Source organism: Petaurus breviceps, unplaced genomic scaffold, assembly GCF_028583685.1.
Source record: "Petaurus breviceps papuanus isolate PSGF00001 unplaced genomic scaffold, PetGlider_PUasm1.0 216, whole genome shotgun sequence".
Lineage (NCBI taxonomy): Eukaryota > Metazoa > Chordata > Mammalia > Diprotodontia > Petauridae > Petaurus > Petaurus breviceps.
The window spans coordinates 5447207-5519295 of record NW_027185867.1 but is presented as its reverse complement, the minus strand read 5'-3'; the positions used below and the strand labels follow the sequence as shown (position 1 = coordinate 5519295).

Below are 72089 nucleotides of genomic sequence, written 5' to 3'. Positions count from 1 at the left end.
TTTAAAATACATACAGTCAGTCAGTTGTCAGTTCTGCTATGATACTGTGTTCCTAAAAAACCACTACAGCATGTAAAATTATAAAAACCACAGAGCTTATAAGAAAAATAGGACACTCAAAACCTTCATCAGTGACATTAAAAACATATAATAACAATAAAAATGGTTGCACTTTTTTTAAACACATGTTAAATGGTTAAGAAATACATAAATACTACACTAAATAGTGCTACTGTCCATACCTTTGGGCTACTGTTCAGTCTGTATCCCGATTTCCACAGGCCTGGGCTGGCATAGTCAAGTATGGTTGAGAGGGTGGGCTTTGGCAGGCTGCAACTTCAATTCCCAGCTGGGTTCAACAGCCATGGCAGATATGGAGGTGGGAGAGTTCCTGGGTCCAGTCCAGCCCTTCAAAGAGCTCCTACTGTACTAGAAGCTAAAAATTGCCATTTCCCTTGAAAACGACCTGAAGTTTTTTCATAGAAGTGGATGTCTGAGGAGGGTTGCAGTTGTGAGTTATTGTGAAGTGGTGTAGTTTTCTAACTTGTAGTATGCTCAAATTATTCCTTAACATATCAATCATGCTGGAACAAATTTTCATTTTCAAAACAAACATTTTATCAAAACTGATTTTATATATATATATATATATATATATATATATATATATATATATATACACGTACACAGTGAAAAGAGAAAAGCTAAGGTAAACAGGATGTGTTCCTTAAATTCAAACATTAAAGAATACATCTTTCCCTACAGTTTACCATTGGCTGCAGCAAAACTTCCAGCTTCAGATACCCTGATTACTCTCTCCTTCCTCTTCTCTCCAAACAAACATAAGCTTTTGTAGGTATATCCTGGTTTCCTCCATGTTTATTTGTCTTGTGGGGCTCCTTTCAATCCAAACTTTGCATTTTTCCGATATTTCTGAACCAAAGTCTGATTTCTTCTCTGTTCTATCTCGTATTTTATTTTTTCTTTGGTATAAGTTCCCATGATAGATTACAACAAAGATCAGCTCTGTTTTGTTAGAACAAGTTCTGGAGGTATTTTCCAATCCCCACTTACACTGGGAGGTCTGGTTCCCACGTGGCAGCTGCTACATCTCCCCCTCAGAGTTCTAGGGGGTTCAGAGTTCTACCTTGAGGGTTAAGGTGAAATTGAAGAGGTTATCCACTAAGACGGTTAGGGTTGCTCTGGAGACCCCAAAATACCAACACGCTGCTGTCCTGCCAAATGAATTCGACTCAAGTCTTCCCAGCCAAAGAAAAGTAAAATTTATTAAAAGTTCGCTTGCATCAGACACAGAATAAGTCTGTGCTAGGTCATTCTATGGCGCTCTCACAAACTTGAGGATAAGACAGGGTCTTATATACAGAAGGTTGTGGGAAGAATCTAGGGATGGTCTAGCGGAGGAGTTTGGGGAGGGTCTTCAGGAGGAGTTAATGAGGTCAATGAGTGATTAAGGGTGGGAGGTAGCTGGAGGCTACAGACAATGGTGGGCTAGGCCAGTTCAAGGGTGGATTGATATTTTGATAGTCTCAAGGGTGGGAAGCAGATGAACAATGGAGGGCTAGGCTAGTAACTAGGCTAGTAGTTAGCAGTTAGTAACTAGGCTAGAGGTCTGGGCCCAGCCACAATGTAAGACTTATTGCCTCATGCAAATACCTCCTCAAATGAGACAATTTAATCAAGAGTCCAAGGGAGGTTCCCAGAGCCTGTACCTCAAGGACTCAAGGAGCATACCTCATCAGGATCTTCCTCAGGGGGAAGAGCCAAGATGGCAGCATAGAAGCTGGAAAACTCTATGAGCTCTCCCAATAACCACCTCAAATACTTACAAAATATGACTATAAACAAACTTTAGAGCTACAGAACCCACAAAGTGACAGAGAGAAACAAATTTCCCACTGAAGGCAGCCTGGCCGGCCTACAGGAAGGGGCCATCTCAGCATGCTGGGAACCAAGCCCAGCCCCACGTGAGCCTGTGCTTTTAGCCCCAGGATGTCCACCAATGGCAGCTGGAGCCGACTTCAGGAGAGTGAATTACCAGCAATTGTGGCAGTTTCCAGACTTATCAACCCATAAATGCCAAAGAGCAAGTAAAAGGTCAGTGTGGAACTCTGTTGGAACTGAGGGGGATGGAAGAACACAATCCGGTCCCTGCCCCTGGGGCAAGAAACAGCAGAGGTGCAGCAGCTGTGTAGCTGCCACATACGTGGCTGCTTCAGAACCTGTGGCCTGCAGATTGTAGAGGGACCAAGTGACCTTTTTTGGGGACAAAAAGGATCAAAGCATGGAATGGGAGGAAGACAACAAAATCAGAACTCCTGCATCAAGAGCTTCCAAGAAAAATATGAACTGGTTACAGGCTATGGAGGAGCTCAAGAAGGATTTTGAAAATCAAGTAAGAGAAGTGGAAGAAAAATTGGGAAGAGAAATGAGAATTATGCAAGAAAAATCATTAAAAGAGAGTCAACAGTCTGACTGAAGAAAATAACACCTTGAAAAATAGACTAACTCAAATGGCAAAAGAAGCCCAAAATTCCAATGAGGAAAAGAATGACTTAAAAAGCCAAATTTGCCAGATGGAAAAGGAATCTCAAAAGCTCACTGAAGAAAATCATTCCTTCAAAATTAGAATGGAGCAAATGGAAGCTAATGACTTTATGAGAAATCAAGATATTATTAAGCAGATCCAAACAAATGAAAAAATAGAAGACAATGTGAAATATCTCACTGGAAAAACCACTGACCTGGAAAATAGATCCAGGAGAGATAATTTAAAAATTATTGAACTACCTGAAAGCCATGATCAAAAAAAGAACCTAGAAATCATCCTTCAAGAAATTCTCAAGGAAAATTACCCTGATGTTTTAGAACCAGAGGGCAAAACAGAATTAAAGAATTCACTGATCGCCTCTTGAAAAAGATCCCAAAAAGAAAATTCCTAGGAATATTATAGCCAGGTTCCAGAGTTCCCAGGTCAAGGAGAAAATATTACAAGCAGCCAAGAAGAAATAATTTGAATATTGTGGAAACACAATTAGGATAACACAAGATCTAGCAGTTTCTACATTAAGGGATTGAAGGGTTTGGAATATGATATTCCAGAGGTCAAAAGAGCTGGGATTAAAACCAAGAATCACCCACCCCACAAAACTGAGTATAATGTTTCAGGGGAAAATATGGTCATTCAATGAAATTGAGGGTTGAGGTGGTTTTCTAAATCTATTGGTCACAATCCCAATTGGTATTCTTTCCCCTTCTCCAATGATAGCCATCAGTGGATATCAAACAGTCGGGCAACTGGCTTTTAAAAAGGAATTTTTACTGAAGAGTATAGTAAGAACATTTGGTATAAAACATTCTCCCAAAACTCTGATATCCTCTCCTATCAGTATATACAGAATCCAGGACAGAGTTGGTGATTGATTGATTGGCTTTATCAATCTCCAACCTTATACTATAAAAGGTAAGCAAACAGGCCATAAGACAAGGTAACCAAGAATATTAGCAAGATCTAATAATACTCCTTATTGTTTATAACCCTTTTTTTTCATACACAGACAACCAGAACCTGGGTTCAAATCCTGCCTCTGATACATACTGGTTGTGTGACCTAGCACTTAATCTCCAGTGACCTAGGCAACCAAGACTAGAAATTACAGAAGAAAGTACCCACCTGAATTGGAAGAGGAAATTTCATAAACAAGCAGGTCTTCCCTGTACAGATGAAACCAAGGTTCAATCCCTATTCTTTTACATATACACATCACATTGTCTCTTATGACAGGAAGGCGGCCACAAAGATAGTTTAAGGCACTTAGATCATAATGGATCAATCCCTTCTTATCATATCACATATCTGGACTCCAAAGAGGCTTGTGCATATAAATTAAAGCACATAGCACAAATTCAAAAATGCACAAATTTTTCAGATACTTTCTCCAAATGAGGTTCACCAACAAGGTAAATGGAGGAAGAAAGACACTAGGAAACTCCAGACCACTGAGATCATGTTGACTCAACGCATAAAAATTCTTTCCCCATTGTTCTTACTCATAATTACTCAGATTGCACTAACAGAACAATGATTCAGTCTGAAAAACACCAATGACACATCATTGCTCCTTTCCTTGAATATATTCATTAATGATACCTCTACTTATACATTTGTTAATGATATGTTTCCTCATCTATAAAATAGAGAAAATAATAGCACCTATCTCTCTGGATTGTTGTGAGGATTAAATAAATAATAATATATGTGAAGCATTTTGCAAATCTTAACGTGAACTATAAATGTGATTGTTATTGTCATTATTAGTCCATCCCTGCTCTCCTCTCTCCTGACCTCCAGTCTACTGAACATTTCAAGCTGAATGTCCTGTAGATTTCTTCAACTCGATATGCAAAAAATTGAACTTATTTTTCCCTCCCAAAATCCTCTCCTCTTTCTAACTTCCCTGTTGGGGGCACTACCATCCTCCTAGTCACCCAGGTTCAAAATTACCATACCTCTCTGCTGCCAAGTCATGACAGGTCTATCTTCACAATATCTCTTATATACAGCCCTTTCTCTCCCATGACATTGCTTCCACCTTGGTGCTGGCCCTTATCACCTCATGTCTGGACTATTGCAGCTACAGAGTCCCAAAAGTTTGTCCTAATCTCACTATAATCTAGCTATACATTGGCTGATACAGTTTCCTAATTCCAGTCTGGACCCTGCTTAGAAAAATGAGGTTGGTGGTTCTTGATTTCCAATGATTTTTTCCTCTGGTTTATGGCCAACTTTAAGGTCAATACCTTAAATATGCCTCTGTTGCCCTTTCCTTAAGTAGTCTCTACGGCACCTGTCCTGTAATTACATTCTTATCCTTGGTTCTTTTCTATGTCCAGAGCAATAAAATGAAGCATACTCATTAGTTTCTGATTAAAGCTGATTCTACACGAGGCAGCCCTGAGCTTAGAGACTGAAGACCAGAGTTATAGTTTCACTATTTACTAGCTATATGCCCTTAGGCAAGTTGCAACCTCTCCAAGCCTTAATTTCTCTATCTGTAAATAGGAATAACATTTATTATGTAAATAACAGATTTCAACAAGTTCAGAAAAAGGAGAGGTAGGATCCTATATCAGTAGATAGAGCCCTGGACCTGCAGTCAGGAAGTCCTGAGTTCAAATCCACTGGAGAAGAAAATGGGAAACCACTCTAATATCTTTGTCAAGAAAACCCCATGGACAGTATGATCCACAGCATGATGAAGAGTTGTATACAACTAAACAACAACAAAAGGATCCTATGACTCAAAATTGGAGGGGAGGGGATGTTGGGAATTGGCTAAAGACAGAAGGGAAGCTCTAAAAGAGTAGAATTTTTGATAACAAAATCAAAGGCTGAGTTCTACTGAGGAAAAAATGGGTCCCTGCTTTCAGAGAATAGTGAAGAACCTGGATAGCAATGACAAGGTGAAATAAGGATTCATGAGATAACTGGATGTCCCTTTTTGTTCTAGTATCTTATATACTTGTATCTTTTCTGCTTCTGCCTTGCCACTTAAGTAAAAACAGAGAACATAGCATGAAGGAAGAAGATGAAATAGAGCACTTATATCTCAGAGCTGAATCAACAAGACACGCTAAAGGAAAGAAATGAGGCATCATGGCTGGACCACATCCCTGACCACCATCTCCCCTCAGATCCTGATGGAGACACCCAGGCCCCTCAACCCAAGAGCTACAGCAATAGCAGTGTCCCTCAAATGATCAGATGAGATATTTGTAAAGCACTCAGTATAGTGCCTGGCACAAAGTAAGCATTTAAGAAATATTTATTTCCTTTCTTTCTTCCTTCTTTCCTTCCTTCCTTTCAAGATCACAGATCCCCTAAAACCTGTCCATGATCTATAGACATCAGGTTAAAAATATACCCACTAACATAAGGAGTAACAGGTACACTATAACAAGAGTATTAGTAATGGATGCGGCCAGGTGGCTCAGTGGATGAAACACCAGCCCTAGAGTCAGGAGGACTTCAAATCTGCCCCAGACACTTAACACAAAAACTAGCCATGACCGTGGGCAAGTCACTTAACCCCAATTGTCCTCCAAAAAGAAAAAATTAAGGTTAAAAAATAATAATAAATGTTTTTTAAAAAGAGTATCAGTAGGGGCGGCCAGGTAGCACAGCGAGTAAGAGCACCAGCTCCAGTGTCGGGATGACCTGGGGATCAAATCCGGGCTCAGACACTTAGCACCACACCCAAAAATAACTGGCCGTGTAACCTTGAGCAAGTTACTTAACCCTGATTGCTTTAAAAAAAAAAAAAGATTATCAGTAATGGACTAGTAATCCATGGGACACAATATACAAAAAGTGAATCAGCAATAAATTCTAGGAACTCAGATGTCTATATACAAATCAACAAAACTGTGGGAACTACATGGTGAAATAAAAGAGTATATAAGGAAATGTATGTATGGAAACTAATGAATATAAGGAAACAAACTCAACAAGGATAGGTATCAATAAAACTGGATAGGATAGGATTTCTGAATATGACTCCCAAGTGGGATAACTTCTTCTAAAAGAATGGAATAAATCAAAACTGGAGCTCAGAAGGTGACAGAGTAGCATTGTGTATTAAGAAGATATTCTAATGTAAGAAAGTCCAGAAACCTGAGAGGAGAAAGGTACCAGTGAGTCTATGGGTAAAAATGAATGGGGAAGAGAAATTATATTGTTGTGGGAGAACTACAGATCACCAGGTCAGAATGGGTAATTTAAGTGAGGAGTTTAGAAAAAAACAAACCTGATACAGAAGCATAATACGATGTGATGGGGAAATTCAACTACACAAACCTTGTCTAATAAAAACAGAATAGCTGATAAAATTCTAACTTCCCTTAGTGAATATTTCATCTTTTAAAAAGTGAAGGAAGCAACAAGAGGAATTGCTATTCTTAACTTATGACTGAGAAGAAACTGTTCGCTAGAGTTGAAATGACAGGAACCTTAGAGGCAAGTTCCCATCTCTGAGGACCTGGAAGATTTATTGATTATGCTTATTTTAAAGATTTACTCTGGAATCTACACAGCCAGCTCAGATACTATTCTTTGCTTAGTTCCCTTTTTTTGTTTTGTTTTGTTTTTTTCAGATAATTTTGGATCATTAGTACCCCACATTTTAAGTTGGACAGGGATACATTTATTAGGTGCCTGGCACCTAGTAGACAACAAATACTTGTTCTCTTTCCCCTCCCCCTTCCTGCTTATTTAGCTTTATTTAGTACAGTAATCTTCTCTACAGCATCCTTCATAAGTGGCTAACTCATACTTAAAGACCTTTAATGAAAGGCAATCATAGTCTACACTGCCTGCTACTTTTGGATGAATTTAATTGTTAGGGAATTTTCCCCTCAACTTGAGCCAAAATCTGCCACCCTGAAACTTCTGACTAATGCTGACTTCTACCATCTAGGTCTAAGCAGACCAAGTCTAAGCGCTTTTCCTTGGTCTTTCAAAAACTTGAATGTCCCTTTCAAAAATTCCTGTTTCTCACTAAGTTTTTTATTCCTCAGATCAAATATTCCAAACTTTTTCAACTTGTCCCCACATGGCATCATTCTAGTCCTCTCAATATCTTGATTGAACACCTCTGAATGTGTTCCAATTTGCCAATGAGCTTTATTTTTTATTTTCTCTTTTTTTAAAAAAGCAATTGGGGTTAAGTAACTTGCTCAAGGTTACACAGCCAGTTATTCTGGGTGTGGTGCTAAGTATCTGCGCCCGGATTCGATCCCAGGTCATCCCGACTCTGGGGCCAGTGCTCTTACTCACTGCGCCACCTGGCCACCCCTAACCAATGAGCTTTCTTAAATGTGTTTCCAAGAAGAAATCAAAACCATCTCTAGTCATATGAAAATATGCTCTAAATAAGGGCTTCTTAAATTTTTTCCATTTGTGACACCTTTAGTGCTTCTTAAACTATGGGTCAAGATCCCATATGGGGTTTAAGGGGCACTGTGAAATCAATCACTACTGATTGTTGTGGTTCAGTCACTCCATTATGTCAAACTCTTTGTGACACCATGGACCATTGAATGTCAAGCCCTTCTATCATCTGATATCTTTCAAAGTTTGTCCAAGTTCACGTTCATTGTTTCCACAGCACTATCTATCCATCTCATCCTCTGCTATCCCCTTTTTCTTTTGCCTTCAAACTTTTCCAATATCAGGGTCTTTTCCAATGAGTCCCGTGTTCTCATTATGTAGTCACAGTATTAAAGCTTCAACTTCAGTGCTTGACATTTCAGTGAATAGCCTGAATTAATTTCTTTAAGTATTGACTCATTTGATCTCTTTGCTATCCAAGGGATTCTCAAAAGTCTTCTCCAGCAGCACAATTCGAAAGCACCAGCAAAAGGCTTCTTAATTCCTTTTCACTTTGTGCCCTCAGAGGGGTATCAGCTGCACATCTGAGATTGTTGATATTGCTCCCGGCAACCTTAATTCTGGCTTTTGCTTAATCCAACCTGGCATTTCACATGACGCACTCTGCATATAAGTTAAATAAACATGGCGATAATGGACAGCTTTGTCATGCTCCTTTTCCAATCTTAAAACAACTGGTTGTCCCATGTTCAGTTCTCACAGTAGCTTCTTGACCCACGATACAGGTTCCTCAGGAGACAAATAAGATGATGAGTTACTCCCGTCTCTTTGAGGACTTGTCACATTTTGTTGTGATCCACATGGTCAAAGGCTTTACTGTAGTCAATGAGGATAAAGTAGATTTTTCTGGAACTCCCTTGCTTTCTCCATAGTCTAGTGAATGTTGACAATTTGGTCTCTAGTTCCTACTCTTCTGGTAATTTTCAGTTCACATATTGCTGGAGCCTAGCTTGCAGAATCTTAAGCATAACTTTTCTGGCATGAGTATAATTGTTCAATCAGGCAAAAAGGGTTAAGTGGCTTGCCTAGGGTCACATTGTTTGGTTGGTTGCTGTCCTTCATTCTCAAAGAGGACCAAAATGACATCACTATGCTAGAGTCAAGTTTCAATATGTTCGACTGTGGTTGATGAGACCAATATGAGCTCAGAATGCTCTACCACAGGTAGGGCACAAATAATCTGTGGGAACATTTGGGGTGGATACTCTAAACTTGCATATCCTGTGTTTCCTTTGAGCTATTTCAATTCTGCTTTGCTCATAGAGCACAGCATCTTCTCTGATGTGGATATGTACTGAGTGGTCCAATGGCAGTGTCTCCCATGTCACACCATCAATTCCAAAGTTCTTCAGAGAGGCCTTGAGAGTGACCTTGTATTGCTTCTTCCAACCACCATGTAAATGTGTGCCCTGTGTGAGTTTTCCATAACACAGTCTTTTTGGCAAGTGTATGTTTTGCATTTGAACAATGAGCCCAGCCCATCAGAGTTGCACTCTCTGAAGCAGAGTTTGAATGCTTGGCACTTCAGTTTGAATAAGAACCTCAGTGTCTGGTACCTTATCCTGCCAGGTGATCTTTAGAATCTTCCTAAGACAATTCAAATAGAAGTGATTCATTTTTCTGAAATGGCACTGGCATACTGTACAGATTTCACAGGCATACAATAATGAGGTCAGCACCATAGCTCTACAGACTTTCAGTTTGGTAGTCAATTCAATACTTCTTCTCTCTTCTCTCCCATACTTTCCTTCAGAGCCTCCTAAACACTGAGTTAGCTCTGGCAATGCATGTATCCTCCTTACCAATGTGTACATCCCTGGAAAGTACACTATCAAGGTAAGTGACTTATCCACAACATTCAAAACACCTCTATTTGCTGTAACCAATGGTTCCACATATGGAAGGTGTGATGGCAGCTGACAGAATACCTGAGTTTTCTTGGCATTAATTGTTAGGCCAAAATTAACACAAGCAGCAGAGAACTGATCCATACTTTGTTGCATCTCAGCTTCAGAGGCTGCATTGAGGACACAATCATCTACAAACAGAAAATCATGCATTAACACTCTCTCTACTTTGATCTTGGCTTGTAGTCTTTTCAAGTTGAAGGATTTACCATCAGTGTGGTAGTTGACCTCATCATCTTCAATGAAAGCATTTGAAAACAAAGCTAAAAACATCATGCTAAACAGCATTGGAGCAAGCATACAGCCTTGTTTCACTCCATTGGTAATTGGGAAGGCACAAAATCATTGTCCATTATCTATAACCCAGCAAGAATGCTATCATGAAATTGATGTTCAGTACTGATGAACTTCTCTGGGTAATCAAATTTTGACATAATTTTCAATAAACCCTCATGACTAACAATATCAAAAGCCTTGGTCAGATCTACAAATGTTGAGTACAGACCTCTGTTCTGCTCCTGGCATTTCTTCTGGAGTTATCGGGCAGATAATACCATATTGACTATTCCTCGGCACTTTCTGAAGCCATACTTGCTCTCAGGATCAGCCTATTAAAGAGGACTCTGACAAGAATCTTGCCAGCAATGATTAAGAGAGAGACCCCTGTGATTGTCACAGGACAATCTATTTCCCTTTCCTTTATAGAGATGGACAATGGAGGCATCCTTGGACTCCTGGGGAATAACCTCCTCTTGCCATATAAACAGGAAAAGTTCAGTCAGCTTTTGTATGAGCAATGGACCCCTACCTTATAAATCTCAGTTGGAATAGAATCAGCACCAGGATTTCACACATGAAAGGAGCCTATTGGCATTCAAAATCTCTTCTTCAGTTGGAGCTTCACTTAGGGAGGGACTGACTTCAACCTGAGGTAAACAGTCAATGACCTCAGCACTGATTGAAGATGGTCTGTTGAGAACACTATGGAAGTGTTCAGCCCACCTCTCTAGGATATCTTTATCACTAATCAATGTGTCTTCATCAGCACTGAGTAGATGAGATGCACCATAGGTCTTTGGCCCAGAAATAGCCTGCAGGGCATCACAAAATGCTTTAGATTGTTATTATCAGCATAAAACTGAATTTCACCTGCCTTCTTACTGATCCAAGAATCCTGCATCTCTCTAAGCTTTGCTGATACTTTACTTTTGATGGAATTAAATTCTGTCTTTTTAGAGATTGATGAACTATCCTGCTGGTAAACCCTGTGGCATTCTCATTTTTCATTTAGTAGTTTCTGAATTTCCCCATCATTTTCATCAAACCAGTCTTGGTGTTTGAAGTGTTCCGACCAGATGAGCAAATGCAGTGCTGGACACCAAATCTCTGAAAGCTGCCCACTCCTTTTCTGCTCCACTGTTGCCAACTGTGTGTGGCTCAACTTTCCTTCTAAGTTAGCAACAAACTCTTCCCACTCAGAGAAGAACTCTAATTTGTTGACATTAATTCTCTTCCTTGGGGATACCACTTTTGTTGAATGCGATTATTTAGGCTTGGAAAGGATAAGTCAATGAGCAGCACTCTGCAACACACATTGCCTTGGTCACTCACATCTGTCTTGTAAGGAGAAGAGACAGCCAGGATGTAAGAGTGACAAAGGCCAGAGCCACATAGCTTCTAAGTGTCTGAGGCCAGATTTGAACTCATGAAGATAAGTCTTCCTGACTCCAGGCCTGGTGCTTTATTCATTGTGCTACCTAGCCCCCACTATTTATTAGAGAAAAGCAAATTAAAACCACTCTGAAATACTACATCAAACTTATCAGAAATAACAAATGTTGGAGGGGATAAGAGAAAATAGGCACATTAATGAACTCTTAGTGGAAAAACAAACTGGTTCAACCATACTGCAGAACAATCTCAAACTATACCCAAAGGGCTATACCACTACTACCCCAAAGAGAGCAAAAAAGGAAAAGGAGCTATATGTACAAAAATATTTATAGTAGCTTTTCTGGAGTGGCAAAGAATTGGAAATTGAGGGGAAATTCATCAGTTGAAGAATGGATGGACAAATTGTGGCATATGAATGTGATAAGAGTATTATTGTGCTATAAGAAATTATGAGGTGGGTAGTTTCAGAAAAAAAAAAAAACATGGCAAGACCTGATGCAAAGTGAAGTGAGAGAAGTAGGAGATCGTTGTGTATAGTAACAGCAATGTAATGATGATCACCTGTGAAAGACTTGGCTACTGTGATTAATCCAGTGATCCAAGGCAGTTCCAAAGGACTCGTGATGAAAAAAAAAAATGTTATCCACCTCCAGAAAAAGAATTGATGAACTCTCAATGCAAAATGAAGTATAATTTTCTCACTTTATTTTTTTTTTGTCTTTTTTGTGATATGACTAACATGGACATTTTTTTTTAATGATTTCACATATAACTGTCATCTTGTTTGCCTTCTCAGTAGTTGAGAGAGAAGTAGGAGGGAGAGAATCTGGAACTCAAAATTTAAGAAGAATGTTGAAAACAAGTATTTTTAAAGGTAAAATAAAATGTATTTCCCAAAAATAAACATCATACTTCAGGTATGTGATCAGATCAGAGTACAAGGGAACTATATGCTCCTTCATTGTGGACTCTATTGATGCTATCTAAGATTAACTATTGTGACTGCCCTACCAGATCTTTTTCACAAGTAGTATTGTCTAGCCATCACTCTCAACTTATATTTGAGTAGCTGATTTTTTTTAACTTACATATAGGAATAGTTCTATTATTTCATCTTAATCATCATGAGCCAGATTGCAGAGGGTTTAGAAGGAAGTAAATTAATCAAATGTTGACAGCTTTCTAAAAGAGCTTAGTCATGAAGGACACAACAGCTAATGGGGATTGAGTGTTGGTTTTTTTTTTTTAATACATAAATTCAGAGGGAATTGATTTGGAAGTAGTTGATTTTTTTAATTAGAATTTTTTTCAATTAACAAACATCTCTTTTCTCTCCTTTCATCTTCCTTTTTCTCCTCTGTTGAAAAAAAAGCCATTAAAAACAAAACTATTGGGGTGGCTAGGTGGCGCAGTGAATAGAGCACCAGCCCTGGAGTCAGAAGGACTGGAGTTCAAATCTAGCCTCAGACACTTAACATTTACTAGCTGTGTGACCTTGGGCAAGTCACAACTCCAATTGCCCTGCTCTCCCCCTCCAAAAAAAAAAAAAGCAAAACAAAACAAAACTCTTATAATATACATAGTCAAAAAAAAAAAATTCCCACACTGGTTATTTTAAAAAAAAAAAAGTTTCACCCTGTTCCCTGAGTCAATTACCTCTCTGTCCTCTAGAATTAGGATTGTCACTGCATTTTTAGCTTTTAAATCTTTCAGATTTTGTCTTTACAATATTGCCATTATTGCATGCTTTTTCTCCTGGTTCTGCTCACTTCATTCTGCATCAGTTTATATAAATTTCTTTGAAATGGTCTCTCATAATTTCTCACAGCAAAAGAGTATTGTTACATTCATACACCACAATTTATTCAGTTATCTAAAAACTGATTTTAGTTTCCAGTTGACACCATAAAAAAATTTTCCATAAATATTTTTGCACATACTTGTTCTTTTTCCTTTTTAAAAAATCTCTTTGGGAGTATACATCTAATAATGAGACTTCTGGGTATGCAGGTTAGTAACATTTGGAGCATAGTTCCAAATTGCTTTCTAGAATGACTAGACCAATTTACAGTTCTATCAACAATGTGCCTGTTTTCCTGTGGCCTCTCCAACATCTATTATTTTCTTTTTTTTTTGTCAGTTTTCCCAATCTGGTAAGTGTGAGGCATAACCTCAAAATTACTTGCATTTCTCAAATTATTAGTGATTTGGAGCATTTTTTCACATGGCTATTGATAGCTTGAATTTTTTCCTTAGAAAATTGTATGTTTTGAATATCAATTGGGGAAAGGTTCTTATTAAGTAAATCTATTTCTTAAATATCTTGGAAACAAGATCTTCATCTAGGAAACTTGCTTCAAATATTTTCCCCAGTTACCTGTTTCCCTTTTAATTTTAGCTGCATTTTGTGTGAAAACTTTTAATTTTATGTAATTAAAAAAATTTCTGCCAAACTTTCCAAACTGCTGGTTTTTTTTCAGCAGTTTTTGCTAGATAGTGTTTTTTTTTAAAGCAATTGGGGTTAAGTAACTTGCTCAAGGTTACACAGCCAGGTGTTTCTGGGTGGGTGCTAAGTGTCTGAGCCTGGATTCAATCCCCAGGTCATCCCGACACCGGGGCCGCCCCTAGATAGTGTATTCTTACCCAAGTAGCTGAAGTTTTTAGATTCAGCAAACATATAGCTACTCTGGTTATTTCTATATTTTGTACATCTAATCTGTTCCATTGATTAACCTTTCTATTTTTTAACCAGTATAAATTAATTTTATTAATTAGTTTTGTACGATACTTTGAGATCTGGTATTGCTGTGCCATTCCTTTCTCCCTTTTCTCCCCATTATTTTCCTTGAGATTCTTGACTTTTTTTCTAGATTCTTTTTTTTTTTTTAGCTCTGTAAAATAATCTTTTAGTAGATTGATTGGTATGGCACTCCCCACTCCAGTGTAGTCTCTACTTAGCTACCAGGTAACCTTACAGCATAGCACTTCCAAATAAACTCCAGTCATTCCATTATCTTCAGGATCAAATATAAAATATTCTGTTTGACTTTTAAAGCCCTTTACAACTTGGCCCCTTCCTACCTGTTCAACCTCCTCATACTTTACTCATGACACATCCTATAATCCAGATGACCAAAAGGCTATACAATGGCCTTCTTGCTGTTTGTCATTCTTGACACTCAAATTCCAAACTCCATGCTGTTTAACTGACTGCTGCCCCATGCCTGGAATGATCTTCCTCAACTCTGCTTCCTGACTTTCTAGTCTTCCTTCAAGTTTCAGCTAAAATCCCACCTTCTGTAAAAGGTCTTTCCTAATCTCTCCCATTCTGTCTTCCCTTTTGGATTGCCTCCCATTAACAATGTTTATACCATGTATGTACATAGTTGCTCCTATATTGTCTCCCCAATTAAAATGTGAGCTCCTCAAGGGAAGGAATTGTTTTTACTTTTATTTGCACCCACAGTGCTTAATACAGTTTAAGTGCCTAATAAATGCTTACCAACTTGAGATACTATTATAATGTTAGATTGCACTAGCTCAGCCTATCCATTATTTAGGTCTGTCCTACTTCTGCAAGGTGCTTTACAGTCATATCCATATAGTCCCTGCATGTCTCAGTAAGTAGACTTCTAAGAAATTTATATACATTTTGTAGTTACTTTAAACAGAATTTCTCTCTTCTTGCTAAGTTTTGTGGTTATTCTACAAAAATGCTAGTGTTCATGAATTTATTTTTACATCCTGCAGCTTTGTTGAAGTTATTGCTTCAATTTTCAGTTGATTCTCTAGGAGTGACTAAATAATCATGTCACCTGCAAGGAGCAAGCATTTTGTTTCCTAGTTCTTATACTTCTTCCCTATTTTTCTTTTGTTATTGTTATAGGCAGCATTTATAAAATTATATCAAATAGTAGTGGTGATGGTGGGCGTCCCTTTTTTTTTAACCCTTGATCATACTACCTATTATATATAATTTTGATTCTTGATTTTAGATTCTACTTATTTTAAGGGAAGGCCAATTTATTCCTGTTTTCTAATGTTTTTCACAGGAAAGGGTGTTGCAGCTCATAAAAAGCTTTTTTATGCATGTTAATATGATCAAATGGTTTTTGTTACTCCTATTAATAATAGGTTCTATTATTGATCCATATTAGTAGTTTTCCTAATATTGTCTTGACACTGAATTCTTGCTATACATCAAACCTCTGTATAATAATCTTTGTGATATGCTGCTATAGTCAACTTGCTAATTTCATATAAATATTTTGCATCAGTTTTCATCAGAAATATTGGTCTAATCATTTTCTTTGTTTTACCTTTCCTATTTAGTTATTAAGCTTTTAAGCTTATTTAGCTATTAAGCTAAAGCTAGTAAGCTTTTAAAAACATATTTGTAACATGGGAGAAATTCAGTAGGATCTTTTTTTTTTTTTACTCCCATTTCAAATAGTTATATGATACTGGAGTTAATTGTTCTTTGAACAGTTGATAGAACTGACTTGCTAATCAACCTGGTCCAAGAAAGGTTTTCTTTTATAATTTACAACTCTATTTTTTCCCTGAGATTTAAGTTTATTTAAATAATCTATTTCTTGTTCTGTTGATCTGGGTACTTAATATTTTTTAAAATATTTATCTACTTCACTTAGGTTGTTCATTTTATTGGCATGTAATTTGGTAAAATAGCTCCTAATAATTCCGTTTATTTCTTCATTTGTTGTGAATACTTTTTCATTTTTGATATAAGCTGTTTTTCTTTTTTTTAAATCAAACTAGCTAACAGTTTATCTATTTCTTTTGAATCCAGTTCTCATATTTAGTAAGCAAATGCTGTTGCTGTTTTGTTTTCAATTTTGTTAGCCTCTTTTTAGAGTTTCAAAAGTTCTATTTTGGTGCTTAATTGGATTTTTTAAATTTGTTGATTTCCTAGGTTTGGTTTGGTTTTGAGGGATTTATTTTTTCCCCAATTACAAATAAAAATAATTTTTAACATTCATTTTTTTTAGATTTTGAGTTCCAAATTCTCTCCCTCCCTCTCTCCCTTCCCCCCTTATTGAGATGGCAAGCAATTTGATATAGATTATACATGTGCAGTCATGCAAAACATATTCCCATATTAGTCATGTTGTTTTGAAGAAAACACTGGCAAAAAAAAAAGAAAAAGAAAGTTTAAAAAAAGTATGCTTCTATCTGCATTCAGACTCCATCAGTTCTTTCTCTGGAGACGGATAGCATTTTTTCTCAGTTTTGGGGTTCTTCAATTGCATGACCAATTCACTGGCCTGCACTTTCTCTCTCTTGTTGATGAAAGTTTGGAGTTAAGGAATTCTCTTAAGGACTGCTTTAGCTAGATCCTCAAAATTTTGGCATGTTGTCTGTCATTAGCTTATCTACTGCTTCTATGATTTGTTCTTTGACCACCAATTTTTTTAGAATTAAGCTACTAATTTCAATCCTTTCTTTTATGGTCTTTTATTGAATATATTTTGATTTCTAGTAAGAAGTTTAGGGTGTTGTAACACAGAGAAAAATGGGATGACAAAAGACTGTCATCAAATAAAGGAATTTCAGAGGTCATGAAAATGGAAGTTCAACATTTGCAGACGATGGCAAGGTCACACTTGTGACCATCTCGTTGTGTAAACTGTGTAATGGAAGAGAAGGTCATGGGAATTTATTAGATGGTGAAGCTAAAGGATTTGAAGGGGTATCAATATATACGCTGAAGTGTACTAGTATGAAGGCAAAAGACAGGAGGGAAAAATGGTGAAGTAGGCACTGAAGTCAATGAGGAGGAACCCTTTCAGATTGAACCCTTAAAGGAGAGGTTAGTGAAAGTGGTAAAGGGTAAGTGACAATGGGGAGCAAGGAACAGTCACACTGTGAAGTGAGTCATGAATATGTACTGCAATGGGAGGTGCCTTTGGTTGGGAGTCAGTCTTGGTGAGGGACAGAAGATGGAAGAAAATTCCTTTAAGACAACAGGAACTGTTTTCATTATGAAACAGACATTGCAGAGGGCACTCTGGAAAGCACAGTTGGATCTGAAGTGGAACACAGCAGGGATGAAGGGGGCAGGTTTGAGGTGGGCAGACTTGAGTGAATGGAGAGGTGAAGATGGGAAACAACACTGTATACTGGCCATTAGTCATTCAAAATCACTGGGGTGGAGCATGAAAAAACATTTAGCATTGAGTTCAGACAGAATATCAACAGTTGGAGAGAAATTCACTGAGGGAGGTACAGAATTATATTGTTCAAGGTCTTTCTTTAAGGTTCAGCCTCCTCACAGATGGTGATTTTGTGACCAGGAGACCTAAGGAAAATGGCATCACAGCCTCGTCAAGAGGCAGGGCTGCCTTGCTTATCTTGGAAAAAGGCCTATGGGGCAGGAAGTGGAAGAAGCCTTGGACAGAGGGCAGCCCCATTCTGGAGATAGTCCTAGGGCAAAGCCCCACTAGGCTGCAAGACAAGCATATTGGAAATGGCCTGGGAAACTAGTAGGCAGGTTCACCTAGTTTTCTTTCTCCTCTGGTTACAATATGCTTGACAGTAGACCTGAAGGACTATAACCCAGGGGGTGGGAGAGGGAGAGAGGGGCAGGATAGTTTGTCAACACTCAAGTACAGGTCCAAAGTGAGTGGGGATATATCTGCCCAGTTGTACAAAAGGTCTCTACTGTCCAGGGTAGGGTGATGAGTATAATGTACTCTTTTGGAGTGTTTTGTTTCCTATATAATTGTTCATGTACACCTCTGCATCCGTTGCATCTTATATATTTTCTGTGGTGGACAAAATAAAAAACTGCACCATACCCCAACCTTATAGTGCACATTGAGTACCTCTGTGGGAGTGTGTCCTCCCACAAATGTTAAAATCTAGACACAAGCCATACCAAAACTTTTTTTTTTCCAAGAGATTTTCCTGGAAAAATTCGGGTCAGGACATAAGCAACTTGATTCCATGGAGTCACACCCCAAGGATCAAACCCAGTCTGTGTGCACCCAGAATCTTTGGGCTAGGAGGAAGCTCAAAGGTCATCTAGGGCAGAAGTGTCAAACTCAGGCAGGCTGGCAGCAAAACTCCCCCAGTGCCCTGAACAAGATTAAAATATAATTAGGGGGCGGCGAGGCAGCACAGTGAATAGAGCACTGGCCCTGGAGTCAGGAGGACCCAAGTTCAAATCTGGCCTCAGACACTCAACATAAAAACTAGCTGTGTAACCTTGGGCAAGTCACTTAACCCCAAATGCCCTGCCTTCCCCCCTCCAAAAAACAAAAAAAAGAAAAAAATTTAATTAGGAAATGTTTAATAAAATAAATATACAAGAGAGATGATGTTAATTTCTAATTTCTAAATCAACCCGTGGCCTGCAGGGATGTTTGACTCTGACAGCATTTACACACACACATACACACACACACACTTGCGCTCGCAGGAGACCCCCGGGGTCAGCCCACTGTTAGACAGCCCTAATTGTTAGGAAAGTTTCCTTGACATCAAGTCTACATTTCCCCTTGACAGCTTAGACTTGTTTCTTGTAGTTCTTCCCTCTGGGGACAAGTAGAACTAGTATAACTCAGGAAGGCTATCATGTCTCCCCCCAACTCTTCTCTCCAAGTTAATCATCCCCAGTGCCTCAGACAATACCTGTTCCATGCTACTGGGGCCCTTCACCACTCTGGCTGTCCTCTGGACATTCTCCAGTTTTCATTAGGGAACAAAAATCAAATTTTCTCAGTCATCTTCAGGCATCAGGTTTAACTGTTGGTGGTAGGAGAGTGAAAGGAAAGGAAGGTTTCTATGGAAACTTTGCAGTTTAGTAACAGAAGTTGTTCTCATCCTCTCAAGGACTTTTCTTCACAAAGCAAAGTTTGTCTTTAGTTTTTTCCCAATCTTCCTTTAAACACTTCGCTACCTATCCACTGGCCTGCTTCCTTTCCAATATACATATATTTACCTTGAATATTGAGGGCATCCTACTGTGATACCCTGTCAGGTAAATGGAGCTCTATTCCCTTCTCCCTCCTCTATCAAAATCTGATATCATGTGTCGCAGGCCCTCAAAGGTCTAATTTCAGGTATATGGCAATGAAGGCCATAGATTAAACCTATAAATTAATCCCTGCTAAAGTCTTTGCTTCATACTGTTCACACAGTCCAATCCTTACCCAGCTAACTTCTGCCTTTATCTAATTATGCTCCTGAACAAAACCATCAAGGAGTGAGAGGAATGCTAATAATGTTAGGGGCAATGAAATATTTTGAGATAATAAGCAAGTCAAGCTACTCCACTCCACCTACATAAAGATCCATCCCAATTTAGGACTATACTTTTGGAGTCCAAGCTCCCTCCACTGGTGCTCCAAAAGTTACTAGAAGCTAGACAAAGTGGGGCGACTAGGTGGCGCAGTGAATAGAACACCAGCCCTGGAGTCAGGAGGACCTGAGTTCAAATCCAGCCTCAGACACTTGACACAATTACTAGCTGTGTGACTTTGGGCAAGTCACTTAACCCCAATTGTCCTCCAAAAAGCAAAAAAAAAAAAAAAGAAGAAGAAGCTAGACAAAGTTAGTAATGGAGGGCATGAGGAAATATAATACAAAGAGAAAGTGTTGGAGTGCAAAGAGGAAAACACCCTCAGCAGAGAAAGGACAGGTCTAGGCAACTCTAAGGCCCCTACAAGCAAGTCTATGAACTGAAATGTTATAGGCAGTGAGATGAAACACCTCCAAATAAAATTTTCTCATACAGCCCTCTAAAAGTAAGGACGATGGAAACTATATTGTAGCTTTTCTAGTTCCCTGGCAGATTACACCATGAGTCAATACCTCTACATGAGAAGTTACCTAGATCTCTAGCTATAAGGGAACTGGTGCCTACTGTAAGTCCCTGTGACAACAGCAGTCACGTGGTTCTGGGGGAGTGATAGAGCAAGCTTTTAAAAACAATTACAGCTATTTTAAAATTTTGGTCCCAAGGCAGTATCTAGTTGCTATGACAACACCAACTCTCCAAGGAAATCTAACAACTAATGTGGTTGTTCCCCTCTTCCTGCTGGCTGCACATACACCAGAAGGCAGCCATGAATGCTACAAGATGCTTCTACAAAAAAAGGTTACTCTGAGACAGTAACAGCTCCTTCCCAAAGTCAAATTTGGCTATTCAGATCACCAGGAAATGATTTTTTAAAAATTCCTGATCCAAACAAAATATTAGTATATTGTAGAGAACAGTCTGAAGTCCCAATTCAATCATTTTAGAAAATATACAGCTCAAATTCTGTATATTTTGGCTCAGGATGGTTCAAATACCTTTAGTTTGGCTCAGAAAGAAATGTGAATATTTCATTTCAGGATTCAGCAAATGAATCCAGTTTATTGTGGTTCTTGCTTTACAATTCAACCAAAAAAGCAAGCGGGAGATAGATATACACACATCCTTTTGTCAATGTAAAGAAAAATTTAGTCTGGATGCAGGAGTAGGGACTATTCCTAGATGTATCTCAAGTTTGTTCAGAAGGGGACAGCTAGGTGACACAGTGAATAGAGCACTGGCCCCGGAGTCAGGAGGAACTGAGTTCAAATCTGGCCTCAGATATTTAACACTTACTAGCTATGTGACCTTGGGCAAGTCACTTAACCCTAATTGCCCTGCCTTTCCCCCTCCAAAAAGACCAAAAAAAAAGTTGAGAGAAAAGTATTTCATAAACCCTGAAAAGCTGTAAATTTAAATTGCTGTTATCAGGCATTCCTCAAACTAAGACTACATTCATAATCCCTGTAGTTTTATTCTCAGGGTTGATTTCTGAAGAAATAAGAGTACCAGTACCTGTGATTCTGATGGTATATGGAACTCCCCAGTGAAAAAAATAGTCCTCTTCCAATGTAGGTTAGCACCTTCTCTGTCTTAGAAAGGTTAAGTGAGTTGCCCAGGGTCAAAGAGCCAGTAAGTGTCAAAGGTGGGACTTGAACCCAGGTTTTCCTGGCTCTGAAGGCTGGTTTTCTACCCAAGGTGCCATGTACTTCTACATATCATATTATATATATATATATAATTATAATATATAATTTTGCAATTATATATATAATTTTGCTAGATTGCAAGCTTCATGAGGGCTGGGACTGGGTCTTTATTTTTGTATCTCTTACAAAACATAGTACAATGCTTCATACATAGTGAGTGGTCAGTACACAGTATTGAATGGATGACAATGAATAAACAGATGCTGAACTGACCAGCTTAGCTCATTTGGTCGGTGTGGTGGCATCCCTTAGAATCCCCTCACCCAAAGCTAAGTACACAAAGGAATCAGGGCAGGGAGTAAAGCTGGTGGCTTTTACGCCAGAACAGAATGCTGTCCACAGAGGGAGGAAAGAGAACTCATAATCTAGCTCCAACTCTACCACAGTGGGATCTCAATCATTTATCTGTCTCATGAGCTTCTTCACCTACAAAAATGAAACTACTATTACCAATGACTACTTCGTAGGGTTAGTGTGGAATTTCAACAAGATATCATATGTGAATTTGCTTTGATTTGAAATGTATAAAGCACCATACAAATATTGTGTTACTTATATATGTGCATGTGTGTGTGTGTGTGTTATACATTGTTATATACCTGATCAATAAATTCTGGTGATGAATTATATAAGGCCAGGGCCATCTATAAAACATATGAGGTTTAAGGGTTTATAATCCTTTAAGGAAGGACTCTGGGGTTCTAGAGATAAATTGTAAATAGGGAGATCAGACTTTCTGGGTCAAAAGAATTAAGGGTTAGCCCTTTTCAGGAAAGGCGTTATATGGGTAAAAGTCACATCTTATGAAACTCTCTGAGCCAAGAGAATTAGGAGTTATACCTTTGTGGATGGTAGCAAAAAAAAAGGGAAAACACCCATATTTGGGGGCTACAGCTATCATGGGAAAGGGTCTTTATTTGAGGATAACTAAAAATAAATTAATTGGAAATGTTCCTAGTCTGGGGTACATAAATGATCAAAGCAGACACTAAATAAAGCAATGGTGATAATTCATTACTATATAGAGACAAGTTTAATCACCCAAAATAATCACTGCAGGAAGGCAAAGAACAGAAGTAACATAAAGGCTACTGCCTGGATGGGCGTGCACATACATATACATATATACATACATACACATACACACACACACACACACACACACACACAGGCACACACTTTTTTTGGGGGAAATCAGGTCACACCAATCTGAGGAGGAAAATGTCATAGAAGTCTTTCCCCTGAGTTTACTAACAATCTCCTCCCAAATAATGGAGCTCTGCCATAAGCATCCAAAATCCAGATAGAGAACCTCTTACTAGACAGTATAATGAAAATTTATTTTCATTTCAGTATCATTAATTTTTTAAAATCAGTGCAAGGACCTCTGGACACCATTAAAAATACACTATACAGTGTTTGTTACACTTTAGACATGCAAAAGCATCCTTCGATGAGGGCAAGAGTCCTTTACAAACCATCACTTTTCTCTTCACTTCCTTTTTTTGTAGAGACATCTAATCCCACTTAAATTGTAATGAAAATGAGACACAGAAGGGATCGGTCATGACAATGTCAGTCATGTCATACCAGAATCAGAAATCCTGACTTTCCCCACCAACGGTGCTGCCTAACCTATTTTCCTATGGCCTGTACCAGATGACTAAAAGCAAAGACTCTCTATTGCAGTTAATATCGTGGTTATTTCTGAGGGGTCCGACTGGAGGAGGTTTGGGTAAGTGGGCTCTGAGAATTCCCTAAGACATGCTGGTTATGCTGCATGGACTCCCCAGCAATCAATATTCACCAGTCCCTCAACATTATCTCCCCCCTCCCCTTAGCCACACCTCGTATCCTTCCCACTTGCCACTGCTCCTATATGTGGTCCCAGCCCTCCTTGCAGAGAACCAGCTGTACTGCCTCATGTACATCAGCCACCAAATGTGAGGGCTCTAACAGGCTGGGGTCAAAGACGAAGTCTCGGTGCCCATGGAACGGGGCCTCTGCTTGTCTCTGGGAAGGACTGTATACCCCACTACGTACTAGAATGGAAAAGCATTTCTCTGCTGTTGGGGATCCCTGCTTTTCCTCGATCACTTCATAGCCTTCCTGTACTTCACCATGCCTAGTCTTCTGCAGGTAGCGGTTGTATAGGTTGGCACCGTAGATATCAGACACTGGATTATCACTGCACAAAGGAAGCCAGAAGAGGAGAAGAATAAATCAATGTAAATCGAGAAGACAAAAGACAAAAGTTCATATGGGAATAAGGAAAGAGAACTAGAGAGGTTCTAAGTGTGCATGGAGGAATAAAGGAAGTGTGGCAGGAGGAAAACAGGATAGTTAGGCTAGAGGCTTAGAGAAGGAGAAGGCACAAAGTATTACCCAACGGCGTAGAGTCTTCGGATGGGGGCCCGCCAGGACCGTGTCTCTGCCTGCTTTCTGATCAGAGACTCTGCATATTGGTAGGTAGTGATGTTGGGTTTGCCCACCAGGCCTGCATATTTCAATTCCTTGCCTGTTATTTTTCGATAGATGCTCTCCAGGCAGAGAAGAAAGGTGCCGTGGCCAAACCTGACCAAGAAGATAATTCATCAGTTCACCTTCAACACCTGGTTATTCCTTCCTCTCAATGAAATTCCTACTTCAACCTCAACAGAACTTCCTCCACCAGCAACAAGGGTACTTCTGAAACTTTCACTTAAAGAGCATTGTCATGAATCCATTTAAGTAACCACCACCATTCCCACAACTCCCATTTCATGTTACTAGGAAAGCAGTCCCTTCACTAGAGACATATGGTGAGGAACTCTGCACATTCTGTCAGATTCAAATGATATATTGGCTAGTTTTACAGAAATTTTCCTCTCTTAAAAAAATTCTGTTATAAGGGATGAGTTACTGTGGAGATGTAGGAAGAAAATATTAGAAATTATAGTAATATAAATAAAAAATTTATTTATATAAATATAAATTTATTTATATAAAAATATAAAAAAGTTTTTAAATTTAGAAATAAAAGCTGTATTCTGGCATAAAGCTGTATTAAAAGAGATATATTTTTAGCCTTGTTAAAATGTACAGAAAATTCACAACTCTGATACACACCATAGAATCTCATAATAAAGCTCATACCCACAGCCCACATAAACCAGTGAGAGCTTATCCTAATTTCATGCAAATCACCAGCCCCTTGAGTGCCAGATTCTTTAGCACTCAGAAAATGCCTGACCAAAAATGTCAGAGCATTGTTCCTACTCTAAGGGCTGTTTGGTTGGAAGGGAGTAATGTACGTAAAGTTTAGAGTTACTTTACTGGCTTATGGGAAATTGGTGTCAGGACAAGAAGAATATAAAAACTGCAAACTCCCTATCAATCAATTACAAAGAAAGGAACAAGGAACAGGGGAAATCCAGGCAAGGATTATATTGTCTGCTACTGAGACAAATCTGTTTCATTTGAGAAGATAATCTGATGATGTCTGTACAACAGTGTAAGATGTACCATTATTATTATTATTATTTTTTTGCCTTTTGGAGGTCAATTGGGGTTAAGTAACTTGCCCAAGGTTACACAGCTAGTTTTTTTGTGTGGGTGTTAAGCGTCTGAGGCCAGAACCGAACTCAGGTCCTCCTGACTCCAGGGCCAGTGCTTTACTCACTGCGTCACCTAGCTGCCCCAAGATGTACCATTATTTGACAAAAAAGAATATTGACCTATAGTTTGGAGGTCTGGGCTCTGATTTTATTTACTATGACACTGAGACAGTCACTTGAAGCCTCTAGGCTCCATTCCTATCACTTACAGAGTCAGCAGAATACTTCTGGTTCCTCCCAACCTTCCTCTTAGAATAAAGAGACTAAAATGAGAAAGTATCTGTGCTATGGAAGTCCACCTGGCAAACCAGATCAATGGCTGGCCCCAGAGCCAGGAAAACCTGGCTTCCAGTCCTGCATCTAACATATACTTGCCATGTAACCCTGAGCAAGTCACTTAAGGCCTCCATGCCCCAGTCAACTCTCTAAGACAAACTGCAGAGAAGCTGGCAACCTGCAATAGCAAAAAAGCTCCCTATACCAATAAAATCACACAATTCCAGTCTCTGTCTCTATCCCTATCATCCTTACTGTACTCTATGACCTCAAATTCAATTATGCACAACATCTGGGGAAAGGCAGAAGAGAAGCTGTTTGAATTTTTGGTGTTTCCACTCTTCATATTCTTATTCCTTTTCTAGATATATCTAAGCTCTGTGTGTGTTTTCAGAGCTGCATTTCTAAGCTATCAGCCTACTTTGTAAATTCCTTTAAAGCAAAGACTGTTACTTTTTTGTACTCTCTTTGGCATTTCATACAGTGTCTTGCCCATTCATTAAGCATGTGCTAACTGACTGACTTATGTAAAGGGACGTGTGAAACCTACTCCAAGGTTCCTAGATGGAGAGAAGAACAGAAGTCCTTCCTAGCTGAGGAGCTCAATTCTCATGGTATCAGAATAGAACTAAGAAGACCGTGGCTATCCATGAACAGGACACAGCCAGAGACCAAGGTCCGGGCTCCAAGACTAAAGAACACGATTCTTCACCTGGGCATCTTGGCTTCAGCCATCCAAAGGAGATCCATGTTGCTGATCAGTATAGGAAGATGGGGGTAGGGGACAGCTGCCAATCCTGCACCAGGACTCCCATTGCTGAGAAGGACATCTATAATGAGCTGGAGACTTGTCTCCCAGCGGACTGGCTCTCCAAGGAGGAGTACCCCTTTAAACAACGAAAACACATAAAGGTTTAGGGTTTTGCAAGACATTTACCAGATACTCCATGCAGTAGAGTGGAGTGAGGCCCTAATGGAGTCTGAGTCAGGGCCATTCAAAAAAGAATCCCATAATACATTATTATGCCCTTGGCACAATGACCTCAACCAACCATGGTAGAAAGCCATTTAATCATTACTCAAGCTGCTTTAAACCCCAGAGTTAAAGGGGGAGCTTTTTATTTTCACTTGTGCCACGTGGCAAAAGTAAGCTTTGGTTTTGTTCCTATCTGCTACATCATCATTCCTATCACTCCCCCTCATGTTACTAGGAAAGCAGCATGGTGTCACTGAAGGAATACTTGCCTAGGCATCAGGAGACCTAAATTCTGTCCTTGGTTCTACCACTGACTGATAGGAAAATCAGCATATTGCTGAAACCACTCTGGGTCTATTTTTTCTTCTGGAAAACAAAGGCCTTAGGTTACATCACCTCTAAGCTCAAAGTCTATATCTGTTTTGGAAAAGTTAGGTCCTCACTGGAATAAAGAAAGAATCATTTTAATCCCCCTAACTTGTCTTAGAAAATCAAGAGGTTGAGGAACAGAAATGACACCAGCTCAGAGAACTCCATTTACCTTCTATGGGAGGGAAGTCAGTCTTCAAGGGAGGCTGTCAAGAGATAAATAACAGAAGCTGTCAATGTGACTGAGTCATACTTGGCTGCTTACTGAAACCACACCAAATTCAAATTGTGGATTTGAGAAGGGAGCATCTCAGTCCAACAAATAACAACAATAACAAAAGAAAAAAAAAGGATAAACTGGATAGACTTGAGAAAGAGGGCCACAGAAATAAGAGTCATGGCTATCTAGTTTTTAAAAGCAAAGGTTGAGGGACAGACACCTTGAAGCAAATTAAGTAATTTCCCTTTAATGAATAAAGAATTATAGGAAATGGGCCTAGCTTGGAGCAAGCTACTTGGGAAGGAGCTGAAGGTATGGGTTAGTTAACACAGTGTTAACTATAAAAAAGTCCACCATAGGGGATCCATAGCACTTTAAGAATAGGCTACACCAGGTGGCTAGGTGAATAGAGCACTGGCTCTGGAGAGGAAGATCTGAGTTCAAATCTAGCCTCACACACTTAACACTTACTAGCCATGTGACCTTGGACAAGTCACTTAATCCCAACTGCCCTGCCTTCACCCCTCCAAAAAAGCAAAAAAAAAAAAAAAAAGAATAGGCTAGACCACTTGTCTTGGAGAGTTTAGCAGGCAGATTCTGTTCATTAAAAATTTGGGGGGATACCTTTCCTGTTTTAATGATCTAAAAGTTGACTGGATGATGTCATAAGAATATTAGTTTCTGGGGGCGGCTAGGTGGTGCAGTGAATAGAGCACCAGCCCTGGAGTCAGGAGGACCTGAGTTCCTGAGTTCAGTTCTGACCTCAGACACTTAACACCCACACAAAAAAACTAGCCATGTAACCTTGGGAAAGTAACTTAACCTCAACTGCCCGCTAAAATAAAGCAAAAAACAAAAAAGAATATTAGTTTCTGTAAGGGAAGGAAGGAGACTGAAGCACTGGTACATGCAATAGAGTGACTGAACCAGTGTTGGATATAAAACTAATAGGAGAGTTCTGGGAAATATGAGGAGTCATAAAGCACTGCAACAACGACTAAGGATAACTATCAATAATCCCAGTGGGAGGAGTTATAAGGTCATAATGATGGATGGACTGTTGTTTGTCCTTTGTTTTCGAAGAGGACACACATCTGGCGGTAATACCAGGACTTGCAAATGAATTGGATTTAAGTGAGGTAGAGCTGTGCGAAGTCACCAGCCTCACTTTCTCCTCTGGAGCAAGATATAAATCAGAATGACTGAAGATGGTCCCCAATGATGGATGGAAGACACTGTTGGAAGGAAGGGGAAGAGATAACGTTGGGATATCAGGTTCTAGAGGAAGACATATTACAGCCCAATCCACTACTCAATACCATAGTCTTTGGCCTTCGTTCAAGATCAACCATGTCAAGTACCGGAAATGTTTGTCTCAATTCATCAATAGTAACCACATTCTGGAAACCCAAGCTGGATCATGAAATTAAGGAAGCAAAATAAGACAAACAGATATCACTGCTACCTGATCAGAAAGGCCATATTTAAGTCAGAACAAGAGGAATGATAACTTTACCCATTTGCTCTTCATCAAATTACAAATGGTGCAATATTAAGCAAGCTGTATGAGCAAAAATCCTTGGTCATTATACTATATTAGCCCTGTTATTTACATCACCAGAGAAAAAGAAAGCAAATAATCCATAATAATATTTTTGGGAGGGGAGGGAGGGAACCTGGGCAGAGATTATATCAGTATAGGGAAGTCTGTGAGTAGAAATCTCCTCCATCCCATCAGCAACTCCAGTAATTTAAAATCTTCAGAGAGGTGCCTGGGGCACCAAGGAGTTAATGGACTTAGCCAGGATTAAACAACTAGTATGTGTCAGAAGCATACCTTGAAATTAGGTCTTCCTAACTCCAAGCCTGATCTAAATCCATGCTATATAGCTTAAAACAACAGATATATAGTTAGGTTTGTCTTTGGAATGTCTTTGTAACACCAAATAAATGACCACCAAAGAGGTCAGTCCCAACTAGGAAGCTTGGGCAGCAGTGGAAGAAAGCTTTAAGTTACAAGAAAGCCAATATATATATGATATTTATAAAAGCCACTATTTATCTGTCTATATCTATCTAATCTAGGGGCAGCTAGGTGGCACAGTAAACAGAGCACCAGCCCTGGAGTCAGGAGGACCTGAGTTCAAATCCAGCCTCAGACACTTAACACTTATTAGCCATGTGTCCTTGGGCAAGTCAGTTACCCCCAATTGCCCTCCAAAAAGCAAAAAAAAAAAAAAGAATCTCTCTCTCTCCATATATATATAAAATTGGGAGATGGATATACTGCTAAAGGAAACACTGTTTTTCATCCAATACTATTTGTGAAACACATCAATTATAAGGATCCCTTCCTATCACAACAGCCCCAAGAATGAAAAAAATCTTACAAAAAAATGAACCTGCTCACAGAATATGTATCACTGTCACTCATCCTACCCCCACACCCAACCCAAGAAAGTGACTACCTACAAAATACTAAGATTCTGGTAAGGGAGGGGGTCAGGGAGAGGAGTCTCCTCACACACAAGTGGTCCTGGTTGAATGTAGCCAGCAGTACATACATGGATGTGCTGCTATACTATCAACCTAGAAAGGCAGTGATGTGTGGGAGAAAGAACACTGGACCAGGAGTCAGAACTTGGAGTAGCTCTGCAGCTTCAATTAGAAAAATATTTATTTATTTATTAAGTACCTACTGTATGCCAAGGCTACTATGCTAGGCTCTGGGGATACAAATACAAAAAATCTTTAAAGGCCCTGCCCTCAACATATTTACATTTTCCTGGAGAAAAAAAAAAGGAACAAAGGTAAATTAATACAAAATAAGGGAAAAGGAGGGGGAGAGTCAAGATGGTGGAGTAGAAACAGGCTTCCACGAGGCTGCAGCTTCCATTTCCTCTAATTCATGTAAAAAATTACTCTAGACAAACTTTGGAGCTACAGAACCCACAAAATGACAGAGAGAAGCTAACCTCCCACTAAGACAGCCCAGCAGGACAGCAGGAAGGGGACAGTTAAGCGCTCTGGGAGCTGAGCCCACCCCAGATGAGCTGGAGATTTTAGCCTCAGGGCAGCCTGACCAGCTGTGGGCTGAAGGGACTTCAGATCACCAGCAGCTGTGGCAGTTTCCAGAATTATCAACACACAGATGCCAAAGACAGAGTAAGAGGTCAGTGCAGACTTTGTGGGAACAGGGAATTTGGGACTGTGGTCCGGGCTTTGCCCCTGGGGCGAGAAGCAGTTGAGGCTCCACAGGCGTGCAGCCACCCGCCACATAGCTGCTTCAGAGCCCCAGGCCTGCAGATTGTAGGGGGACGAAGCGACCAGTCTGAAGGGTAATCATTCTTGCTTTAACCTGCTTGGATCTGGATCACTGTCTAGGGTGGAGGTCCTGGGGTGCATGACCAGTCTGCCAGAGAGCATGTGAAGGCTTCAGAGAGGGCACCCAACTAATAGCTCCAGCAGCTGAGAAAACCCCAGCGATTTGGGAAAAACCTCCCCTTCCTGGTAGACCTCCTGGTTTCTACTGTAGCAAAAGGCTCAAAAGTTAAGTAATTGAGAGGCAACATGAACAAGCAAAGGAAGCAAAGCAAAAGAGCAATCTGCCATTAGACTCCTATTTTGGGGACAAAAAGGAACAAAGCATGGAAAAGGAGGAAGACAGTGAAGTCAGAACTGCTGCACCAAAAGCTTCCAAGAAAAATACGAACTGGTTACAGGCCATAGAGGAGCTTAAAAAGGATTTTGAAAACCAAATAAGAGAAATGGAGGAAAAATTGGGAAGAGAAATGACAACAATGCAAGAAAATTATGAAATGAGAGTCAACAACCTGACTAAAGAAAATAACACCTTAAAAAATAGACTAACCCAGATGGAAAAAGAGGCTCAAAATGCCAATGAGGAGAAGAATGCCTTAAAAAGCCGAATTTGCCGGATAGAAAAAGAATCTCAAAAGCTCACTGAAGAGAATCATTTCTTCAGAATTAGACTGGAGCAAATGGAAGCTAGTGACTTTATGAGAAATCAAGATACTATTAAACAGATAAAAATAAATGAAAAACTAGAAGGAAATGTCAAATATCTGATTAGAAATACCACTGACCTGAAAAATAGATCTAGGAGAGATCATTTAAAAATTGTTGAACTACCTGAAAGCCATAATCAAAAAAAGAACCTAAAAATTATCCTTCAAGAAATTCTCAAGGAAAATTGCCCTGATGTTTTAGAACCACAGAGCAAAATAGAGGTTGCAAGAATTCACCAAAGTTGTGAACTGATCCAACCATTCTGGAGAGCAATCTGAAATTATGCCCGAAGGGCTATAAATAATTTCATACCCTTTGACCCAGAAATACCACTTCTAGGATTGTATCCCAAAGAGATCACAGAAGTGGGAAAAAGACCCATATGTACAAAAATATTTACAGCAGCAATTTTTGTGGTGGCAAAGAACTGAATATTAAGGGGGTGCCTATCAATGGGGAATAGCTGAACAAGCTGTGGTATATGCATGTTATGGAATACTACGAGGAGCAGATGGATTTCATATTTACCTGGATAGGCTTATACGAACTGATGCTGAGTGAGAAGAGTAGAGACAGGAGAAATCTGTATACAATTACAGACACAACGTATGTGTGACAACCAACTTTGATAGACTGGACTCCTCTCAGCAATCCAGAGTCATAAGTCAACCCCAAAAGACTCATGATGGAGAGAGATGTCTACATCCAGAGAAAGAACAGAGCTTAAACCCAGATTGAAGCAAACTACCTGCTCTTTTTCTTTTTCTTCTTTGGATTTGTTTCCTCTTTCCCATTGTTCATTCTATCTGGTACAATCCTTCTTTATAATCTGACTAATGCCTAATGTGAAAGTATTTGCAGATACTATACTTGATTGTATGCCACCATGGGGAGGGGGGGTGGAGACAAGGGGGAAAGGAGAGAAAATTTGAAATTCAAGGAATTGTGGAAATGAATCTTGTAAACTAAAAGTAAACAAATTAATAAAGACCAAAAAGAAAAAGAAAAAAAGAGAATAAAACACTGCTATTACCCTCTCCCTGAAAAAAGAAAAGAAAGAATCCACCAATCACCTCCTAAAAAAAGATCCCAAAAAAAACCTCCTAGGAATATTATAGCCAGGTTCCAGAATTCCCAGATCAAGGAGAAAATATTACAAGCAGCCAGGAAGAAATCATTTCAATATTGTGGAAACAATCAGGATAACACAGGATCTGGCAGCTTCTACACTGAGGGATCAAAGGGCTTGGAATAGGATATTCTGGAGGTCAAAGGAGCTGGGATTAAAACCAAGAATCACCTACCCAGCAAAACTGAGTATCATGTTTCAAGGGAATATATGGTCATTCAGTGGAATAGAGGACTTTCAAGCATTCTTGATGAAAAAAAGAGAGTTGAATAGAAAAACTGACATTCAGATACAAGCAGCAAGAGAAGTATGAGAAGGTAAACAGGAAAAAGAAATCATAAGGAACTTATCAAAGTTGAACTATTTACATTCCTACATAGAAAAACGATAATCATAACTTATGAAACTTTTCTCAGTAAGAGAATAGTTGAAGGGAATAGAAATGGATATATATTATATATGTATGTGTATATACATACATATATATGTCTACATAGGAGGGTATATGGGCATATAAATACATATGTGAGTGTGTGTATATATTTGTACAGGTATACATAGACAGAGGGCACAGGACCAATTTAATAGGAAGGGATGATACTTAAAAGGTGAAATTAAGAGGTGAGAGAGGCATATAAAGGGAAGAGAGGGGGAGAGACAGAATGGGGTAAATTATCTCATATAGAAGAGGCAAGGGAAAACTGTTACAATGGAGGGGAAGAACAGGAAGGCAAAAGGGAATGAGTCAGGGGTAGCTAGGTGGTGCAGTGAATAGAGCACCGGCCCTGGAGTCAGGAGAACCTGAGTTCAAATCCAGCTTCAAACACTTAACACAAAAATTAGCCATGTGACCTTGGGCAAGTCACTTAACTCCAACTGCCCTCCAAAAAGCAAAAAACAAAAAAAAAGGGAATGAGTCAACCTTATTCTCATTGAATTTGGCTTAGGGAAGGAATGACATATACAATAAATAGTGTATCTCACCCTACAGGAGAGTAGTGGGGAAGGGAATGAGAGGGGGGATGATGGAAGGGAGGGCAAGCTGGGAGGGAGGGAAGTTGGAAGCACCCACTTTTGAAAAGGGACAGGATCAAAGTAGAGAATAGAACAAGTGGGGGGGTATAGTAATCTACTGTTTGATAAACCCAAAGGCCCCAGTTTTGGGGATAAGAACTATTTGACAAAAACTGCTGGGAAAACTGGAATATAGTATGGCAGAAACTGGGCATAGACCATTATCTAACACCATATACCAAAATCAAGTCTAAATAGGTGCATTATGGGGCAAACAGGTAGCACAGCAAGTAAGAGCACCAGCCCCAGTGTCAGGATGACCTGGGGATCAAATCCGGGCTCAGACACTTAGCACCCACCCAGAAACACCTGGCCGTGTAACCTTAAGCAAGTTACTTAACCCCAACTGCTTAGGGACGGCCAGGGGGCTCAGCGAGTAACAGCACCGGCCCAGTGTCAGGATGACCTGGAGATAGAATCCGGGCTCAGATACTTAGCACCACACCCAGAAATAACTGGCCGTGTAACCTTGAGCAAGTTACTTAACCCCAATTGCTTAAAAAATAAATAAATAAATAAATGGGTGCATTATCTAGGTATAAAGGCTGATACTCTAAGCAATCTGAGAAAGCAAGGAATAGTTTACCTGTCAGATTTGTGGAGAGGGGCAGACTTTATGACCAAACAAGAATTAGAGGGCATTATAAAATGCAATATGGATAATTTTGATTACATTAAATTGAAAAGCTTCTGTACAAACAAAGCCAATGTAACCAGGATTAAGAGGGAAGTAGAAAATTGGGAAAGAATTTTTACAAGCTATGTCACTGATAAAAGACTCATTTCTAAAATATACAGAGAACTGAGTCAAATCTATAAGAATACAAGTCATTCCCCAATTGATAAATGGCCAAAGGATATGAACAGGCAGTTTACAGAGGAAGAAATTAAAGAAATTAAATTTTAAGCATATGAAAAAATGCTCTAAATCACTATTGATTAGAGAAATGCAAATCAAAACAACTCTGAGGTACCACATCTCACCAGTCAGACTGGCTAAGATGACAAAACAGGAAAATGACAAATGCTGGAGAGGATGTGGACAAATTGGAACACTAATGCATTGCTGGTGGAGTTGTGAACTGATCCAACCATTCTGGAAAGCAATCTGGAATTATGCCCAAAGGGCTATAAATAATTTCCTACCAGCAATACCACTTCTAAGGTTGTATTCCAAAGAGATCATACAAGTGGGAAAAAGACCCATATGTACAAAAATATTTATAGTAGCTCTTTTTGTGGTAGTAAAGAATTGGAAATTAAGGGGGTGCCCATCAATTGAGGAACAGCTGAACAAGTTGTGGTATATGTATGTTATGGAATACTATTGTGCAATAAACGAGGAGCAAATGGACTTCATATTTACCTGGAGAGGTTATACAAACTGAGGCTGAGTGAGAAGAATAGAGCCAGGAGGAATTTGTACACAATTAGAGACATAACGTATGTGTGATGACCAACTTTGATAAACTGGACTCTTCTCAGCAATCCAGAGTCATGAGTCAACCCCAAAATACTCATGCTGGAGAGAGATGTTTACATTCAGAGAAAGAACTGAGATTGAACCCAGACTGAAGAAAACTACCCGCCCTTTTTCATTTTCTGGTCTGGTTTTGTTTCCTCTTTCCCGTTCTTCATTCCATCTGTTACAATCCTTCTTTATAACCTGACTAATGCCTAATGTGAAAGTATCTGCAGATACTATACTTGATTGTATGCCGCCATGGTTGGGGGGAGGGGAGGAGGGGGAAGGGAGAGAGAAAATTTGAAACTCAAGGAATTCTGGTAATGAATCTTGTAAACAAAAAATAAACAAATCAATAAAGACAAAAGAAAAAGAACAAGTCGGGGGTGGGATAGGATGGAGGGAAATATAGTCAGTCTTTCACAATATATCCACTATGGAAATGTTTTGCATAGCTACACATGCAACCTATATTGAATCGCTTGTCTTCCCAGTGAGGGTGGGTGATGAGGGAGGAAGGAAAAGAATCTAGAATTCAAAGTTTTAAAATCAAATGTTAAAAAAAATACATATATATATATATATATATATATATAGGCACTGGGGCATAGAGATCCACCATGCCCTACTGTAAAGTCGGAGGGGGGATGGGGGAAGATATGTGAGAGAACAGAATGGGGGAGGGAATATTGAATGGGATTACTGTTTTGGGGTGATGGGTAGGGGAAAATGGGGAGAAAACTTGTAACTCAAAATCTTGTGGAAATGAATGATGTAAACTAAAAAATAAAAAAGAGAGAAAAAAATAAGGGAAAGGAAGATACTTTGTACTGAAGCCCTGGGACCTTACTGGAAGCCCTGAAAGAGGATTTTCTTGTTGTCTGTTTACAGAAGTCCTGGAGGAGGGTTTCAGAGGTCCTGGGACTATACTGACAATTTTTTGTTGAGTTCTCAGACCTTGTATGTGAGTCTGTGTTTATTGCACAGGCGGAAAGTGAATTGATAATGGTGCCAGCAATGTGTATAAATGTTGTTTTGGCTCTGTTAAGCTTTATCTACCCAGAAACAGAAACTATGAAGGACTGGAGGAGGAATGGACACTGTGAGCTACAATATGGAACAAGAACTGGACGAGGAGCTGGACAGGAAGCTGACAGCTGCCTACCTTTGAATCCAGGTAACAGTTGGGTAAATTCAGGCAAGAGATGGGACCATGGAAGAGAAACCATGGAATCTGAGAGCCAGCCTCGATTCAAGATGAAAAGACCTTTCCTTGAGTATTTAATGCTGAATGAGAAGATCATGATTTACTGTGGCCTAGGAGTGGGAGAACTTTGTACTCTGTACCTTGTACCTCTTAAGAATGATTAGTTTCCAATCATCCTTAACTCAATCTCCAATCAAGAAGAAAGAAGACATTTTGACTGAGAAATTAAAACAATGTGACCTAGGGGTAGAGAACTGTGACCTTTGTACTTCATGTCCCTTAAGGAGGCTTGCTTCTTAAGGATGATTGAGTTAAGGACTTACTGAATGATATCTTTTGCTTAAAACTAAGTGGCCACTTTGGTGAAAACTATGTGGCCACTTTAGTGATAAGTTGTTGTGTTATAACAATGTGAATGCCGTACTTTGGTTTCTGTGAATGTTTTATCTTAGTTTATTACTGAATAAATAGAGAGTTCATTATACTATGTGATCAGCTTGGCTTTACAGAATCTTCCTAAGAATAAATGTAAAGGCAAGCATGAGCAGCTTTCCAGAGGACTGCTGCTGTGAACAGCTTTAAGGTTCTGATCACACAGTATAGTGAACTCTATTTATTCAGCAGTAAATTAAAGCAAAACATTCACAGAAACCAAAGTACAGCATTCATAATGTTATTAACACAACAACTTATCACTGAAGTGGCCACATAGTTTTCACCAAAGTGGCCACTTAGTTTTAAGCAAAAGATATCATTCAGTATGATCTTAACTCAGTCATCCTTAAGGGACACAAAGTACAAAGGTCAAAGTTCTCCACCCCTAGGTCACAGTAAATCATGATCTTCTCAGTCAGCATTAAGTACCCAAGAAGTCTTTTCATCTTGATTTGAGGCTGACTCTCAGATTCCATAGTTCCTCTTCCATGGTCCCAGCTCTTGCCCGAATCTGTAACCTGGATTCAAAGGTAGGCAGCTCTTGGCTTCCCTTCCAGCTCCTTGTCCAAATCCTGTCCAGTTCCATATTGAAGTTCACAGTGTCCAGTCCACTTCAAGTCCTTCACAGTTCCTGTTTCTGGGAAGACAAAGCTTAACAGAGTCACAATAACATTCATTCACATTGCCACCACCATTAATTCACTTTCTGCCTGTGAAATCAACATAGATCCACAAACAAGGTCTGAGAACTCAATACAAATTGTCAGTATAGTCTCGGGACCTCTGAAACCCTTTCCAGGACTTCTGTATACAGACAAGAGAATCCTTTTTCAGGGCTTCTATACAAAGTATCACAAATAAAAATCAACACAGACAGAACAGACAAACATAGTGCCTGGCCACCACAAAGTTCTCCTTCTCAATTCTTCTCTCTCCAAGCTTGGACTTCTCCTTATATATGGTCATTAGCTCCTCCTTGTTCCACCCCTTCCTGTTGCATCAGCAAGTTCACTGTGGGTTTCACAAGTTCTGTTTCTTAACAAAGACTTGATATAATCATGAGCAAGGCCCAAAAGAAACTTGAACTGAAACAAGGTGCTAAGTACTTCTTTGCTTTCCATTACAAGGTCAGACAACCTGATTATGTCAGAGGAAGACTTGAAACCAGATCTCCCTGGCTTTGAGGGGGAAGAAGTAGTGTTAAGTCTGGAAAAATAGTTTAGAGTCAGATTGTGAAGGGTTTTAAATGTCAGAGTTTTATTCTAGAGGCAATAGAGAACCAGGAAAGCTTTCTGAGCAAAGTAATGACATGGAGAGGACTTGTGCTTTAAAAATGTCAATCTGACAATTCTGTGGACAATGAAGGAGAGAGAGACTTAAAACAAGAAAGACCAATTAGGAGGAGGCTCCTACACAGTGAAGCTGAAAGGTGATAAAGGCCTGAAATGGGGGGGAGGGAGATTTAATGAGTGGGGAGAAGGAGAGAAGACTCCGGAGAGATTATAGAAGCAGAAATGGCAAGGGTTTGTAACTAAGTTGTAGGTGACTTCAAAGTTGCATCCCTGGTGACTGAAGGGAGAGTGGTACCCTCAAAAGAAGGGAATTAAAAAGAGAAATGCATTTAAGAGGAAAAGAAAATGAATTTTTAGTTCTGTAATTTGTGCTGCATTAGTCATAAAACTGCAGGAAAAGCACTTAAACTCCAAGTCTCGGTTTCCTCATCTATAAACCAAGAATAACAACATTTTTACTACCCATCCCACTATGGTACAGTGGAAAGAACACAGAACTTGGAGTCATCCCAGCTTTGCCCATTATTACCTGTGTGACCTTGGACAAGTCAATTACCTCTAATTCTCAGGAAGGGGCTATAGGAAAACATGACTGTTCAATCTACAGATAGATGAGGATCGGAGGGAAGGGCAAACATGATAAGAAAAAAGAAAGAAAGTAATTGGGGACAGAGATTTAGTCTTTTTTAGCTTTACTTTATTGTTAGTTTATTACTATTATTGCAAAGGCTAAAATTATTTAATAAAGACCAAATCAATCAATATTCATTGAACATCAAGTGTATAAAAAGCACTGTCTTAACCCCATGGCAGAAGGGAAGAGAACTAAGATAGAACAAAGTATAATCTGGTTGAAGAACTAAAATATATGGGGAGCATGGAAGCACAAACAAAGCCCATGTCAGAAGACACGTGTTCAAATCCTGCCTTCACTTGCCTTGGGTATGTCACCTCCCCTTTATGAGTACTTTATCTGTAAAATGGGGGTGTTGGTCCAGATGGTCTCTAATGTCTCCAACTAATCTAAATACAATGATTCCATATATGCCAAATGAGTAAAACAGCCACTAAGTATTACCAATGCTTAGAGGAGAGAAAGAACATCACAGGTGTAGGGAGCCAGAGAAGGCTTTACAAAGAAGATAGTTTAAGCCTTGATGAATAGGTAGGAGCCAAAGTGGAGGAAAAGAGGATGAAGTTACGCCAAGAGGGCTGTGTGTGTATCAAGGTCAAAAAGTAAGAACTTCCAAACAGGTTTTGGAACAATGGGTCCCACCTGCCACCTCCCATCCCAGGTCTTTTTTTTTCTTTTTTTTGGAGGGCAATTGGGGTTAAGTAACTTGCCCAAGGTTACATGGCTAGTTTTTTTGTGTGGGTGTTAAGTGTCTGAGGCCAGAGCTGAACTCGGGTCCTCCTGACTCCAGGGCCAGTGCTTTACTCACTGCGTCACCTAGCTGCCCCCATCCCAGTTCTTATGATGGAATCCTAATAAAGCTGATGCCAGCCCCAATATTCTAACTTCATTATAGGCCTGGCCCCACTGAACAGCAGACCCACTGTACCTACCTAACCCCCCACCACCTCACCCCACCCTGTCCCCCACTTTCCCCACCCAGTCAATGTCCTAACTTCTTCATATATGCCTCACTGATCGCTGGAACAGATGTGTCCCTCAACTATTAGCTCCCACAGAAACAGCAGGTATGTCCATATGATAGGAACCCAGCTACTACCTCTACCTAGTCACTGCCCCCAGACCCATTCCTACAGAAACAGGTATATACTTGTATTCAATCACAATCATATCATCCATCTAACTCAAGACAGGACCATAAGACCTAACTATCTGTCTTGACCAAACAGGACCACAGCAGCTAGCCAATCAGAGGGCAGCATGACCAGAATGTTTAACCACCAAACCATAGATGGGACTGGTCCTCCATTACCTAATCCCTTACCAAACTCCTCCTGCCTTTTTTATATTAATCATATTATATTTCATATAAACTTTGATTTGTAATCAGCATCTTTACCCTATAAAAATCCATCTTGCTCTCTCTGAACTTGCTGGTTCCTCTTGGAACTTAGCCTGCTTCATGAGAGGTGCCAATCTCAATAAATGCCTATACTTGGATTAGAGGTGGGTCTCACTAAATTCTTTGAGACAGTTCCACCACAACATATCATTAAACCCCAAGAGTTTTGGGTGGGCAGAGCCCCCACCTCCACAGTTTTTCGGCATCCCTAGGTTTAAACCACAACATTTACATAAGCTTCATAAAGGGTAAGGGCTTAAGATATTGCTCCTATCAGAGCCTGACACAGACCTGCTGCTCTGCTGCAACACAACAAATGAAAGCAGCCCAGTCGCCAACTTGGCACTAGCCACAGAAACAAAATTCTAACGAAGTTCACAAGGGACTACAGTAGGATTTAATTTCATCCAAACTCCTCTGTCACTACATTATGCTATCAACATCAACTCATTCTCTTCTTTGCCTCTCCTATTCTACCTTCATGCTGGCCCATGGCCCATGATTATCATGTCCCCAAGACGATATTGGGCAAAAAAATGTGAATTCTGATAAATGTTGGTGAAGAGAGTGTGGTGGATAGTGAAAGTGGGTCAAGGGAAGCGTGGTAAACCTAGAGGAAGAGGGGAAGCACAGAATTACAGAATATCAGATTAAAGGAGCCTCAAAGGCCATCAAGAACAATCCAGACCCAAACAGGAATCCAATCTAAAGATTCCCTAACAAGATATTATTCAGACTCCACTTGGAGACCTTCAGTGCTCAAAGTTCACTGCTCTGTGAGCAAGACAGGTCACTTTTAAGTAGTTCTACCTTAACAAGCAGGTTTTTCTTTTATCAAGTCAAAATCTACTCTTGCATTTTCAACCCACTGCTCCTAGTCCTACCCTCTAAGAGGAAACCAATCAGAATGAATATTTGAAGACAAATATCAAATCTTCATAATGTTTGAAATAAGTGGATTTAACCTTCTGTTGATGCAAATCTTTTCAGTAGTTTTTGTAACTATACCTATGAAAACTGCTTTCTCAAAAGTCACCAGTGACTCCCTAATCATCATATTCAATGACATTTTTTCAATGCTCATACTCCTTTATTTCTCTGGGGTCATTTGACATTGTTAAACATTGTATACTGAAGAGTTTAACTTTTATTATCTATTAATTTGTATAAATCTGAACAGTTTCACAAAGCATATTTTCTTTGTTTAACTAAAGTACATAAGGACAGCATTTCATATATTCTTTCCTACAGAACCAACAGACACCTTGAAGTCAGGATGAACCAAAGAGGAAGGCCAGAAAGTTGATCATCAAAAGCAGAGAAAGCCTTTCCCACACCCAGGTCAACTTTCTACTCATTACTGTCTTTCCTGCCACTCTTTCATGGCTAAGACTACATTTCATTGATCCGATGATTTCACACTGAATTTGGCATCTTTCCAATCTCCAATTAGATACTTTCATTTAACCTTTTTTCAGAAGCTCTTATATGATTTCCAACCCTGAAGATCACAAGAAGGATACTTCCTGGCATGGTCCACCACAGGCCCCTGCCCGGATACCAGCATTCTCTTCTTATGGAACTTTGAGAAGAATTTCAAGGGGCTACTGGAAAGTATTACTTGTTCAGGTTCAACCTGCAAAGAGAAGAGGATTAGAAGGAAAGGAAATAAGGGTAATAAAAGAGAAAGAAAATATGGAACATATGGAAGCAAGGGAGTAGATACAGTCTTTTAAGTTTTATCTCCTCTGACACGTTAAAAAAAAAATCAATAAAATAGTCCAGCAAAAGTCTAACTTGGCACTTCACACCCTGCTTAAGCCATTTGCAGGGTTGAGGCAAAAGCTTATCAATTCATTTCTTACACAAAACAAATCTTCCACAAAACATGGGAGATTAATACCATGATTTTTATCCAAACTATCCCTCTGCCTGAGACAGATTTCTTAATAACCCCATTTCAAAATCACAGCTGTATGTGTAAACTTCATTTTGATGGAAATTCACCTTTTTTTTTCTTTTTTTTCCCCAAGAAGTCCCCACTGGGAGATTAGTTTTTTACCTCTAGATTCACAAAAGATTCATCATCTTCAAGAGAGCTCTTACGAACTTATGTAGTATAACTATAATAAGTCCAGGTTTTATTATGACATAAAAAAAAGTTATACATATAGAAAGCTAGAAAAAATCATAAGGATCATAGATTTTGAGTTGGGAGATAGATACCTTAGAGATCATCTAGTCTGACCTACTGCTTTTGCAAATGAGGAAACAGAAACTGAGAAAAATTAAGTGACTTGGTCTAAGGAGAGACAGACACATACAGACACAGACACACACACACACCCCTAATAATTAGCAGAGCTGGGATTTGAACCCAGGTCCTCTGACTTTAAATCCAATCCACTACATTATATTGCTTTTGTAGCTAGGTCAACAATATCATTCAAAGCAGCCATACTGGCTCTATAAATCTGTTTGGAATGTCACTTAGGATCAGTTTCTAAGCTACGCAAAAAACATCAGTCTTAAAAAAAAAAAAAAGATAAAGGGGAGGCTAGATGGTGCAGTGAATAGAGCATTGACCCTAGAGTCAGGAGGACCCGAGTTCAAATCTGGCCTCAGACACTTAACACTTACTAGCCATGTGACCTTGGGCAAGTCACTTAACCCCAATTTTGCCTCCAAAAAGCAAAAAAAAAAAAAAAGAAAGAAAGAAAACAATATGGTGGATAGAACCCTGAACTTGGAGTCCAAAGATCTGGTTAGGCCTGTATAATGCTTAGTAAGTCACTTAAACTCTCTGAGACTCAATTTTTTCATCTGTAAAATGAAGGAGCTGGACTAGTTGGCCCCTAAGATACGTGCCAGATCCAAATCCTATGATACAATTAACTTTACCCAACTTATTCACCAGAACTGATACCTATTGATTATTAGCTATTTCTAAAAATCAAATTCAACCTCAAAGGATTTGTTACCACTGAAGATATTCAGAAGAAAGTGCTGTAGGTTCTGTTCTAAAGGCAATTCAAGAACGTTCCAGAAATTTTTCCAACAGGACTAATACTGGAACAAGTATATAGCTTTCCAAGGTGACTAAAGAAACACTCAAAAAAGTTAGGCATTCTGGTACAATTTTCAATAAATTAGTCATTTTGGAACTTTTAATTTGTGCTAGAAATTTGAATATATATAGTCCTTGCCTCTGAAGGGCTTGCTGAATACATTGGGGAGTACAAGGAACACAAGTAAGGAACTCTGGGATGGCCTGAAAAGGGGCTTTGACACAAAGGCTGAAAATCTTAGAAAATCCCAAATTAAGAGGATATCATAAAACGGAGGAAGGCTGAATGGTCAAATTTCGGGGAATGCCTTTGTAAAGGCCAAAATGACCAGTGTCTGAGGACTGCATCCTTCTGCAGTTCTCCTCCTTACCTGCAAACCCAGGAAGTTCGAGAGTTCCTGAGCTTTCACTTGTGGTGCACAATTTCCGGCATTGGTGACAAAGACAACTGGCATTAGGAGACGCCCATTCGAGTCAACCAGTTTTCGGGCAGCTTCCAAGGCAGCAGGGATCGCTCTGTGACCACGGACAAACACCCCATCAATGTCGAAGAGGAACCCAAAGGTTGGAGGGGTCTGCACAGAGAGGGTAGGAGAGGGGAATTACCACTGCATCATGGGGATAAGGGGGAGAAAGGAAAAGGAAATTCAGGTTACAAGAGAAAGCGGCTCAAGAGATTAATAATAGCTGAAATTGTCATAGTACTTTATGGTATATAAAGTGCTTTCCTCACAACAAATTTATGAGGTATGTAACTATTATTATTATTCCCATTTGACAGATAAGGAAACAAAGCTACAAAATTTTTAAGTGATTTATTTATGGCAAACAGCTAGCATAAAAAAAAAAAGTGGCAGAGCCAGGGCCCAGGTGTTCTAAGTCTATTTTTCTATCCACTACATCATGCTCATATATCATGTTCAATTTACAGGCAGACCTTTAAAGAGGTTCATAGAAACCACGGAAAAATAACAACATGGTTCTACTCTACTAGAAACTGAAATTTATCTAAGATTCTTTTAGCCACATCTTCTTTTCTGAGTTTCATTCTACCCATCTATCTTATCTAGTCTAGAACCCTGTAGCAATTTTACTGAACACCTTCCATTCTTGGTCTTCCTGCCCTTACCCCTGCTCTCAAATTGGAAGATTTCAATATATAAATTGATGTCTATCTCTTAAAATAACCTGGTTTCCCAGTTCAATTCCACAAACCTGTATGACCTGCTTCTCTTCTTTATCTCAGATATCCAGGGAGATAGGTACCCCTTAAACCTCAATATCACCTAAAGCTATTTTACTTCCAAGATCTTGAACCCTGAAATTCCCTTATCTGATCATAATTCCATATCCTTCCATCTCTCCCAAATAATTCTCACAACCTCACCATGATGTAAAGCCATGCACAAGCAGCTTTCCAGAAGAATGCTACTGTGAACAGCTTTTAAGATTCTGATTATACAGTATAGTGAACACTCTATTTATTCCATAACAAATCGGAGCAAAACATTCACAGAGATCAAGGTACAGCATTCACAATGTTACAACTTATCACAGAAAGTCAAAATACAGCATTCAAACAACTTATCAATAAGATGGCCACATAGTTTTCACCACGATGGTTACAAAGTTTTCAACAAAGAACAATCATTTAATAACTCAAGCATTCAATCATCCTTAAGGAGTCAAAGTTCTCCACTCACGGGGGCATACTAAGTTAACTCTATCAGCCACTTATTCAATCATCAAACCACTAAGTACAATCATTTAGTCAATCAATCATTCAATCAACTCAATCATTCAATTATCCTTCATCATTCACTATTCAAATCATTAAAAATACACAAACCCTCCACCCAAGGTCACTAGTAAATTACAATTTTTCATTCAATACACAGTATTCAAGTAAAGTCTTCTTTCAGCTTGACTCAGGGTGATCTCTCTGACTCCCTGGATCCCCTTCCATTATTCCAGATCCTACCTGGATTCACCAAACTGTTACCTGGGTTCAAAGGCAGACAGCTCCCAGGTCCCTGTCCAGCTCTCCATGCCTCTGTTACACGCTGAAGCTCACAGCATCCAGTCCACGTTGAATCCTTCTCAGTCTCCATTCCCAGGAAGTCAAAGCTCCGCAAAGCCACAAACAGGTTCATTCAAAGTACCAGCATCACAGTCATGCTTCTTCAGTCTTTGGCAGCTCCAGCTGGCCCTCTAAAATCCTCAGTAGCCTCAGTAGCTCTGGCTGGCCCTCGGAAATCCTCAGCAGCTCTGACTGGCCCTTGGACTCAGAAGTTTCAGCTGGTTCCCAGAATCAAAAATCACTTCATCCAGGTTCTCTAAATAAAAATAATTCTCTCCAGCCTGGGGGGCCTTTCCTTTTCAGCCTCCCCAGCAGCAGCAGCTTCTGCCTCCACGAAGACAGATCTATTCAGATCATCTGTTACCTTTGCCAATACAAAGGGATCTTCAAATTCAAATTACATTTCCATTACACATGACCTATGTTCAAGGAGTGTTTTGACAAATACAGGTTTAATAATTGGCTCTCCCGAAGGAAAAAAAAGTACACATTGCACATTTTAAGTTTAATCTGCATCATTAACATTTTCTCTTTAACTTTCCTAAATCCAGACAATCAACAAAATGATAAAGCCTTGAATTGTAGCATTTGTTGATTTCTGAGGTATAAGTACTCATGCTGAAAATTTAACAATTGACTCTCAAGACTATGAGCTGTCTCCAGCACACCTGCCCCAATCCTTTAAATAGGCCTCAGTTTCTTCTCTTCACAATTCAATATGGTAGAAAGCATTTTATTGAGCCAGCAAATGATCTTGCCTCCTTCGCTGAGAAAACAGGTTATACCTTGTAAAGTCCTTCATCTAAAACCCTTTTGTATCTGTCCATTTCTCCTTTGCTCCAATCACTGAATAAGAGGCCATCTTTCTCCATAAAAAGGCTAACCTTGTCCTCATGTGCCTCTGACCCTATTTCTTCCCAACTCCTCTAGGAAGTTATTCCATCAGTCATTTCTTCTCCCTTCCTATCTACTGATCCTCTCTTCACTAACTACAAATATATTCTGGTCTCCCCCCATCCTTAAAAACTATTCACTTGACCCCAACATCCACTTAAGTATTCTAGCTCTGCCTCAGTTTTACTGCAAAACTTATAGAAAATCACCTAAATCCACTGTTTTCCCTTCCTCACCATTCACTCACTTTTCAGTCCCTTGGCTCTACCACTCCTGATGAAACTCTTTCTCAAAAACAACTAATAATCACTTAACAGATAAATCCTATATTCTTTCCTTAGTCCTCAACCTTCCTTGACCTCTTTGCAGGTATTTATATTGAGGACCACTCTTCCTCTTAAATGCTCTATGGTGTTTCTCCTGGTTCTCGATCCTGCCTCTCTAACCACTCCTTTGTAGCCAACTATTCCATTATGTATTATTATTGCTATACAGATGGAAACATATATCTAGCCTCAGCCTCTCCTCTGAACTCAAATCCTACACTGCTGAATACCTTCCAAACATCTTTACTTGGATGACTCAGAAGCACCACAAATTCAACACTTCCAAAACAGGACTCATCATCTTCCTGTCTAGACCTACTTCTTCAAACTTCCCTATTTCTTTCACAAGTATCATCATCTTTAAACAAGTTGTGGTATAGAAATGTAATGGAATACTATTGTACTATAAGTAATGATGAACAGGCGAACTTTAGAGAAACCTGGAAAGACATTGTACATAGTAACAGCCACAGTGGGTGAGGGCTGATTTTGATAGACTTAGCCCTTCTCAGCAATGCAAACTAAGACAATTCCAAAGAATATAAGATGGAAAATGCCAGTCACATCCAGAGAAAGAACTATGGAGTCAGAATGCAGAATGAAGCAAACTATTTCCTTTTTTGTTTTATTTTAGGTTTTTTTTTTCTTTCTCATCATTTTTCCCATTCTATGCAACATGACTAATGTGAAAATGTGATGTATGTGTGAAGCCCAATCAGACTGCAAATCATCTTGTGGAGAGAGGGGGAGAAAATTTATAACTTATGGAAGTGATTGTTGAAAACTACAAATAACTAATTTCATTTTAAAAAAGAAAACTCATCTTCCTAAATTCAAAAAAAAAAAGTATCATCATCTTCCAAATCACCCAGGTTTATAAACTAAGTCAATCTAAACTCTTTCTTTTCCCTCACTCCCCAGACCCAAATACAATCAAGATGCCAAGTTTTGTTGAGTCTACCTCTTGTACTATGTCTAATATTCATTTCCTGCTCACAACCTGAACTGCCCAAATCCTAATTCAAGCTCTCATTTCTTACTTAGACTATGACAACAGCTTTTTTATTGCTCTCCCTGCTCCAATCCAACCTCCACAGTTGTCAAAAAAATCTTCCTAATGGCACAGGTCAGATCTTGTCATTCTTCTGCTCAAAAACCTTCAGTAACTTATTGCCTTAAAGTTTAAATGATTCTGCCTTGTATTTTTAAAGCCCTCTATAATCTAGTTTCAACTACCTTTCCAGTCTTATTTAACTCCTCTTTCACGTATTCAAGCCAACTTGTCTTACTAGTTATTTTCTGAAAGCAGTATTCTCTTGTCTCCATGCTTTTCTACAGTGTGTCTCTCCTGTGTGTAATTCTCTTCCTCCATGCCATTGCTCCTTAGAAGCCCTTTTGTCTGGAGAGCACTGCCAAAGTACACATCAAACTCCAGAAATGACCAAACAGATTCTCCTGGAGTTTACTAGTTTGGTGATATCTTTGTGAATCTGGCTTTGAGAATTACAAAAAAAGGAAGCCTGAAGATCTTCCATGTTGTGTGCCCCTGGGTCAAGCAAGCCAGATTAAGGAGAGAATATTACAAGCAGCCAGGAAGAAACAATTTGAATATTGTGGAAACACAATCAGGATAACCCAGGATCTGGCAGCTTCTACACTGAGGGATCGAAGGGCCTGTAATGTGATATTCCGCAGGTCAAGGGAGCTGAGATTAAAACCAAGAGTCACCTACCCAGCAAAACTGAGTATCATGTTTCAGGGGAAAATATGGTCATTCAGTGGAATACAGGACTTTCAAGCATTCTTGCTGAAAAAACCAGAGTTGAATAGAAAATTTGACATTCAGATACAAGAAGCAAGAGAAGCATGAGAAGGTAAACAGGGAAAAGAAATCATAAGGAACTTATCAAAGTTGAACTATTTTTTTTTTAAAGCAATCAGGGTTGAGTGGCTTGCTCAGGGTTGCACAGCCAGTTGTTGTTTCTGGGTGTGGTGCTGGGTGTCTGGGCCCGGATTTGATCCGGGTCGTCCCAGCACTGGGGCCAGTGCTCTTGCTCGCTGAGCCACCTGGCCAAAGTTGAACTATTAACATTCCTATGTGGAAAAACAATAATTGTAACTTATGAAACTTTTCTCAGTAGTTGAAGGGATTAGAAATATATATGTATATATATATATATATATATATATATGTCTTTATATGAGGGTATGCGGGCATATGAATACATATGTGAATGTGTGTATATACATTTACAGGTATACATAGATAGAGGGCACGGGACCAATTTAACAGGAAGGGATGATACTTAAAAGGTGAAATTAAGAGGTGAGAGGAATATAACGAGAGGAGATGGGGAGAGACAGAGTGGGGCAAACTATCTCATACAGAAGAGGCAAGGGAGAATGGTTACAATGGAGGGGAAGAATAGGAAGGCAAAAGGGAATGGGTCAACCTTATTCCTATTGAATCTGGCTTGAGGAGGGAGGGAAATACACACTAAATAGGGGATCTCACCCTCCAGGAGAATAGGGGGGGAAGGGGATGTGAGGGGGGATGATGGAAGGGAGGGCAGGCTGGGGGGGAGGGAAGTTGGAAGCACCCACTTTTGAAAAGGGACAGGATCAAAGTAGAGAATAGAACAAGTGGGAGGTGGGATAGGAGGGAGGGAAATATAGCCAGTCTTTTACAATACATCTACTAGGTTATTGTTTTGCATTAGCCGCACATGTACAACCTATACTGAACTGCTTGTCTCCCCAGTGGGGGTGGGTGGCAGGGGGGGAAGGGAATAAATCTGGAATTGAAAGTTTTAAAATCAAATATTCAAATATATATATATATATGTGTGTGTGTGTGTATATATATATATATACTATTATTAATACCATCTTACATGTTATTAAGGGAAAAAAAAAGATATACAGGCACTGAGGCATAGAGATCCACTGGAAAAGTTGAATCCACTGAAAAGTATGGGAGAGAGCAGATTGGAGGTGGGGATATCATGTGGGACTGCTGTTTTGGGGGGATGGGTGGGGAGAAAACGGGGAGAAAATTTATAACTCAAAATCTGGCGGAAACGAATGATGTAAATCAGAAGTTAATAAAGCATTAAAAAGAAAAAAAAGAAAAAAAACAAAACAAAAAAAAGAGAGAGGTGATGGCTCCCCATCCTTGGAAGTCTTCCAGCAGACAAGACTTGGCAATCTGGATAGGCGCCTATGGGATATGATAAACTGGGGATTCCATTCAAATGTAGGTTGGCCTAGATGACCTGAAGTTCCTCCCAATTCTCAAATTCTCTGATGTTGTAAATCAAAGAGGCTTGGATTTTAATCCCAGCTTCAATACTTGACAATTTGACTACAATAAAGTCACTTAATCTCTCTTGGCCTCAGTTTCCTTTTCTGAAAAACTAAAACAATTCTACTTAGAGTACTCATCTTACATAACTGTTTAAGGTAAGTGCACCTAAGGCCATACAGTAAATTAGTGGCAGAAGAACTGGAACCCAGGTTTCCTGAGGCCCAGTTGAAAACTCTTTTCCCTACATGCTGTTGCTTCACATAATTTACTTATTCTCCACTTCAAATTCCAATTTTGTCTCAATTCCAAGTCCCTTCTCCTAAATCTACCTGCTCTCTCCACTCTCCTATGTGGAAAGAAAATTCTGGTTTTTCCCTTGCTTATTTTTTAGGGATAGGCTTCCTACGGTATAATGAACTGGTCTTGAACCAATGAGGGCTAAAAATTGTGATTTGCAACCTTAAGGTAAGAGATTTTTGCATTTAGTCTAACAGATTCTAGCAATGTTCATTTTCATTATTTGGAAAATTTCTATTTATTGTCCCTACTGTGGGTTAATTTATTTGTAGTGGTATGTCTTCACCAGTTTCTGTGACATATCTTGATTTTGAACAGACCCACTTTTCAAGTTTCTCTTCCTAACTGTAGTTTGCATTTGTGGAAATAATATATTTGAATTTTTTTTCTTCTGAGTTTCACAGGATTTAGAACCAGAGCCAGGAGTAACTTGTGAAGCTAACAAGTTTAACTCCCTCTTTTAGGAAGATAAAGTGACTTGTCACACTGGTATGGAGTACTGGAATAAGAAGCGGAGTTCCATTCCATTCTGTTTGAAATGCTGATGGGAGATCTAGGTAGGGATATGAAGTGTGTAGTTGGCAATGCAGGGCTGAAGTACAGAATAAAAATTGGTGCTGAATATATAATTCTGGGAGTGTCAAAATCCATTTCTAAGACTTCGAAGAAAAATGAGATGATCCAGTATTGTTAGTGCTGAAAGCAATATGTCCTTATATTTGGTTTACTAAATGCAAGACCTAAAAAGGAAGGCCACGTGGCTCACCTATAGATATTCAGGAGAGAAGAAGACATGGACAGTAATAAAGGAAGGATACTAAGTCATCTCCTGTCTCTCTCTTTACACTGAGACCAGGACCAAATACTTCTAAATTAGGGTATTTAATCCACTCACATTGGAATCAGGAACTACTATCACAAAATGAGACTTTTTACATATTTTTCCTATTAAATTTCATCTTATTTGATTCTGGTCAAAGTTCTATCCTGTTGGATTTTGCAGAAATCCTGACTTTTTTATACAATATGTTAACTCTTCTCAGCTTTGTCTTCAAATTTGTTAAAGCCTGGCATCTCTGCCTTTATAAATCAGGTCATTGATAAAAATTTCAGCATAGGACCAATTAACAAGCTCCCAAGACATTCTACTAGAAATCTATTTCCAAGATAACTTTAAATCTTTAAATAACTTTTTGGCATCTCATCATTCATCAAGTTTGAAATCCAAACTGTGTCACTGTTAAGCCCACATCTCCCCATCATGTGCATTATATGAGTCAAATGCTTTGCTAAAATGTAGGGTAAATTATACATACAGAACTCCCTTGATATAACAGTCTAGTAATCCTGTTTTTAAAAACCAGGTTAATCCATTGTGATCTGTTCTAGGTCATGACCAAAGTCAATGCTTATTCTCTGTTATAATAATGTCACCTTCTAAAAATCTAGTAACCATTTCCATTCTAGAATTTTGCCAAAAATCAAAATCAAGCTCACTGACCTATACTACACAGACTACATTCTTTTTCCTTTTCAGAAAATCAGTCAAACATCCTTCAGTCCTGTGGCACCTCTCTCTGCCTCTATAATCTCTAAAAAATCATTCACAGTGGTTAATCAATTACATCCACCAGTTCTTTCAACACCCCAGACTAGTTCATCTGGACCAGGTGACTTAACTCAACAAAGATGGTTAAGTGTTTTTGTTAATATTCCACCTTGTACAAAAACAGATTCTTCCAGTATTGTAACAAAGAGGTGTCAAACTCATAAAGGCTAGTGCCTGAAAACAGATCAAAATGCAAATGGTAAATAAAAATTTTACAACAAAACAGAGATAATGTTAATTTGCAGTTTTATAAGTCAATATGCCAAAGAGGGACCCATTTATATTTGAATTTGACACCACTATTCTAGGCGTAGTCCAGAATTCCTTATTGTTTTCAGATAGCACCTTAAGCAGCTCTTTAATGGTCAAATCCTCCTGTTCCCTCTGAAGTACTTGTCTTTAATTGGTGGTGATACTAAAAACATCACACCTATGTCCCTAAAGCCTTCAGCTTCTTGCCTAAGATTTCATAATCCTTATAAATACTATCAAGATTGTTTCTGGCACTTCAAGTCCACCACCAAGAGTGAGTAGCAGTTATCAAATTTGACAAGTCTTGGGAAACAAGTCTCCATCACATTCTCAAAACACGTCCAAGGAAGATGGCAGATTTCTATATTTTTAATGTCATGTCAAACAATGATTGCCTCAGTACTTCTCAGCACAGATTCAATAACTCCTACCACTTGTATTTTTTTTCTCTTTCTCTTATCAAATAACTTCTCAAGACTTATAGCAGCTGTGAATTCATATCATCATTTTAGAGGAAAACAAAAAACTGCTTTCTGTTCTGAAGCACCAATTATCTTCTTCCCTTTCTTCTTTTTAACAGTTCTCATTTTTTTCAATTAACAAACATTTTTAAAATCAATCACTTACATTATATTAGAGGATACTGTGTACAAAAATAAGCACATACAAAATATATGCAAATAAGTACAAAGCAAACTGAATAAGGGAAAATAATGGGATCTGGAGTAAGATGAGAAAAGGCTTTATGTTATAGAAGGTGGTCCTTGAACTGAGTTTGAAGGAAACAAGGATTCTAAAGGTTGAGGTATAGAAGGACTGCACCCCAAACATGGAGGATTGCCAAGGCAAGAGCATGGACACAAGAGATGGTAGTATCATGTATGATAAGCATCAAAAAAGCCAGTTTTGCTAGACTATAGACAAGAAAAAGGGGAATCATGTGTAAAAGGTTGGGAAGGTAGCTGAGTCTGGGGTTTAAAAGTCAGAGCAGCTTACAATAAGAATTCATTAGAGTATACTGAGTAGGGGGGTAAAGTGCTCATACCCACTACTTTAGGATGAATTGGAAAGAAGACAGACTTGAGGCAGAGTCAAATTAAGAAGCTGTTAGTCCAGGCAAGGGGCAGCTAGGTGGTGCAGAGCATAGAGCACTCAGCCTGGAGCCAAGAAGACTCATCTTCATGAGTTCAAATCTAGCCTCAGATACCTAGTAGCTGTGTGACCTTGTGCAAATCACTTAACCTTATTTGCCTCAGTTTCCTCATTTTGTAAAGGGAGCTGGAGAAGGAAATGCCAAAATACTATGGTATCGTTGCCAAGAAAACATCAAATAGGGTCATGAAGAGTTGGCCATAGACTAGGAAAGGATTAGGATCATGTGAATAGAGAGAAGGGGAAAGATGTGAGAGAGACTGGGACATTAGGAAGAAAATCTGTCAACTTATTAGATAAGCTGGGTGAGTGAGAGAAGGATTCAAGGACAAAGGAGATGTCTGAGAACTTGGGTGACTAGATGACATTATGTTCCATAAAATAAGAAAGATTGGAAAAGAGTGAGTTTTGGGGGGGAAATGAGTTCAGTTTTGGACATGAAGTTGAAATGCCCTTGGGACATGTAATTTCAACTATCCAACAGGCAGCTGGAATTCCACAAGTAGAGCTTCAGAGAAAATCAATAAAACATGTTAGATGTATATTTAAAAGTGATTTGCAGGGGGCAGAGTCAAGATGGCAGAGTAGAAGCAGGACCTCCGCACAGCTCCGGCTTCCACCTTCCCCAATTCATGTAAAAGTAGATTCTGAACAAACTTTGGAGCTGCAAAACCCACAAAATGACCCAGAGAAGCTAACCTCCCACTGAGGAGCCCAGAGCATCGGCCAGCGCAGCACTCTGGGAGCCGAGCCCAGGCCCGTGTGAGCCAGAGGTTTTAGCGCCAGAATGGGCCTGACCAGCCACCGGCCAGAGAGACATCACCAGCAGCTGTGGCCATATCCAGAATTATCAACACATAGATGCAAAGGACAGAGTGAGAGGTCAGTGCAGTGTGGACTTTGGGAACCAGTAGTTGGGAGTGTGTCCTGGGCCAAAAGCCACTGCCGCAGCTGTACAACCACCCCCACATAGCAGCTTCAGCTCCTGGCATGCAGGGTGTAGGGGGACCAAGTGATCAGTCTGAGGGGTAATAACTCTTGCTTTAACCTGCCTGGATCTGGATTATGGTCTAGGGTGGAAGTCCTGGGGTGTGTGTCCAGCTTGCCAGAGCATGTGAAAGCCTCAGAGAGGGCACAAAACTAATACCTCCGGCAGCTGAGAAAACCCCAGCATTTGGGACTAAAGCTCCCCTATCTGTGGCAGAGTCCTACTGTGGCAAAAAGCCCAAAAGTCAAATAATTGAGTGGCAACATGACCAAGCAAAGGAAACAAAGCAAACAGAAGATTCCATCATTAGACTCCAATTTGGGGGCAAAAAGGATCAAAGCATGGAACAGGAGGAAGGCAGTGAAGTCAGAACTCCTGCACCAAAAGCTTCAAAGGAAAATATGAGCTGGTTACAGGCCATAGAGGACCTTAAGAAGCAGATAAGAGAAGTGGAGGAAAAATTGGGAAGAGAAATGAGAACGATGCAAGAAAATTATGAAATGAGAGTCAACAGCCTGACTGAGGAAAATAACACCTTAAAAAATAGACTAACTCAAATGGCAAAAGAGGCTCAAAAAGGCAATGAGGAGAATGGCTTAAAAAGCCGAATTTGCCAGATGGAAAAAGAATCTCAAAAGCTCACTGAGGAGAATCATTCCTTCAGAATTAGATTGGAGCAAATGGAAGCTAATAACTTTATGAGAAATCAAGATGCTGTTAAACAGATCCAAACAAATGAAAGAATAGAAGACAATGTGAAATATCTCATTGGAAAAACCACTGACCTGGAAAATAGATCCAGGAGAGATAATTTAAAAATTATTGGACTACTTGAAAGCCATGATCAAAGAAAGAACCTAGAAATCATCCTCCAAGAAATTCTCAAGGAAAACTGCCCTGATGTTTTAGAACCAGAGGGCAAAACAGAGGTTGAAAGAATCCACAGATCATCTCCTGAAAAAGATCCCAAAAAGAAAACTCCTAGGATTATATTATTTATATAATATATAATAATATAATTATATATAATATAATAATATAATTATATATTATAGCCAGGTTCCTAAATTCCCAGATCAAGGAGAGAATATTACAAGCAGCCAGGAAGAAACAATTTGAATATTGTGGAAACACAATCAGGATAACCTAGGATCTGGCAGCTTCTACACTGAGGAATAGAAGGCCTTGGAATAGGATATTCCGGAGGTCAAAGGAGCTGGGATTAAAGCCAAGGATCTAACCCAGCAAACCTAAGTATTATGTTTCAGGGGAAAATATGGTTATTCAGTGGAACAGAGGACTTTCAAGCATTCTTGATGAAAAAGCCAGAGTTGAATAGAAAATTTGACATTCAGATACAGGAAGCAAGAGAAGCATGAGAAGGTAAACAGGGAAAAGAAATCATAAGGAACTTATCAAAGTTGAACTATTAACATTCCTACATGGAAAAATAATAATTGTAACTGATGAAACTTTTCTCAGTATGAAAATAGTTGAAGGGAACAGAAATACATAAATATATATGTCATATATGAGGGTATATGGGCATATGAATACATATGTGAATGTATGTATATATGTTTATACATAAACATATATATTCAAACATATATATAAACATAGAGGGCACAGGACCAATTTAATATGAAGGGATGATACTTAAAAAGTGAAATTAAGAGGTGAGAGAGGAATATAATGAGAGGAGATGCAGAGAGACAGAATGGTGTAAACTATCTCATATAGAAGAGGCAAGGGAAAATGGTTACAATGGAGGGGAAGAATAGGAAGGCAAAAGGGAATGGGTCAACCTTACTCTCATTGAATTTGGCTTGGGGAGGGAATAAAATACACATTAAATTGTGTATCTCACCCTACAGGAGAGTAGGGGGGAAGGGGCTGAGAGGGGCGGATGATGAAAGGGAGGGCACACTGGGGGAGAAGGAAGTTGGAAGCACCCACTTTTGAAAAGGGACAGGATCAAAGTAGAGAATAGAACAAGTGGGAGGTGGGATAGGAGGGAGGGAAATATAGTCAGTCTTTCGCAATATATCTACTATGTTAATGTTTTGCATTAGCTACACATGTACAACCTATACTGAACTGCTTATCTTCCCAGTAAGGGTGGGTGACAAGGGAGGAAGGGAATGAATCTGGAAGTCAAAGTTTTAAAATCAAATGTTCAAATATATATATACTCAAATATATGCTATTATTAATACTATTTTACATATAATTGGGAAATAAGATATACAGGCACTAGGGCATAGAGATCCACCATGCTCTACTGGAAAAGTCAAAAGGGGTATGGGAGAAAATGTGGGAGAGAGCAGATTTGAGGAGGGGATATCCTGTGGGACTGCTATTTTGGGGCAGTGGGTAGGGGAAAAACGGGGAGAAAATTTGTAACTCAAAATGAATAATGTAAATCAGAAGTTAATAAAGCATTTGAAAAATGAAAAAAAAAAGTGATTTGCAAGTAGATGATAATTAAGCCCACAAAGGTTTATGAAAGTGCAGAGAAATAATAAAAGAGGTTCCAAAACAGAGACTTGGGGAATGTTTACAGCTAAGGAATGTGATATGAATGATAAAACAGCAAAGGAGGCTGAAAAGGCTAAACAGGTTAAGAGAATAAAGAGAGGACAATGTCAAGAAAAAACAGAGAAGGAAGAGTTATCAGAAGAATTCGGTGGTCAACAGTGTGAACTGTTGCAGTAAACTCAAGAAGAATGAGAATTGAGAAAAGGTCACCAGTTTGGACACTTAGATCACTGGTGACATTGAATACAGCAGTTTCATGTGAGAGATGAGGTCTGAAACAAAGAATAAAGAAGTGAAAGAAGAGAGTAAATGGAATAAACAGATATAGACAGTTTTGCTTTGTAAGAAATTAGCTGCGAAAGGGAGAACCTATATAGGACAATAATTTAACTGATGGAAGGGTTTTGTTTTGTTTTTTCCTTCAGGAAGGAGAACATGTGTGTTATAGGCAGCCAAGGAAGGAATCAGCATATAGGCATTGAGTAAAAGAGAGAAAACAAAGTCTAAAAGTTTTTGCACAAATATTATAAGTGCAGAATCATAGGAAGACACAATATGAAAAAAATCTTTGCATTAAGCATCTCATCATAGGTCTGACATTCAAAATCTACAGAAAACTGACACAACTATAAGATTAAAAGTCATTCCTCAACAAATAGTCAAGTGATATGAATAGTTTAACAAATAAAAACTATCACTAACAAGATAATAAAAAGTTCAAGATCACAAATGATAAGAGAAATGCAAATTAAAATAATCTTGGGTTATCTCCTCATACCCATCAACTTTGCAAAGATGGTAATAGACATGAAAAGTCAGTGTTGGAGGAGCTGTGGGAAAAAGACAAGTCAATGGTGACATTTTGAAATGATTCAACCAATTTGGAAAACATTTGGAAACTATGGGGAAAAGTTACTAAACTTTTCATACACTCTAACCCAGGGATTTCTACTACCTGGAATTTTTCCCTGAAAAAGTTATTGAAAGAGAAAATTCCCGTCTGTGTCCATAACAATACTGCGATGTCAATAAAAGAAATACCATGGCACATTAAGGTAAAAGAATATTACCATGCTGTTAGAAATGACAAATATCAATAAAACATAACACTTGTATGAAGTGAAGTGTGAAGAACGCAGAAGTAAGAAAACATTATATATGAGAATTATGGCAGTGTAATCGACACGCAACATAAATCAAACACAGGGTCAAAGTTAGTAACACTATCAAAGTTAACCTCCCGTTAACTATGAATGGATTGTTTTGGATGAAGAACTTTGCAGGGTGGTGTCACAAGACCCATCGAGTTATTATTTGTTTTTAAAGCAGCAGAGACCAAAGACCGAAATTTCAAGTCTGAAATTCTGCCTCCGACTCCCCGATGGATCTAGGGCAAATCACTACTCCCTGGGGCTGTTTCCTCACCTGGCACAGCCTCTAGGGTACCTTCCGACTGTCCAGATGCCACTCTGTGGGTCCCTGCACTACAAAAAGCGGCATATACGTAAGGGATACAATTTGTAGACATAAAAGAATACAAATTTCAAGACTTACCTTTTCTGTCTACAACTTAACCTTCTTTGACCCTGGCTTACTCACAAACCTACAGCCTCTCACGCCAACCCACCTTCCCCCCCTTTGCTGCTGCTCAGTGTCCACACTGGACAGCAGAATCCCTCAGCGAGATCTTTTTTTTTTTTGGGGGGGGGGGGGGTTGGGGGGGGTCAGTTTAAAGAGTAGCAAAGAGATAAACTGATTTTCCAAATCACTTTCGGTTCAAAGAAAAGTCGAAAATAGAAACAGAAAGTGCAAACATAAAAAACAGATGTGGGTGGAAAGGGAGGGAATCAACAGGTAAGCCACCTGGAGGGGCTGGGGGCGGGGCGGAAACAAGCCCGCAGGGAAAGCTGGACCCTACTAGTAAAAGTCCAAGGTTTCCTGGGGGGCGGGCGGACGCAGGAGGGCGTGGCAGTGCCCGCAGTGCAAATGGAGCGATCTGGAGCTCTTTAAATTTGTGGGGCCTGAGCACAGGCTCCCAGTCCCGACCGCTACAAGACCCGTTCTTAAGCCAAGCCCACCTCGCTAGGGGCCGGCGTTTAAATAGGCTCCTCCCCTCCCCTGCCCCCTCGATCTCCAGTTTCCTCCCGACCCTATCCCTCTGTAGCCCCAGCGCGCTCTCACCTTCGGGAGGCTGCCAGAGTAGCTCCTCCCAGTGCTGCCCTGCGGCCCCCATGCCCTGCAGAGGGGGTGCTTCCAGACCCAGGGACCCGAAGCCGCTCGGACCGCAGTGAAGCAACGGTACATACCCATCGGGCCTTGCCGCCGCTGCAGCCAGCACGTGCAGCTAACTGGCCGGCGCTCGCCTTCCCCGCGCCCTTCCCCCAGTTCCTCCGCTCAGCCATTCAGGGGCCTGCTCTCCCTTCCAGGGGCGGAGTAGCTGCCGCAAGGCCTCCCGGGAGTGGTAGTTCTTTCTTCTATCCCAGTTCTTTTTGTCCTTTGCTTCCCGGCAAAGCTCCGGGCTGGAAAGACACCGAGGTCATTTGCCAGAAGAGGCCGAATGGTGGGTCCCATTGGACCATGGAGGCACGTGGTCCCTGCCTGAGCTAGCCACAGAACGAAAGGAGTTTCTGTGACTGAACTTGGAGGACTGGATTCCCTTCAGAGCTGAAAGACCCCTTAAAAGTCGTCCAGCCCAACCCCGTCCCCTCTTTTTGTTGATGAGGAAACATGCTCAAAGTCATAATAAATAGCTAGTAACATTTATATAGCAACTTAAGGTTTGCACAGTGCTTTACATTTCTTACCTTATCTGAGCCCTATAACTAACCCTATAAGGTTAAGTCTTATCCTGTCAATCAAACATTCATTATTATTGTTCTAAGATAATATGTCAGGAAGCTCAGGCTTGACATAGGTTAAGTGACACCTCTAGGGTTACATGATAAGTGTCTCAAGCCTTCCTGAATCAAATCCAGTTCCATTTAGCTGCCTTGACCTCAAGAAAATCACATGTGTAGTAAAGGGCAATGATGGGATTTAAATCCAGGTTTTTGTTTTGTTTTTTGGGTTGGTTTGTTTTTTAATACCAAATTGAAGGCTCTTTCCATGACACTGAGCTACTGCTTGTGTGAGTTTTCAAAGTCTTCTTTCCTGGTTCATGGAAGCCCTGGTAAGTTGCACATAAAAAGTAGAAAAACATACAATGAAGTAATAATCAAGAAACCCTTATTAAAAATATACTATGTGCCAGACTCTGTACTAAATACTAAAGATACAAAGAAAGGCAAAAGACAGTTCCTGATCTCAAGGGACTCACAGTCTAATGGGGAGATACCAAACAACTATGTACAAAGAAGTAATAATCAGGATAAATTGGAAATAATCAACAAACAGAAGGCAGTAGAAGTAAGGGGGATTGAGAAAAGTTTTCTGTAGCTGAGATTTTACCTGAAACTTGAATACAAGAGGTAGAGATGAGGAGAAAGAGCATTCCAGAATTAGAGGACAGACAACCAGTGAAAATGCCTAAGTCGGGTGAACTGCAATAAAGCAACTGTCACTGGATCACAAGGTATTTGAGGGTCGGGAAGGGGAATCCTATCTTGTTGGGTCCAGGGATTTCTTCATTGTGGGGAACATTTGTTGGTAGCTACATAGTAGCTACTTTAGTGTACCTTTATTAAACCTTTTGGCAAATTTGATAAATTAATACCACATTAATTTAGTCATTGTAATGGGAATGGGAATTTGAAGATGTTCTCTGCCCCTTAATAGGCTTAGGTGAATTTGAGGACCTTTCCTGATCTGAAAATAAGCTCTGCCCCCTAATAGGCTAAATGTGGTCACATGGAGGGGTGGGAAGCTTGTTTTTCAGGAAGGCACAACTTTTGCTACTTTGTAGTCAAGTGGGTCAGGAGGGTTGTGATATTCTCTGACCCTGGAGAAGGCTATATATATATATATATATATATATATATATATATATATATATATCTGAGACAAGGTTTTGCTTTGGGGCTCACTTTGGGAATAGTTGTGTGATTTGGCCAGATGAGACTCTGGGCAGCCGTTGAGCTGTGTCCCCCCACCCCCTTTGAAAACCCAGATGTTGGTGCTTCTCTCTCTGATGACTATGTGATAGTCAGACAGCTAGAAGCCCTGTCTGTTGGTCTGCTGAATTTTGTTATTTTCTCTGCTTCTCTCTCTGATGATTATGTGATAGTCAGACAGCTAGAAGCCCTGTCTGTTGGTCTGCTGAATTTTGTTATTTTCTCTGTCTGTATTTTTGTATGCTTGTGTAATGGGAATGCAAATTTAAAGATCTTCCCTGCCCCTAGGCTAAAGTGCACCTGGAGCCTGGGGTGGGAGGCTTGTTTTTCAGTAGATATTTTTTGATTGGGCAGTGAGTCAATAAGGTTGTTACATTCTCTGAGCCAGGAGAAGGTTATATAAGCCCTGATGTGTAGCTTTGTTTTGGGGGCTCACTTTGAGAAGTGTTCTGTGATTTGATCAGATGAAACTCTGGGAAGCTGTTGTCCAGGGCCCCCCGGCTTTGAAACCCAGATGTTGATTTGGTATGGATGTAATGGTTGGACAGTTTGGAAAACTGTCTACTTGATCTGTTTCTCTGTCTTGATAATTCTGTCTGTATATTCTGAAGTTCGGGGTGCTGACCTTTTTCCCCTGAACTAGGTAAATGATACATATTTGACTAATTAAAGTAAGCTTGTTAACCCATTTTGAGTTGCTTTCCTTTAACAAAGCAGATCCAAGAACCTGTGGTGGCAGCGACCCTTGGAACACTGGGGTGCTTGCTGCTACAGCTTGTAACTTCTGTTTGTTTTCTCTGAAATTCAGGGTGCTAATTTTTTCCCCTGAACTAGGTAAATGATATATGTTTGATTAAAGTAAGATGGTTAGGGGCGGCCAGGTGGCTCAGCGAGTAAGAGCACCGGTTCCAGTGTTGGGACGACCTGGAGATCGAATCCCGGGCTCAGACACTTAGCACCACACCCAGAAATAACTGGCCGGGTAACCTTGAGCAAGTTACTTAACCCCAATTGCTTAAAATAAAATAAAATAAAAAAGTAAGATGGTTAACCCTTTTTGAGTTGCTTTCCTTTAGAAAAGCAGATCAAAGAACCTGTGCTTGCAGCTATCCTGGGTATGCTAGGGTGCTTGCTGCAACAGTCATTTGGTAAAATAACACATCTTTATTTAACTTTTCGGTAAATTAATAAACACAGATTGCAACTCATTTGTAATTTAGAGATTTTTGCCTTAAAATGCTGAGAGGTTAAGTAAATTCAACACTTGACTTAACTACCCACCACATCATGCTGTCTGTCCCTTGACTAGTTAAAAAGAGAATGAATATGAGAAGCTTAAGACTTGGGGGGGGGGGGTGGAAAAGAATAAAGAAATAAGGAAAGGAAAGAAATAAGCATTTATTAAGCACCTACCATGTTGAGTGCTTTACAAATATTATCTTACTTGATCCTCACAGCAACCTTGGATGATAGGTGTTATTATTATACCCATTTTACAGAAGAAGAAACTGAGGTAGAGGTAAAGTGACTTGCCCACTGTCATATAGCTAGTATGTTGTCTGGGGGTAGATTTGAGCTTAGGTCTTCTGACTCTCAAGCCCAGCAATCTATCCATGTCCTAGAATGCTGTCTTTTATCTACCAATCACCTCTCCCAATCCCTGCGTTTAAAGGGACTTCAGAAGTCTAACAATGCTTGATAAGTGATCATCTATATGAAGTACATAGGGTCACAGATCTATTGTTAAAAAGAAATTTAAAGGTCAAGCAATGCCCTCATGTCAGAGAGAAGGAGGCTTAGACCAAGGATGGCTGAGTGTCTAACCCAGGATCCTAAACCAAGTCCTTAGGACTCTTGACAGGGCTCCTTATTGGTGTCATCCCATGAAAGCCTTCCATGAAGAAAGACCATTACACTTTTTGGACAGCTCTATATTTGTTCCTGTATCACATCTAATCTGCCTCTGTAGTTATTTCAGACACAAGGTATTATTTTAAAAGGACTGTCTATTTCATAGATGCAATTTTGTGACTTGTGACCTTTTAAGTGAACAGTGAATCACTGACTATGGTCATGATCAAAAACAGAGCCTAGATTTTTCAAGAAATTATCAAGGAAAGCTGGCCTGATGTTCTAGAACAAGAGGGTAAGATAGAAATTGAAAAAATCCACCAATCACCTCTTGAAAGAGATCCCCAAATGAAAATTCCCAGGAATATTATAGCCAAATTCCAGAGTTCCCAGTTCAAGGAGTAAATATTGCAAGCAGCCAGAAAGAAACAATTCAATTGTCATGGAGCCACAGTCAGGAGCCACACAAGATTTAGTAGCTTCTACATTTAAGTATCAGGGGGTTCTTGGAATATGATATTCTGGAGGCCAAAGAAGCTAGAACTATGATCAAGAATCACCTACCCAGTGAAACTGAGTATAATCCTTCAGGGAGAGAAATGGATATTCACTGACATGGAGGACTTTCAAGCATTCTTGATGAAAAGACCAGCTGCATAGAAAATTTGACTTTCAAATACAAGACTCAAGAGAAGCATAAAAAGGTTAAAAGTAAAGGGAAATCATAAGAGACTTAATAAGTTTAAACTGTTTATATTCCTACATAGGAAGATAATATTTGTAACTCATAAGACCTTTCTCATTATTAGGGTAGGTAAAAGAGGACAGAGGACACAGGTGTGAGTTGAATGTGAAGGGATGATATCTAAAAAATAAAATTAAGGGATGAGAAAGGAATGTACTGGGAGAAAGAGAAAGGGAGAGGTAGAATGGAGTGAATTTTCTCACATAAAAGAGGCAAGAAAAAACTTTTACAGTGGAGGAGAAGAGGGGGGAATTTAGGGGGAGTGAATGAACCTTACTCTCATCAGAATTGACTCAAAGAGGGAATAACATACACACCCAATTGGGTATAGAAATCAGTCTTACCCTACAGGAAAGTAGGAGGGGAAGGGGATAAGAGAAGGGGGGAGGATGGTAGAAGGGAGGGAAGATTGAGAGAGGGGGTAGTTAGAAGCAAAACATATTGAGAAGGGACAGGGGGAAAGGAGAGAGAGAATAGAATAAGCAGATGTTAAGAGAATACAATGGAGGGAAATACAATTAGCATTAGTAGCTGTGAAAAAAAAATTTGAAGCAAGTTTCTCTGATAGAGGCCTCATTTCTCAAACAAATAGAGAACTGAGTCAAATTTATAAAATTAAAAGCCATTCACCAATTGATAAATGTTCAAAAGATATGATCAATTTTCAGATGAATTAATCAAAGCTTCCTAGAGCCATATGAAAAAATACTCACTATTGTTAGGAGAAATACAAATTAAAACAATTCTGAGGTACTACCTCATACCTATTAGCTTGGGTAGTTGGACAAGAAAAGTAAATGTTGGAAATTTTGGAGGGACATATTCCCCTGGAGACAATATGGGGGAAAATGAGACTTTAATGCATTGTTGGTAGAATTGGGAACAGATTCAAACATTCTGTAGAGCAATTTGGAACCATGCCCAAAGGGCTATAAAAACATGCAAACCCTTTGACCCAGCAATACCACCACTACTAGGTCTATATCCCAAAAGAGATTAAAAAAAAAAAAAAAGGAAAAGAACGTATTTGTACAAAAATATAGTAGCCCTTTTCTGGGGCCAAAGAATTGGAAATTGAGGGGATACCCATCAATTGGGGAATGGCCAAACAAATTGTGGTGTGTGATTATGATGGAATAATATTATACTATAAGAAATGATGAGGGGTCACGAGGCCGGCGGTAGAGAGGAAGATGGTCAATCTACGGCCGCGGAGACAGTGCTGCACGCAGTCGGCCGAGACAGTGCTGGACCAGGGGACGAGAAAGAAGATTCGGAGGAGTTAGACTCAGAAGAGGAAGAGCCGGACCTGGAGTTTCCCGATGGCGGCCCAGCAGCCCAGACAATGGAGGAGGAGGAGGAGGATGACATGACGATGAAGCCCCAGAAGAGGTGACTTTCGTCAGCGCCCAGGCGGAGGCCGAGGAAGACAAGCAGTGCCTGCGGGATGCGCTGCGCAGGGACAAGACGCTCCTGAAGGAGAAGCGGCAGTGGCGGGAGGAGCTGTTCACAGAGCAGAAGAAAAGAAAGCTGCTTACTGCCACTCTTCTGGAGGAGTTGACTGCGACTCCCCAGATTAAAATAAATGAATCATTACCAAGACTGGAAAAAGGTAATATGGAAAGTGAGAACAAGGGGAAAAAAAGAAAAAACATTCCATATAAGAGTAAAGAAGAGGTATGTGGCTTGTAGACTGAAGGACCAAGATCTGATAGATTTAAGGCACCAAGCAGCCAAAGGCTTCATACAGAAATATTTATATGGTCGAGGGAGCAACAGAACTACTGTAAACAAATTTCTTTCCCTTGACAACAAGAGGCTGCCAGTTAAAAAACCTGCAGTTCAGTTTGTGAATAATAGTTGGGGAACAGAGAAAAAACAAAGTGCCAACAAATTCAAAAAACAGTGGATGCATAAAAAGAAGCTAGCTTCCAGAAGACCAAATATTACATAAGTCTCATTTTTTTAAAATGGTTATACTATTTAAAAGATTACATGAAACTTATTAAACCTGTTTTGTTTTAAAAAAAAAAAAAAAAGAAATGATGAGCAGGATGCTCTCACAAAAGCCTGAAAAGACTTACAGAGGCTGATGCATGTAAACTTTGTACTGTTTACAAAGTAACAGCAATATTTGTAAGATGGTCAGATGTGAATGATTTAGCTATTCTCAGCAATACAACAATCTAAGACAGCTCTGAAGGACTTAAGATAAAAAATGCTGTCCATCCCCAGAGAAAGAACTGATGGTGCCCTAATACAGATTGAAACATACTTTTTTATTTTCTTTCCTTTTCTTGTCCATATTTTTCTTTCATAACATAACTATTATGGATATGTTTTATACATGACTACACATGTATAACCAATATCAAATTGCTTGCTTTCTCAATGGGGGGGAGGGGAAAGGGGGAGAATTTGGAACTCAAACTTTTAAAAGAAACTGTTAAAAATTGTTTTTAAGTATAACTGGGGAAAATGAAATACTACATAAAAATAAAAAGAATAAACTTTAAAAAACAGAAAGAAATAGGGGGTCAAAAGCAGCTTGAGTTCAATTTCTAGAACAGTTAGTTGAAAGTAGACTATATGATTCCTGATAAGTTTGAGAAGGCTCAAAGAATTTGGACAAGTTTCCAGTTCCAAATGTTGCTCTTCAGCACTCCCCCCCACCCCAGCTTAAAAGAAATGAAATCTCTCGGAAGTACCTCTTTGTTTTTTGTTTGTTTTGTTTTTCTGTCAACTTTCATTTGAAAAAGAAAAAGATTTTTGCAGCCACTTTGCTGATGCTAATTCAAAGACAGGAGGATCTCAATGAACAAAAAAGTGGCTATATTTATTAGCCTTGATTAGAGAGTCCAACTGAAGTGCTTGCTATAAACTCTGTTCTGATTGGACAGTGCAGCATTCTGGACCTGCAGTACTCAGAGAGCCAACCTAAGGAGCTTTGCAGTTCTCTGATTTCAAGTGAACTGTTTTCCAAATTAAATTGTTATTCAGTCATTTTTCAGTTGTGTCTGACTCTTCATGATCCCATTTGGTGTTTTCTTGGCAAAGATACTGGAGTGGCTTGCCATTTCTGCCATTTTAGCCAGGGCTGCCTTCTCTAGCTCATTTGCCATTCTTTCTCCAGCTCATTTTACAGATAAAGAAACTGAGACAAACCTGGTTAAGTGACTTGTCCAGGATCATAGAGCTAGTACATGTCTGGATCTGGATTTAAACTCAGGAAGGTAAGTTTTCCTGACTCCAGGCCAGGTACTCTATCCACTGCACCACCTAGCTACCCCTCCAAATTAAGAGGTTAACTCCTCAATACCTTGTTAAGGGTGATTGTAAATTTATTGTACTTACTCTCTGGACTGAGTAATCTGTAATCTACTTTCTTACTGATACATCTAGATTCCCAGAGACAAACCACTAATATGTGGTACTACTACCACACACCTACATGAGAGTTGTAAGGCCCTCCAGTGTAGTGGGCATGACACCAGCATGCGTGTTACAACATCTTAGCTCTGATACTTATTTGCTGTGTGACTGTGGGCAAGTCATTGGTTTCCTCAACTATAAAATAAAGATAATAATATTTACCCTATTCATCTTCACAGGATTATTGTGAATTAAGTATTTTATTAACTTCAAAGTGCCATAGAAATGTGAGTTTTTATTACTGTTATTATAAATGATCTTTGAGATCAAGGACCATGTCTTGTTCATCACTAGTGACAGTGCCTCACAATAATAGACAATCAGTGGATATTTGTTGAATGAAAGATGAATTGAGGACATTACTTACATAACTGAGGGATTATTCAGAGTTCAATTGTGTATTTGCCTGAATTTTCTGGAAAATTGCTTCAGTTCTTCAATTTCACTTTGACAGTAGAATTCAGTCTATTATCAATCGTGAACTCTGTATGTGATTAAAGATTGGTCACCATCTGTGGCAGAGATTGCATATGATATGTATGCATAGCCTTTGTGTAGCTAAATCACTTTCTCCCCAGACAAACACCTCAAACCCAATAGATTGTTTCCTAGCCTCTTATTAAATGATGGGGCTGCCCATTTGTGGTAAGTAGTCATCAGTTTGAGATCTGTCCAATATTAACCAAAATATTTACACTGTTATTCTTTATAATAGCAAAGAACTGGAAATAGTGAGCACCCATTGACTGGACAATGGCTACAAAAACTATTTTTTTATGAATATTATGGAATATTAGTTTGTAGTAAGCAATCATTAAGCAAAGATTACTGCTGTGAGTTCATGAAACATAGGAAAATCTGTTTGAAATCATGCAGAGTGAAAAAAAAAAGTAGAACCAAGAGAATGAAATTTGCTAGATTCTAGAGCATCTTGAATGCTTGGCTACACAGTTTGAAATGCAGGGGAAAGAGCATGGGACTGGAAGTCAGGGGACCTGGGTTTAAATACTGGCTCTGCAGTGAGGTTTTAAATGTCTTTTACCAAGCTGTTAATTCATAATTTTCATAATTTCATAGTTTGCTTGCTCTCATTTCTTTTCCTAATTTTTCCTCTACCACTTTTATTTGATTTTCAAAACTATTTTTTACTCTTTCTTTAGCAGTTTAAGGAATTTTGGGGGGGGCTTATATCCATTCTGTGTTTTCCTTTGAGGCTTCACTTATAGCTGTTTTCATTTTATTGTCTTCTGAGTTTGTGTCTTGATCTTCCTTGTCACCATATCAGGTTTTTATGGTAAGGGTTTTTTGTTGTTATTGTTTGTTCATTCTTCCAGTCTATTTATTGACTTTGAACTTTATGTTAAAATTGGGCTCTGCTTACCTGAGGGTCAGGGGTTGGGTACTGTCTTGAGCTTTAGTTTGGGGGTTTTTTTATATTGATGTTTTCATAGCTACTTCTGGAAGTTGGTAAGGATTTTGGTGCTTTCCAAGATGGTGTGATCTGGGGAGAGATGTGGTCACTGTTCTCCTGTTCTGAGCTCTGGTCCTTATCCAGGAAGAGTTCCGGCTCCCTCACAGCTGTAAGCACCAGCACTCCTCTCTGGAACTGCAACCTAGAACTGGGTAATGGGTAATGGAATTATTAAACAATGCACAGTCCAATGCACATAATCTCTTTCTGATCAGGTGTCCAATCCCCGTACAATCTCTGGACTGGGAACTCCCACAGCTGCTGCTGCTATCACAGCCACCTCCAAAGACCCAAAGGTGGTGTTGCTACAGTATGTGCTCCAGGTCAACCCCCACCCCAATGTCACAGAACTCACCTTCCAACCTCCTACATTGTCTGAGGCTAGAAAAGTGTCATATCCTAACCTTTTGTTGGCTCTCCAGCTCCAGAATTCAATTTGAGGTGCTATGTAAAGTTGTTGGGAGGAGAATATTGGAAAAACTCGGCTATATAGCTTCCTCTGCTCTGCCATCTTGACTCCACCTTCCTGCTACCTTTGGAATCTTGAGCAAATCACTTAACCTCTCCATACCTCATTTTCCTTATCTATAAAATGAGAGGATTATACTAGATGGCCTCTAACTTTTCTCCCAATTCTAGATCTATAAATCTATGAATATGATGCCATTGAAGATTTCTAAAATAATAATTGACATTATTATAGCAAATTAAAGATTGTAAAACTTTACCCACTTTACATACGTTATCTCATTTGAACCTCACAACAATACTATGAGGTATCTACTATAAGTATTATCATCCTCTTTTTATATATAAGAAAAAATTCTCAGAGAGATTAGGTGACTTATAGTTACATAGCTATTAAGTACCAGAGGCAGGATTTGAACTTAGATCTTCCTGATTCCAGATCCAACACTATCCATTACACCATACTTCTTCTCTTTCCACCTCATTAGAGGAAGGGAAAGACTATTGGAGCTGTGCTTTTGAAAATTAATAATCTACTACTAATTAATCAAATTAATAATTTCAAAATTAATGATGAAACATAAGATGGAAGAGGAGAGAATGGAAGGTTAGAGCTGACATGATATAATGAAAAGAGTTGTGGACTGGAAGTCAGGAGACATACATCTAGGTTCTGCTTTGGTACTACTAGCAGTGTGATCTACTGTAATGTTAAGGGAATGTGAAGATCTTCCCTACCTGTAATGTAATGCCAAGCAAAGGCAACTTCCCAAGGTTCAGAATACCAGCATAGGTGCTCTCCATTTTATTCAGTGACAAATTAAGAACAGAGAAGATCAAAATATGACATCATTCAAAATACAGCATTTACTAAGTGTGATTAAATAATCTCCAAGTACTACCCCACCCCAGGACCTTATATTCATTCAATCAATTACAAAGTCCCTGTTCTAAATACTACTCCACCCCTAGGCTGTAGCTTCATTTAGTCCATCACAAAGACCCTCTTCTCAAATGGAGATTAGTTTCCAATTATAAGTAAAGTACATTCATTTGTTCAACCACAGAACACAAAAAGGTCAAAAGTTCCCCACCCTTGGATCACAATTGAATCTACCCCAGAGTTACAACAAGTTTAAGCACAGCACTTAATACCCAAATGGAGGTCTTTTCTTCATCTTGACACAGAGGCAAGTTCTCAGCAATCTTTGTTCCTGGGGAGACAAAGCTTAGCAAGGCCACAAGATACATTGCCTGTCTCTTCATTAATTCATCCTCTGTCTGCAGAACAGTCCTAGAACCCCTGGAAACATTAGCAAAACCCTCTCCCAGGATTTCTGTAAACATACAACAAGAAAATCCTTCTTCAGGGCTTCTGAACCAACAGAAAGGTTCCCAGACCCCTGCAATAACAGCACTGTCCTTCACCAGTGGACAGTATTCACTCTCTGTCTGCAGGACAGTCTCAGTAGCTCTTAACCAACAGCCAGGTTCCAGGACTTCTTCAACAATAGGACTGTCTTTCGCCAGTGGACAAATATGGCAAAACAACATCAAAACAGACAAAGTACCAGCAAAACAGCCATGTCTCCTCAGTCCTTGGCAGCTCAGGGGGCAGGTCTCAAAAGTCCAGGGCAATTCAAAGTGGCCCTCAGCAATCCTCTCAGTCTCTCTCTGCCTCCACAAGTGCTGCTTCCAAAAAGTTCTTCTGCCTCTCCCCTTGTGTCTCTCCAAATCTATCTCACCAGCTCCTCCCAGTTCAGGACTCTCTTTTCAAGTCAACAAGTCCATCCCACAGGTGGGATTAACAAGCTCTGGGTTTTAACACAATCAATTTGAAAACCAAGCCAATACAGGGAGATCTTTATATTCCATTACTATCATACTACCCTTTAATAGGCCCATGTGACCTGCTTTGAGCTTTGACCCAGCCCACAACTTGAGTCCCATGGAACCCATGGGGGAAGGAGGTTGCTGAATAGGTGGTGCAGTAAGGGTAGAACGGGAAGAGAGAGCCAGGAAGAATGAGAGAGAGCTGAGGCAGAGCAGCTAGTGTGAGTGAGAGAGGAATTTTGCTTAGGGGACCTTGTTTGTGGGGAGGTCTAATGGAGGAAAGGCTTGGGGATGGCAGAGCTCCCTGGATTGATGATGTATGCAAACTTCTTTGTTACCATGGTAGAATTGGCTGTCTGGTATCTGAATAAATATATTGGTTTTGTCTCTGAGGAAGAGTTTGTTATATTTTGTGATTTAGCCCTGGAAATGTGTCTACATATTCATAGCACCTGCTATGGGTATTGCATTGATGATATACCTACTGAATGTCATTTCATGTCTCCAGGTTTCAATTTTCTCATTTGTTAAATTCACAGATGATTTCTGAGCTTCCTTCCTGTAGAATCCTATGGTTCTCGAGACTACTATAATGGTCTAGGACTCAGGGGTGGGGAATCTGCAACCTTGAGGCCACATGTGGCCTTCTAGGTCCATTCAGTGTGGCCTTTGGACTGAGTCCAAGTTTTACAGAACAAATTCTTTTATTAAAGGGATTTGTTCTGTGAAGTTTAGATTCGGTCAAAAGGCCACACTTGAGGACCTAGAGGGCCACATGTGGCCTTGAGCCCATAGGTTCCCCACCTCTGGTAGGTGTTACAAAGTGATATTTTTAAGTACATAAAAGGATGTAATTATTTTAAAAGGGCACTAACTATGCACAGATTACAGAACTAGAAAACAATAGTACTAAGTTGTAGGAAGAGAATCTGAAATTTATCACAAAGAAAGACTTTCTGTCAAAAAAAAATGAGTAAACATTAGAACAGTGAGACATATCTGTTCTTGAAGCATTTTAAAAATGGGATAGACAACCATCTGTTTTGGTATATAGCTCTTGAAATCATAGATCTAAAGGTAACATAGATCTCAGAAGATAATTTGACCAGTCCCCATATTTCATACATGAGAGGTTAGAGTCCAGAGTAGTTCAATGACTTACCCAATGTCACACAAAGAGTAAACAGCAGAACCAAGTCTTCTAAATACTTCTATTTTTCTTTCTACCATAACAAATTGGAAGGGAAGTCAGAGGTCACTTAGACCAACTCCCACCCAAAGTGGGAATTCTTTCTAATACATCTATGAGAGATTATTATACTTTTTCCCATTTCCCCTAGCTGATATACTTTACTTCCCAAAACTGTTTTTTCATTTTGTGTATATTCTGTATATACCATCTCCTCCATTAGACTATAAGCTTTTTGAAGGCAGGGGCTAATTCATTTTTGTCTTTGTATGTATTTAGTACAATGCCTGGACTATAGTTGAGTGCTTAAGAAATGCTTTTGGATTGAATTATTGATTACCAAGCTTTTAATTAAAGACCTCCAGTGATTGCCTAGTGAAAAATGCAGTGGACTTTGAATTAGAAGACCTAAGTTTTGGTCCTAGTTCTATAAGTTACTAATTGTATGACCTTCCTCAAATTTTCTAGACTTCAGTTTCATTGTATGTAGAATAGGGGGAAAAAAATGTGTGCATTATCTGCCTCACAGTTTTATTATAAGGAAAACATTTCATAAACTACAAAGTGCTATATACGAATAAGTTAACTATTGACTCTTAAAATAGTCAATTCCATTTTTGGACCAGCTGTGATATTAGAATTTTTTTCCTCATGTTGATCTTTGAAATTTGCTTCTCTGAAACTTGTACCTACTGGGCCTCATTCCAGGTCCAAGCCTGGAATTTTGACTTTAAAAGCTTAAGAGCAAGGCTTGAATTCAGGCCTTGTGACTCCAGGTCAGTCCCCTTTCTACTTTCTCATTCTGTCAATGTCTCTTTGTACACTTCTCTGGGCTTTCCTGAACTTTATTATATCAAT

General features: G+C 39.4%; 1 protein-coding gene and 1 pseudogene across 3 annotated transcripts; one reads left to right on the top strand and one right to left on the bottom strand.

The window, feature by feature from the left end:
- Positions 1-22891: 22891 nt before the first annotated feature.
- HDHD5 (haloacid dehalogenase like hydrolase domain containing 5) lies at positions 22892-58617 on the bottom strand. Of its 3 annotated transcripts, none has more exons than XM_069094313.1 (8): positions 58500-58617; positions 43119-43322; positions 41204-41316; positions 28333-28426; positions 26966-26999; positions 26161-26335; positions 23962-24150; positions 22892-23764 (listed from the first exon to the last, which is right to left on the bottom strand). In XM_069094313.1, the coding sequence occupies exons 1-8, from the start codon at positions 58593-58595 to the stop codon at positions 23452-23454; spliced, it is 1218 nt and encodes a 405-aa protein (XP_068950414.1). In that variant the 5' UTR covers positions 58596-58617; the 3' UTR covers positions 22892-23451. The 3 variants fall into 3 exon arrangements, with proteins under 3 accessions (XP_068950414.1, XP_068950413.1, XP_068950415.1); XM_069094312.1 differs by having other exon boundaries at positions 58375-58605; XM_069094314.1 differs by having other exon boundaries at positions 43119-43355; positions 58375-58514.
- Positions 58618-64016: 5399 nt separating this feature from the next.
- Positions 64017-64881, top strand: LOC138165840 (U3 small nucleolar RNA-associated protein NOL7 pseudogene; annotated as a pseudogene).
- The last annotated feature ends 7208 nt before the right edge of the window (positions 64882-72089 follow it).

Excerpts from the sequence above, each read along its gene's own strand:
- HDHD5 (XM_069094312.1), bottom strand. The coding sequence starts at position 58,503 with ATGGGTATGTACCGTTGCTTCACTGCGGTCCGAGCGGCTTCGGGTCCC. Across the intron at positions 41,317-43,118 it reads CGAACTTCCTGGGTTTGCAG|GTTGAACCTGAACAAGTAAT; the intron begins GTAAGGAGGAGA and ends TTCTCTTTGCAG. Across the intron at positions 24,151-26,160 it reads GCTGAAGCCAAGATGCCCAG|GTTTGGCCACGGCACCTTTC; the intron begins GTGAAGAATCGT and ends CTTCTTGGTCAG.